This window comes from Mytilus edulis, chromosome 14 (genome assembly GCF_963676685.1).
Source record: "Mytilus edulis chromosome 14, xbMytEdul2.2, whole genome shotgun sequence".
Classification (NCBI taxonomy): domain Eukaryota; kingdom Metazoa; phylum Mollusca; class Bivalvia; order Mytilida; family Mytilidae; genus Mytilus; species Mytilus edulis.
Window position 1 is genome coordinate 14,099,121 of NC_092357.1, and position 67,695 is coordinate 14,166,815.

Here is a 67,695-nt window from a genome sequence, read left to right on the forward strand (position 1 = left end):
AAGCAATAAACACACCAAAAGTTTTTGTTAAAACATGTAGGAAATAGGCAATAAAGGAGATATTTAAAAAAAAAGATTGATTGTTGGTTGCTTAACGTCCAGTGGCAAATATATAAAAGACTGTTAGGTATTTAATCTGTATGATATTGAAATATTTACATCAATGTAGATTGACAAATTTTAAAGTCACTTATTTGTATTATAACATTTTAATAGTTATCAAGCAAATCCTACAAGTAATAAATAGTCTTAAAAATGTCAATTGAATGAAAGTGGTGATCAATTTAAAATTTTCATATCTTTAACTAAAAATTAAATTGGATAATATATTAACTGAGATGAGCAAATTCCCTCATTTTGTAAAATCTCAGTAGCCTGTCAACTGAAATATGACTTAACAGTACATTTTATTTGTTTGTACATGCATTTATAAATTCTTTGTCTTTGTGTGACTGGTATTTTCTCATAAACTTAGAAATGACAATGGATATATAAATACTATTTGTGAAACAAATCCAAGTTTTATATTTCTAAAATTCATGCTTATATCACAAATTAAGCCAATTAAAAAAAACCAATGTCATTCTTTGTTTAACATGTAAAAACACCAACACTGCTCATTTGTGTGGGTGGTGTATAATAGTATAAAAAAAATTGACTAAGCCTAAGGAGAGGTAGACTTGGTATACATTTCCATTCTCAATTTTATTTTTATGATAATATAGGGGGTGCACCCCTTACTACCAAAGTTATGGAGCTATGTATACATAAATGAATATGACCCCCCCGTGAACCAAACATAGCATGAATGTTCCTTATGGAGTGTTGACCAAGTGTTGTTACTTTGTAGCTGATCCATTATCCAAGAAGGCCGCCAGCGGGGGACTTAGTTTAACATAGGACCCTATGGGAAATATATACGGAAATTATCGATAATATGGGGATTTCGTGTAGAACGAGTGAAGAGGATGAAAAATAATATTTTCAAATTGTATTTATTAAATAATGATACATAATAAACATTGCAAAATTAAATGCACACTGATGGAAAATTAAACTGTACGGTCCCTGTAAAAGAAAAACATAATAGAAATTAATATTATTATAAAATTTAAATGAAAATTTAAAGAAAAAATTTTAATAATTTAAAAATATACCCATTTGATATTTTAAAATAATATTTTAGTAAAATATAAAACAGAAACTGAAATTTTAAAATATATAAAACAATGTAAAACTACTAAAATTAAAGCTTGAGTTTATAAAAATTAAAGAAGCAAGTAATAATATCAATTTAAACCAATTATAAAAGATTCATGTAACTAATTAAGATTTGGAACATAAATTTCAACCCTGCACATTGCCAGTCTAAACAGCAATCACGAATTTCTTTTATACAATTGTATGAAATTTAACGTCTGATAGTTCTGTACAACTTTTTCTAATTCATAATAAGTCTGAAATGTCTTCCCCACAGTTATAATATCACTCTCTTCCTATTTAAGAATATTTACTAACTGAGAAAAAACTGTTCACTTAGGCAGCAACCATTCGATTTTCTGGGGGGGGCTATGTTGTTTTTTTCTGGACAAACTTTTTTTTTCGGCCGCGGCGAAAAACAATCTATTTTTTTCGCGACAAGTCGAAAACATTTTTTTTCTTTTTTTTAGCATTGCATATAGTGGCAGCTGAGGGTGAAACAAACAATTTTTTTTTCTCAAAATCAAAAACAAATTATTTTTTCTCCAAAAACTGGAAACAAACTTTTTTTTCCAAAAAAAAACCATAGCCCCACCCCCCTTAAATCAAATGGTTGCTGCCTTACTTATATATATGTGTATATTTATAAAAATTCTGAGTAGTTTTAATCAATTTATTCACTAATTGCAACAAATTCCGTATATATTTCACGTTTCATTCCCGATGCGACGGCATTTTAATAGAAAACCGGATGTGGGTACGAGCAGCCAAGACCGGCAATTTGACTATTCGTACCCACATGCGGGTACGCGCAGACACTGCCTTGATATATTTGACGGATCAAAAAAGGGACCCATTCCAGCGGCACATATACAATATACCTTTATATAGGAAGAGACCCCCCCGTGAACCAAACATAGCATGAATGTTCCTTATGGAGTGTTGACCAAGTGTTGTTACTTTGTAGCTGATCCATTATCCAAGAAGGCCGCCAGCGGGGGACTTAGTTTAACATAGGACCCTATGGGAAATGCATATAAATCACTTCTTCTAGTGAACCACTGAATGGAATGAAACCAAACATGGCATGAATGTTCCTTATGTGGTGCTGACCAAGTGTTGTTACTTTGTAGCTGATCCATCATCCAAGATGGCCGCCAGCGTGGGACTTAGTTTAACATAGGACCCTATGGGAAATGCATACAAATGACTTCTTTTAGAGAACCACTGAATGGAATGAAATCAAACATGGCATGAATGTTCCTAATGTGGTGCTGACCAAGTGTTGTTACTTTGTAGCCGATCCATTATCCAAGATTGCCGCCAGCGGGGGACTTAGTTTAACATAGGACCCTATGGGAAATGCATACAAATGACTTCTTTTAGAGAACCACTGAATGGAATAAAACCAAACATTGCATGAATGTTCCTTATGAGGTGCTGACCAAGTGTTGTTACTTTGTAGCCGATCCATCATCCAAGATGGCCGCCAGCGTGGGACTTAGTTTAACATAGGACCCTATGGGAAATGCATACAAATGACTTCTTTTAGAGAACCACTGAATGGAATAAAACCATACATGGCATGAATGTTCCTTATGAGGTGCTGACCAAGTGTTGTTACTTTGTAGCCGATCCGTCATCCAAGATGGCCGCCAGTGGGGGACTTTTGAATGAAATTAAACATGTTCCTTTCCTTATAAATGAGGTTGTGTTGTCACTTTTAGCCAAATTTTATATTTTTTTATATGATTTCAAAAACCCAAGTAGAATCAGGTGAGCGATACAGGCTCTTGAGAGCCTCTAGTTTTTTTACTCAGAACTCCTGTCCTGCCTATTTTTTTCAAATTTCATCCTAGCCAACCCATAAAAATCAAATGGTAGCTCCCTTAATTGTTCAACTAAGTATCTATATTTAGACCAGATATCCTCAATGCAAAGCATTCTGCAATATAACAGCAATTTTTTTTCCACAAGAGATACATTTTCTTGTGTCAAGAGTCATAACAATTCGGAAGTTTTTTTAATTCTAAAAGTAACCGATATTTTTCAACAAATGTTAGAAATGTAAGTGAAAACATTTCTCTAGTGATATCATACGGGACATTCAAATAAAAAATTAAGCTTATCCTCAACTTTTCCAAGTGAGCAATTTAAACAAAGACACTCTGATGCATCTATAGATATCATTGGAGAAATATATTTGATATCATATCTGTCTCTGCATGCACGATCATGCACGTACTGTCTCAATTTGGCAAAGATATATTTATTCAAATTTGACAAACACAATAGATTAAATTGACATGTTAATACAAATGGAGCAACTATATAGACAGTTACATACACCAAAAAGATTTACACTTTAAAATTTAATAAATTATTTATGATCACTAAAAAAAATTGAAAATAAAATTATGAATAAGATCGATAATGAAATTTTCAGATCTAAGAAAGATAACTCAAAGGCAATAATAATTTAGTTTAAAAGATGCGTGTTCGTGTTGTCCATTGTGACTTTTTTAAAAACAGATAAATTAAGTTGTATTACACAAAAAAAAAGCTCACTTTCAGGATATTTCAATTATTTTTAAATGTCCAAAAATTGGAGAACTATTTTGTTTAGTATCATTCCGCATTGATAAGGGGAGACAAGCAGGGTAGGTAAATTTTACCTGTTGGTTCACAAGGTGAGCAAGTTTGACAGAAAGGTACATTACACAGGTGTGTAGAAAAATGACTTTAACATTAGCCTTTCGTTTGCATTTATTGTCGATTCAGCAAAACAAAATATATGTAAAGCCCATGTCTTCGTATTTATCTTCCCAGCATGTTTTTAAATCCTGTATTTTTCAATTCTCCATGCTCATGACCCAGTCCACTGCACATGAATAGTGCAGATAAGATTGTTTTTATATATGATAGCATCTTGTCAATACCATCGTGGTATCTATTTGACAGCAGTCAATGAATTTTTGTGATGACATGAAGTATTACAGGGTCTGATGATCAGATAATTTCAAAGATGCATGCACCAGACTCAAGTTCGAGTTGAGGTCTTAGAATTATGCTATCTGGACATGTTATATCATCAAAAGTGTTATCTACCATTGAATAAGTTGGGGTACATAGAAAGTTTTGTATATGTAGTACATATGATATGACCATTCAAGGTGAATTAAGCAGCGCACACCTAGTCCAAATAGAGGGTCTCATTGTGTGACACTGGATTGCCGATTTTTTGTAAGCGTGACACGTGAAAGTCAACTTATTGTTCTGTGAAAACAAAACACAGCAAATTATAAAAGAAATAAGAGTTGCTTACATACATAGTGTAAGCGGGATACAGGAATCTGTCAAAACAGTAAGCAGGATCTGGGATCGGAACCCCCCCCCAATGAGACCCCCCAAATAATTATGACGTCCTGCAAGGCTATTTTATTTTTTTTCTGGGACGCCTTCCTACGACCCAGAAAAAATAATAACATAGCCTTGCCATAGGAAGGCGTCCCAGAAAAAAAATAAAATAGCCTTGCCAGATGTCATAATTATTTGGACTAGCGCACACCCTAAAATCGAAACAACATTTTTTTGTATAAAAAACATTGAACATTTTAGCACATCACTCTGATAACGGAAATACTACCTTAAATCCTGTTGTGTATAGCAACTTGTTGCAGGAGTAAGACTTGCAAGTTAAAAAAAAAGAATATTTTATTCATCATGAAATTGGACTTTTTTTTTACTTTCTTACAAATCTACAACGTGGCAAATCAGTGGCGGATCCAGGACTTTTCATAAGGGGGGCCCGATGACTGACCTAAGGGGGAGGGGGGGCCTTGCCAGTCATGCTTCAGTGATTCCCTATATAATCAACCAAATTTTTTCCATGAAAAGGGGGGCCCCCCTTGGATCCGCCTATGCAAATTTTGTCACCTAGTTCACATCTGCAAACATGGCAAGTGTTGTTATCTTGTATACATTTTCAAATATCACAAATGTCGTCAGCTTGTGAAAATCTGTAAACACGGCAAATGTTGTTACCTGGTACAAAGCACTTTTCTCGTAAATAGTTTGTTAAAGTCTTCACATCTCTGGTGATACCATGTTCGCTAGCCATTAGTGTTACGATCCACTCCAATTTTTTCCACCCTTGGCGGATTGGGATAAAATTTCGGAGACACAAGGTATGTCTTTTTATTGGTTGCAGTAGAAATTTGCTGCATCCAATCAAAAAGCGCCTCTAACATGATCACGTGTAAATTTAGAAAGTGATTGTAAACAATTGCCACATGTTTATTGTGCAACAAGTGTTTACATCACTAAACATACGACTATATTTAGTGACAACTTGAATGATTCTAATCAACTAATAGAAGTTCCTGTGTATGTTTCATCATGTTCATGCACAAATGCATGAATGTTGATGTATATTTTCGTTTCCAGCTTTACCAAGTGTGTAGAATCTAGACGCTACCGCGTTTTTAACTCCAAATTGAAGTGTTCAAGTGCTACCATTTGGTCAAGAATAATGTATTCAGAATCGGTCTGACTTTAATCTTCCGATAGATGGTGCAACATTGATATCACAAATGTTGGCTTAATCTGCCACGGGTGGAGAGATCAGGAGTGGATCGTAACCCTTGGCTAGGGAAGATGTGGTGATACATGTTTTATAATCCAGCAAACTGCATTTTTGGAAAGATATCAACATCTACATATATACTCCATTTCTTAAAGTTTTATGGTGTACATGACCGTAATGACAATATTTTTCATTGTTTCATCATTTGTTTCTGACAGCAGCTATATTTGTAATATTTAAAACATTTGGTGTCAAATGAGACAGATGTTGAGATCTTGTATCTTTTAGAACAAAACATTTAAAAAGAAAATGAAGTAAATCTTCAACTGCTTTCCTACATAGCTTACACTTAATGATTATCCTGTCATCATGGTCATTGTAGCATCAGTTTGCAATAATAACATTTAACTACTTGCCTTTTATTTAAATGACAAATCGGTAGACTGTAAATGTCACAATCACAGTCATTGATGGCAGTTATGTGTCTGTATTTTGTATTGAATCAATGTATCTATTTTTAACCGGATTTTTGTGACAAAAATGTCGGTTATTGATTTGGGGATGTACGGCGGCCGGGCGGCAATCAAATGTTGTCCGTGCATTAACTCATGAACCGTTCAACCAAAGCTTTTAAAATTTTAATATGTTATTACTGACAACTATACAAAGGTCAGGTTCAATAATGGCCATTTTGACTTTTACCGTTCAGGAGTTATGGTTCTTGAAAGATTGAAAAATGGTGTTTCCCGTCATGTCCGTGCATTTTCTCATGAACCATTCAACCAAAGCTTTTGAAATTTTAATATGTTGTTACTGATGACAAAATAGAGGTCAAGTTCAATAATGACGATTTTCACTTTCACCGTTCATCAGTAATGGTTCTTGTGATATTTCCAGGACACAAATAAATGTTAATAAATCTGGTTTGCTGTCGTTGTGACAGCCTCTTGTTATCTTTCTCTAGTCCTAATTATACCATATAATCTGAAATATCAAAGACAAGTTTTTTCGCTTTTAAAGGAAAAAATTGCACTTTTTGTCAAAAATTTTACTGTACATTATTTCATTTCTTCATCAGAAAAATTTTCAGATTTAGTTGACTAAATGGTTATGGTCTTATGAAGGACTAAGTTTTTTGGTTTTTTTTACATGAAAACATGCATATAATAATGATAAAAAAAAGTAAAACATAGAAAAGAAAGAAAAAAAAACCAACAAGAAACATAATTTTCAAATATACTTAACGTAACGGTACCCAAATTGCACCGAGTACCCAAATTGCACCTATCTATCAAAAATAGCAGCAAAAATCTAACAAGATATCCTAGAGACTAAAAAAATGGTATTTTTATGATTTGATACTATGCACGTCTTTCAACATAGGTAAAAATATTTAGATATACACAAAACATTCACAATATTTATCAACAGATGAAGTGTTTACTGAAAAGCAAAATGTACTGAAACGTCGCCATGCGACGTCATCAAAACGTCATCTTTTTAAAATTAACAAATACAATACGTTTCAAGTATCCATTTCTTAAAAAATGAAGAGTAAGCATGGACAAATATCCAATTGTTCAAAATATTTGAAAAAAATAAAGAAAAGCTCTGTTATTCGACTTTTGAAGATGCGAATTTAAGCACGGATGCAATTTGGGTACTCCTCATTACAGAATCTGGGATGGTTTGGAGGTAAGTTCAGACCAATTTTTCTATGATTCCTTATGGATTGAAAATCTAATTGGTGTACCTAATTTATAATAGAAGGATACGGCTACAAAATAAACACAAAATTGAAATTTTTGTCTTGATCATAAAAAAACTTAGCATAAGCTGAAAAAACTGTCAAAATAGGTGCAATTTGGGTACCGTCACGTTACATGTATATAAGATTTGAGATACAATTTTATATTGATATGTAATAAGAAACATTTTCTTGTAAGTTTTGATTAAATGATAATGACATTTGTCTGCCTAGGAGAAATCACTGGTCAGAAGAATGACAACAATGTCAATATTTAATCAGGAAATTCTTTAAAATCTTTAATTTATATGTAAATATTTCAAAGATAACACTTTTATTTATTCACATATTTAAATAAAAGGAGATGTATTATACCAAAGATACAGCACCCAAAAAGCTAAAAAAAATAGCCACAAAAGATATCTTAGTAAAGCTATTCCATAGATTATATAAAAAAAGAAAGAAGATATGGTATGATTGCCAATGAAACAACTCTCCGCAAGAGACCAAAATGACACAGAAATTAACAACTGTAGGTCACCATATGTTGGTATCTTCTATCAAATAAACAAAAAATGGTGTTCAAAGGAAGAATAACTTAAATAAGTGTATCAATTTATATACAAGTCATTTAAATGTTTATGATCTAGTAGGAAGTTTATTCAAAAGTAAATCCTTTATTTGCATCAGGGAGACTGAAAATTTGTAAAAATACATTTAAATTTCATTTTAAAAACATTTAGTTTATATACATTTTAACTTTTTTTTTTATCTTATTTTTACCAATGCTGAAGCCAACAGTCCCATCCATCCCCGAAATTGTTTTTCTGTTCTCTAAATTAAGTTGGCCTTTACAAAATGTTGAAAAAAACTTATACTTTTGCATATTAAACACAAAACTCAGATCAAGTTTAAAATTTGGAAGTGTCACTTTCACAGTTCTTGAGTTACATTTGAAGGCCTCTTTTTAAATAAATAGATTGCTAAATCTATCATTTTCCCTTCTCTAAGGAACAATTGTCTTATCTAACTTTTATGAAACTCATCAGGGGTTAAACAATTTGGTTACAGCTAACTAGCCCAGGACTTATTGGCAGCAGGATTTTACTAGCCCTGTTGGAAGAACTGCTAGTCCATCAAAACTGACCTGCTAGCCCTAGTATGCCTTAAAAATCAAGAATTTGCTGCATAATACAAAGTGGGTGTCCTTTGTTTTGAAGGAGACATTATACACTGTATTTAATAATTTTTGTTGATCTGTTATTTATTCTTTTGGTGCTTAACCTAACTTAGTTGTTCCCACATTCAAAGCAGACTTTTTTTTTGCGTGCTTGGGGCAACTAACGGCAATATTCACAGAGCATTTTCGTTTTTTTCATCAGCAACAGCCAACCTTGCCAGGGGAATCATTGTGTTCCAGTTCTGCCAACTTTTCAGGAAGTGAATGTGTGATTTTTTGGCCAAATTGTAGAGAGCAAAGAGAAAAAACAAGAGATCAAAGGAAAATGACGCCAAATAAGAATGAACATGTGTGAGTCTCGCGCTAAAGACTTGGCAGCCCTTCTGTCCTGGACACTATTAATTTATTTCCGCGGCTTTTCCCTGTCGTATTTAGCATTTTTGGGGGATGAATTTTCAGCCTCGTTACTCCTTTCATCTACCGTTTTTCGTTTTGAAACTGACGAAGTTCCTGGAGTTCCCGTACTAAAATATTAAAAAATATTGTGTTGCATGGTTTCGTGCTCAAGAGCTGTGCAACAAGACAGGTCAATACCAATCAATACATCATACCCCCAAATACTGTTAATTGAAAATCTCGGCACGATAAGCAATGTACAATACCCCAAGCCATGGTATGAGAAATCGATATTTAAAGTATGAGAATTGCAATCAACACATGATACCAGGCCACCAGACATGCCAGAGTTATTTGTTCTATTTTTAAAATATGTACAGCAGGACCTGTACAAACCAGTTCAAATTGTTGGAATCCCAGATGATTTAATTGAATCGAATTGACTAACATAGAATAGTGATGAAGGGATTTTTCACTTTCTATTTTGGAAACGTCAAGATTTTTTTGTTACTTAAGTCCGTCGGGCATATCGAATTACACATTTTAATTGCCCGAGGCGTAAATGATCTAGTCCCGGGCGTCGGGCTAGTGGATTTTTTAACCCCTGCTCATACACAATTGTAAGAACCAAAACTTGCAGACAGAGTTCAATTATGGCAGATGTTCATTGACAATTCTAAAGTTGTGCCCCTTTATACAGGTCAGGGGACTTACTGATTCAAGTAACATTATTTCCATAAAGGTTGGAAGTTAGAGTTGTCTTTCTTTAATAATCACCTATTTAAGTAGTACAAATTAATCACTAGAAGAAGTGATTTAATTTATTGTAGCTTTAAATATAGAATACTAATGATCCAGGGACTAATTATGTTTCTAAACTTATCAGAACCAACATCTGTGTTGTCTAGATGACCAGGTCATTTCAGGTGATGACCTTGTACTGAATCTAGGATAATGACATAAAATCACTTGTTTAAGTATCAGACCTCAATTTCCTTCCCAAAAATCACTTCTTTAAGTATAATTCTTTTAATAACCCCCACTAATTTCAACACCCCCCGAACAGTGAAATTTTTATCGTGAACAGTAGAATTTTATTACATAATCTGAAAGATGAAACCTTGAACTTCACAGGAAAAATACTCCCACTGCTGGGAAAAATCTTTGAAGAAAGTATCAGTTCATTATGACACTTTGCTACTCAAATAAGTGATTTAAAAATCACTTATTTCAGTAAGTCCCCTGACTGTTATAAACTTTAAAATTGCAAAGACCTAAGACTAAAACAATCGAACGACTCTTTAAAAACTAGCAGTGACATCAAATGCTCTAGATCTCAAATAGTATTTTCATGTAGCAAGCTTTAGCGAGGGTATTTATACCCTGGTACACAATTTTTTTATTCTCTTTGATTTGTCATTTATTATGGTGGTAATGGAGGTACCTTCATGACGACTGTAGTTAAAAAAAATTGGTACATGACGATAAAATGTGCACTTTCTTCTAAACGATAAAAACATCGACTGATTTTGACAAATCATTTTAATTTTTTTCCAAAAATAACGGTAATTATTTGAGACCTCTGACGAATCATGATTGGATATTCTGACGAATCATGGTAAAATATTAAGCAATTTGACACTTACATCAGCCGAAAATTACTGTTTGACGCCTGCAGTAAAGGGTATTTTAATACCCTCATTTATCATGGTAAAATTTTAAGCAATTTGACCCTTACATCAGCCGAAAATTACTGTTTGACACCTGCAGTAAATGGTATGTTACTACCCTCATTTATTATGGTAAAATTTTAAGCAATTTGACCCTTACATCAGCCGAAAATTACTGTTTGACACCTGCAGTAAAGGGTATGTTACTACCCTCATTTATCATGGTAAAATTTTAAGCAGTTTGACACTTACATCAGCCGAAAATTACTGTTTGACACCTGCAGTAAAGGGTATGTTACTACTCTCATTTCTCAGGTCTTTTAAGTTTTCGCATTCAAGATGATTAGATCATTACATGTATATAGTTAGGGATTTGTCCATTGTTGGTCCATACTTGGATTTGTATTTGCGGATGGAGAGTTGTCTCATTGTCACTCATACCACATTTTCCTTTATCTATTTATGGATAGTAGTTGTCTTATTGACAATCATTAAGCAGCTGCATATATTCATATGTACAATGATATGCATACACTGTACAGTTACATCCTGTTCATACAAATGTATATGCGATTAGGTTCAGGACCCTAATATCACCATACAACTGAAAATGTACATGTTCATTTGTACATACATGTATGTCATGTATGTTTGATACATACAGGGTTCTTGCTAAGGATTTTTAAAGACGAGTCCAGGGACTCGTCGTTTTTAGCCATGACGAGTCAAACAGCAAAAAGAAAATATTTTATTGTAATACAAAAATGTATAATGTAATATTTTAGTCTCCATTTCCTTATAGATCACTTTTAAACTTTTCCTATAAAATGATGATATTTGTGTTTTACTGTGTTCAGTTTATAAAATATTTCAGTCTTGATGCATCTGTGGACTCGCCAGTTTTGGAAATGGTGAGTCCACCCAGATTTTGATGAGTCCAGGATTCATGGACTCCCCTTAGTGAGAACCCTGATACACAGTTGATTTCCTATATAACAAATAGTACTTTTGGTGTGTTCTGATCATGAAATGCAGACTGCTGTCTAAATCTTCCATTCATTCTTTTTTAGTACCCATTGGACAAATTGTATAATAAGATTGTGGGAAAATTGTTTAAAGCTACAATGAAAACGGTTACAATTAGATCACCTCTGCATGCCTTCATTGTCAGGTGGGGTAGTTAAGCCAACCTCAGGTAAATTCTAACTGTCAGATTTATAATTCAGGGTCATCTAGACCATAAGAGTGATTTGGTGGTCAAGAGGTTTTTACTGACAGGTAAGGATTTGTATAAAGATAAGTTGATTTATAGATTTTGAAAAAGGCAAATGTGCTGCATATATTACATTCATGATAATGAATAATACTCTAGCGAAAACATTTTCCTTATAAAAGATAATGCAAATAAATTAAGCTTGTGGCAGGGAATTTATACATGTTATACAATTGCAAGTTTTCATTGATATGCTTAAATTGAAACTTGGTCACTTTTTTTTGCATAAGTTCAGTGCAGTGTCTCTTTTACGCTTGTTATTAATATTTGTTCCTAAATTTTATCAGATCCCTTGAGTGTTGAGTTCACTGAAGAGATACATGTAATCTTGTTACATGGTTTGGCTCATTTTTAAATGTACATGTACTTGATTGTCAGTAATTACATGGTTGTTTTGTCACCTGATCTGAATGGTTTATTTTAAGTTTTTTATTTGTGGAATATTGTAGATAACATTGAAAGTTTGCTGTTTATATTTGAATCATTTAAATTTGTTTAAAGTATGCATGATAAACATGATAATGGGGTTAGTCATATTGGGTTAAAGTAATGGTACATGACGTAGTACAACATCTTATATTTGGTGTACATTTGTTGTTGGATTGATGTCTCATTGAGGAACTATATATATATATATATATATGAATAAATAATACAACAGCACAATATAAGAAAACACTGTAAATATCAGTTCGGGAGCTACCATTCGATTTTTATGGGGGGTGGGGGGCTACGATAGAATTTGAAAATAAATAGGCATGACTGGAGTTTTGAGTAAAAAAGTCAAGATAAACTATTAAAAAAAAGGCATGACTGAATTGAGTGAAAAATATAAAGGCAGGACAGAGATTACTATTAAAAAAAAGGCAGGTCAAATTTTTTCATCCTAGCCCAATGGCGGCTCCCTTAAAAAGACTAAATTCATCATTGAAACATCAGATCAATCTGAAAGCTTAGTTTCAAAGCCAATTGAAAATAATAGATATGCTGCTTCCATGACTATAATGATATCAACATGATCAATCAGACCTCATCCAATGGATTTAGTATAGTATCGTTATAAACTGAGAATAAATGACCTTCAGGCTTGTGCAATGTCACAATATCCTTGCTTTAGTTTATTTTATTACTGCTTTGTACAGATTTGTATATAAATAGATTACTGGTATTGTGTCAGTCCATTTATTTACATGTACATTATTTAAAACTCCTGTTGTAGCAGAGGGGTCATTTAAGTTAAACCCGTTTCAATCTGTACCTCTAAAAAAAAAGTCTGTTCTCTAACTTTAGTTCCGCTCAACCAAATGTTATGATACTTACACACAATGCTTATTACCACGAAACACAGATCCAACTTGAACTTGAGTTGCATCAATTTGACTTTTTTTAAATTGACTTATGTCCCTTTACAAATGGAAAAATTGCTGAATTTATATCGTTTGAGTGTTCTCAGTTACTTACATGACTTATGTTTACTTCAACTAAATAATGTTATTGTTCTTGAGTTATGTCCCTTTATAATGTTACTTGCATGTCCCTTTATAATGTTATTTGCATGTCCCTTTATAATGTTATTTGCATGTCCTTTATAATGTTATTTGCATGTCCCTTTACAATGTTATTTGCATGTTGGGGGCATCATCTGTGTTACATTTCCCATTTATTTTCATCTGCACCATGTGTACCACTGCATTTTTTGGCTAAACCTGAATCAGCATAATTGAGAGAATCATTGGTACCAAATTAAATGGTATCCTACAACATCCATTTACATCCTTTTATATTTGATTATGGTGATTTTTGTTCACTTCTAAATTTGACTCCTATCAAAATATAAACTTCATTTATGATTTAAGATGAATTTTGAAAAATCAGCAATTCAGAACAAATACATATATTTATGTAAGGGGTGGACAGGTTTAAGTCTTTTCCCTCCTCCCACTCCTCTTCTCTAGCAATTGCTGGTGGTTCCCAGCTTGTTTTTATGAACTTTGTTAATCATTCATGAGGGTCTCTTCTTATTTATTCTGAAGCCCATTTAAAAAAAAAACATCTTAAGAAAAAGACATCTACTGATACGACATGTAAATATACACCATTAAAAGCATGTTGAGCATAGTAATACTAGATATGTACATGTATTTACACCTTGTCTATATCTTTATTGTAAACAGACAGTGTAAAAACATTTATTGTTCATATCACCTTTGCTATCAATTTGTCAACAAAACTTTGTTTATTTTATCATAATTCTATATGATAATTTGTATATGATTGACAGTTTGTTGACAAGTTGGTCTGTCCTAAAACCATTAAGATTATTAACCAAAGATTTATAGCCTTAAGCTTTAATGTTTGTGACTGTGACTGTCTTTTGGGATTTGAAAAAGAGAGGGATGGCGAAAAGATGAATAGAATTTGTTGTGGAAACTATTGATATTCAGTGGTGATTTAGATTAAAGATATGCAGGATTAAAAAGTTTATATTGTGTAGAAAGATTGGACATTGTCACCCAACATCAGAATAATGTTTATTGAAGGGTGTGAATGCCAGTTCTGTACTCATTATGGAACCCTGGTACAGCAATTCTTTCACAGATATATCCCTGATGTTTTGTTGTAAGGCAAAATTTCTTCCCCTATCATGGGTGGATCTAGCCATTTTTCCCAACCTAGGATAACAGGGGGTTCCCAATTCAAATGCACTATCGGACCATTGTCAAAAAAATGCATACCCAGAACCCAACCTACCTGCATCCGCAAGTGCCTCTACACCTCATTTTCCAGCTGCGGTCAAAATTTCGACATTCCTTGAAATATTTGCCACTGGATGTTCAGCAATCAAAAATCAATCAAAAATAATTGTAGATAGTTAAAAAAAAATTTATTACAATTGCTGTCAACATAAAGGCAGTCATTAATCAATTAATCTATAATCAGTCACATATGTACTGTGATACATGCTAACCTATACTGTACCTAAATTTTACATGGCCGTTATAGGTTTTGCAATTATGATTGAAAATTTAATTTGAAGTTGATATTATTTAACCTATATTTTTATGCCCCACCTACGATAGTAGAGGGGCATTATGTTTTCTGGTCTGTGCCTCTGTTTGTCTGTCCGTCCGTCCGTCTGTGCCTCCATTCGTCCGTCCGGTTAAAGTTTTTGGTCGAGGTAGTTTTTGATGAAGCTGAAATCCAATCAACTTGAAACTTAATACACATGTTCCCCATGATATGATCTTTCTAATTTTAATGCCAAATTATAGTTTTGACCCCAATTTCATGGTCCACTGAACATAGAAAATGATAGTGCAAAGTTCAGGTTAATGTTTTTGGTCAAGGTAGTTTTTGATGAAGTTAAAGTTACATCAACTTGAAACTTAGTACACATGTTCCCTATGATATGATCTTTCTAATTTTTATTCCAAATTAAAGTTTTGACCCCAATTTCACGGTCCACTGAACATAGAAAATGATAGTGGGAGTGGGGCATCCGTGTACTATGGACACATTCTTGGTTTTTAAAGTTTCATTCAACATGATCAACATATTTGCAATATTTCTTACAAAATTTCAGAGTTTTCATTTTATCAATTCTATCATTTGTCTATTGAACAATTTAGTTTTTGGTGGTTATGACAATTAAAGCATAATCCATAATCCCTAGTCATATACTTAACTTTTTTTAAATTCAAATCCATGCAACGCTATAGGCAAATTATTTTTGTAATGCATTTAAGTCTGTAAACAATACAGTCATCAAACAGTTATGTTTTTCCGTCTGTTGTTTTAACCCTGACGACCCTTTCATTACTTATTCATCATATTAATTCGGCATAATTAAAACCATTAGTTTGACAATAGTATCAATGCAATCAGTTTGATTGACTCAGCCATATTGATCATATTTATATATCATTTATGACAGGCTAATTTCATATTTTAGATGGATGACATTAAATGTTTCAAATGTAAATATGGAAATCTAACGAGATCACAAAAACTTGTTAAAGATGGGAGAAATCATACACGGGATGTCAATACTTGGTGTTTTTGTTTGAAGGACATATTTCATGGCTTGTTTATTAGCTATTGGAACAAAAACCGAGGGTAATTTTCTTGTTGTTGATCAGATGGTTCGATTCATACAAAAATTAATCATAAGATCGTTAAGATGACCATATAAGGAAATTGTGGTTGTGTTCAAATTGATCTCATTGTGATAGAAATATATTAGGACAACACATACAATGTATCTCTGTTTAAAAGTACAACATTCGTTGTCATCTTTGATTCCATAATGGAGACTTAAAATATATTGTTATCCCGTAATCCTTTTGTTTGTAGGTATATAATGCATGTAATGCTTCAAACTGAAAAAATATAACAAATTCAGTTAAATACAAAAAGGTTTACATCATAGACTAAAACTTTGGCACTGGAACATTTTCAAACTTCACATGAACTTGAATGCTTGATAGCTTTGACATTATAATTTTTTCTCTGCTTTGAAGTCTAATTGGCGAAATATTGAACATGGTTAACTTGACCTTAACCTCATTTTCTTGGTTCATGAGAATCAATATTCAAGATCAAATGATACAATATGTAAAAACATAAATGTATACATTTATTGTTGAAAGCAAGCCTAAAGCATATGTAATCAGCACAATCAGTGTCATGTATGTATATAATGAGAAAACATTGTACTTGAAGCCTAATAAAAAAAACTCTGTGAATATGGTACTGTAAATTCAGAAATTATTGCATGCTTTTATTATTGTGATTTTGTAATTTAAACCTAAAATGCAATTTTGATTTTTGCAAGCCTGTAATTCAATGGTTGTCGTTTTTGATGTGTTACTTATTTGTTTTTCCTTCATTTTACATTTTTCATTTCAGTGCCTTTTATCATGTTTATAGCTGACTATAATGGGGTATGGGCTTTTCTCATTGTTTAAGGCTATAAGATGACCTAAAGTTGGTAATTTCTGTGTTATTTGGTCTCTTGTAGAGAGTTGTCTGATTGGCAATCATTATCCACATCTTCTTTTTTATATTGAATCCTAAATTAAACTGACATTGGTACACTACAGCTCATGTGAAATTTGCTTTGTCCACCCGTCCACAGTGGGAGTGGTCACCGGATGGGCAACATTTTTAGCTTGTCCACTCTGCCCACCCATAGGAGTGGGCATGCATTTTTTTGTTTAATCAAAACACAAAGTACAATCAATTGAAAAAAGCAGATAAGCAATTATAATCAATATTTTTACAAAAAAAAAAGAGATTATAGCTACAGTGGGCAGTCGGGTGGGCTGTCCACGGTGGGCCAGTGGAAAAAGCAAAATCCACCCGGTCTGTTGTGTACATTGTATTTTAATGGAAAACAGCTACTTTAAATTGTTTTAACTATACACTGGACTTATTGTTAAATGCATGCATGGGTGTAATGTACATTTGTAGTATGCTTCCCAATATTAATGTATGTTACGTGTAGTACATATAATAATATTAAAAACACAAGCATTTTCTTCAATGTTTGTATTAATGAAAATGAAATACAAATATGAAAAAAATCCTGAGGCCATTTTGTTCCAACTGGTTGCTCATTTGTATTAAAAGTGTACATGAATGGACCATTATTTAAACAAGTTTAAATCCTGTTATAATGGAATGTATTTTATATCAGTGTTTAATTTCATTGGATAACTTTTTTTTACCATTTGTTAAGATCATACCACATTTTAACCCTTGGTAAATCATTAATTGTATATGATGTAAGATTTCATAATTACTGTAATAATTCATAATCTTTAGAATTGTAATAAGAGGATTTTTAGGCTGTTGATACAATACATTTACATGTATACATTACTTCTTTTAAAAAATGTGTGTAACAATATATACTGTATAAGGAAAAGAAAATTGAGCTTTAAGCAACCATGTTTGTGAATTATCATAAATGTCATGCAAATATTGATTTAAGAGAAAACATTTTTACTGAAATCATATAAAATTCATAAATTTGTTGCCTAGGAATCATGATATATTTTTGGAAATGAAATATAAGTTTCTGAGGCCTGATTGGGCATGTTGGGATCGAATTTCAGGTACATAATAATTAACTATGGTGAAATGGGAGCTTCAGTAAACATTGTAATTACCGGAGAAGCTTACACTTTATAGATGGTCTCCTTAGGCAGGCCTGATTGGGATAAGCTTATACTTTATAGATGGTCTCCTTGGGCAGGCCTGATTGGGATAAGCTTATACTTTATAGATGGTCTCCTTAGGCAGGCCTGATTGGGAGAAGCTTATACTTTATAGATGGTCTCCTTGGGCAGGTATGATTGGGATAAGCTTATACTTTATAGATGGTCTCCTTAGGCAGGCATGATTGGGAGAAGCTTACACTTTATTGATGGTCTCCTTGGGCAGGCCTGATTGGGAGAAGCTTATACTTTATAGATGGTATCCTTGGGCAGGCCTGATTGGGAGAAGCTTATACTTTATAGATGGTCTCCTTGGGCATGCCTAATTGGGAGAAGCTTACACTTTATAGATGGTCTCCTTGGGCAGGCCTGATTGGGAGAAGCTTATACTTTATAGATGGTCTCCTTGGGCAGGCCTGATTGGGAGAAGCTTATACTTATAGATGGTCTCCTTGGGCAGGCCTGATTGGCTGAAGCTTATACTTTATAGATGGTCTCCTTGGGCAGGCCTGATTGGGAGAATCTAATACTTTATAGATGGTCTCCTTGGGCAGGCCTGATTGGGAGAAGCTTATACTTATAGATAGTCTCCTTGGGCCCATCTAGTGAAGTGCCACTGGACCTCTGTCCTTGCTAATTTCTTTGATTATAATACATGTAGTTAAATATGCAATCATTGCTACACAATAATTAAATATGAATACAACAATGTCTTAAAAATAGAAGGTACAATTTAGTACTAGTGGAATTTTCAATAACCACATGTTCTGTTATAAATATAAATCAGTAGAAATTTGATGTTCTTAAAATATATACTATAAATCTTATGACATGTTTTACATGGTTTACAAACTGCGTAGTATTTAACCTCTGAGAACATAGAAAAATATGATGAAGTTTGAATTAATATATACAGTAATGTTCTTCTTGAACATGTTGAAGGAAAAAGGTTCATTTTTGGAAAGAAAAATCGACAACCTCTTTTGTGGATTTCTTCACTAGAGACTTTCATGAAGGAAGATTCTAAGGAGGTCTTGTCCCACTTTTAAGAATTATCATACAGTTTCTAAGATGTTCAATTCAAGATGTACTGTATGTAAAACTTTAAATTGGACAGAAAAGATCATATTGCTCCTGTATTCCCTTATTCAGTGATTTTAATATCAAAAACTGGACCAACACCAACCTAGACTAAACTAGGCCAGACACAGTTCATAAAAATCCCATCAAAATGTCATATTAGACCTGGAGACATAACTTATTGTTTATATTATAGATAATCTACCTCTCCTCAGGTGTGAAAGGTCATCACAGTAATGTTTAAATGTTGTTGACCTCTTGAAAAAAACACTGAAACAATCATTTTTAATTACATATAAAAATAACAAGATATGGAATGATTGCAAATGAGACATCTGTCTACCAGAGGCCAAATGGCCTAGAAGTGATTGTTATTATGCACTTAAATTCAAAGGCCTTTTTTGATTACTATGAATTCAGAAAGTAATGTGTGTGGGTTGCTGTTTATCAATATTGTTGTTCAAATCAGCATCATTTTGCATGCCGAATTTTAAAGCAACTAAATTACTTATTTTAGAAAACGCAACACACAATTAATGCGGTCAACTTAAAAAGTATGGTTTTACATTTCAATGCAATACAGATGAACATGTATAAGTTATAAAATGATCGACATCAAAAAAACTTTTCTGAATTATTTGTTAAACTATATATAAATGTGCCAATCTTCAACAATAAACTAGTCTCTTAGCATGTTTAGCAAAATGTTTAGCTATAGTCTAGAAAAGTTTAATTAGCTGTTGATGTAGGTGGTAAGAATTTTAATGCTTTATACATGTAGCTAACTGTGTCAAGTGTTTTCAATAGCCCTGACTGACTGATAAGATATAAAAGGTTGATTTGACTCATTTATCTACCTTCGTTTTTCTTTATAAACTTTTGAAAAAAAAATTAGACAGGCTGAAGATTTAACAAGATTATTTTTAATTACTTGGGGGGGGGGGGGGAAACAAGGTGTTGGCAAATAGCTGTACAATTCTTAACGCTTGCAAGAAAACCCACAGTGCTATTGACATAAGCATGTGATATCCAAGGCCATGTTTTCTACATTGTATGGAAGCTGCATTCATGGCTAATTGTTTTATTGATCTTTCTTTCATTCATGATCATATGAGTTGAAATATCTAATGAATTCAGATATCAAACTGAGCTTTTCTTGTGAGCTATAGTTGGATATCTTCACTTTAGTCAACACTTAGCTCAATAACCCAAGGATATTAGGTTTGTATTTAAATTACGACCTAATGACATAATCAACTGTTTGACCAGTGGTCAGTGAAAAATGTAAATACCACTGTTTATCTGACGATTCATCTTTACACATTCCTTATATAGTCTTAATTGGTTGATTGGTTAAGTCAATGGTTTACCTTAAATACCTGTACGCACAGGTAAATACAAGTGTTACTTGTAATACAAGGTGGTTTTCTGTAACACCATGCTTCATTGAACACAATCTATTTATAATTCATTCACCTAGAAAATATTTACGCCTTTGACCGGTAGTTTATGATAATCACATTTAACTATTTTGTAGAATTGGAATATAGAAGAACTTTAGAAAAATGGCTAACGTCGATGCAGCCTTTCGTGTGATTGACCCTAGGAGTAAAAAGTCAGTGTTTCATATATGGAGAATTGAGGTAAAGTTTGTATGTTAGTTTTTCAATTAAACAAGCTTTAGTGTGAACTAATTTGTAAAAATATTTGTGTCGGTGAGTTCAAATATAGAGGCGTGGCATTGATTATTACATATTAAAGTTGCAGTACAAATCTTTATTTTTCAGTAGTAATTGCCAAAGGTGGGGTCAATGGATTTAAATAAAACAGGTTTTTATAAAAATTTAAATAAATACATTGTACCGGTATAATAAGGCTATTTGATTAAGTGTTTCATATTTGCTCACTACCATTGAATGCCATTAATTTCTGAACTTTTAAAATCGATTAAACAATTTATAATGGAAATGACATGGGTACAGGTTATTGTGACTGATTAGGAGAAGAGTAATGATTAGTAAATCAGAGAAGGTTTATATTATACATGTTATATGAGGCCTCTTTTATCTTGAATCTTAGGACTACCTATTAGTTGAGAAATAGAAAGAAGGTGCATGTATCATGTGTTTTAGCCCTTTTGTTTAGGGAGTCAGTTTATTTAGGTTTCAGTAGGTAAGGGTTAAGTCCTAGATGGGTATATGTCCCCTTGCCAATTTTCTTTAGGGCTGCATGGTCAGTATATGTTTGGGGATCATGGGTTAGGGTGAGGATAAGATAGATTAATGGGGTTGTATGAATGCATGTAGTCCTAGATTGGTTTATTCAGGTTCCCCATACCATTTTTTTTTCAGAGTGGGTGAGTAGATTTTCAGGGGTTCAATTAGGGTTATAAGGGTAAGGACAAGATAAAACATGGGGGTTAAGCGACAGTTGTATGAATGCATGTAGTCTTAGATGGGTTTTTTCAACTGCCTCTTGCAATTTTTCTTTACAGTGAGTCTAAGTGGGTCAGTAGATTTTTGGGGTTAGGTAGCTATAGGTTAGGGTAAGGGTAAAAGAGGGACGAAAGATACCAGAGGGACAGTCAAGATATAACTCAAGGACCCTTGAAGGGGGTAAGGTGACAGTTGCAATCTGTGTGTCTAAGCTTATTCTAGTGGTACTTCTCAGTATAAGTATGATAAAGTTTTGTAATAGGACTTGGCAAGCATCAATTCATGATATTCCAGAATGGTAAAGGTTCAATATATAATGCCTAAAGAATAAAATGTGCTGATTATATCATAACATGCATAAATGTTTGTTGTAAGACATGTCAGATTTAACGACAAATAATTATCAAGACATCTTACATCTGAGAAATAAGAACCATATGTTTAGAATAACCATGCAGTGTCTAAAATCAGGCCAAAACATCAAATTATTAGACAGAAATTTTACATTTCTATGAACTCGGGTATGTGGGCTGATCAAATTTGAAATGCTTTCAGAGTTTAACTGGGTGCAAATGGAAGTCATTTAAATTTCTGTTTAGTTGACATTTCTATGTGTTAAAAATAATAGCAACCTAATATAGCAAAAGGAAATATAAATATGTTTCGGAATATGAAAATAAATAGATGTAAAATGAAAATTTTTAAAACAAACAGCTGATTGCATTTATATGTAACTGATAACTTAATAAAGAGTCTTATATATTTGTATTACATTTTGAGGTCTTATGATTAAACTGATCCAGCTTGTAAAAAAAGTATATATGTATATAGACTGTAGGGTTGCCTTAATTGCTTACATCCACTTTATTTGAACTTAGGTGGATTGTTTTCTCATTGGCAATAATACCTCATCAGTCTTGTACAATTTTTTGTCAAAAAAGATATCAATGAAAAGTGAACTTTTGTGTGTGATTAAATGGTGTTTAAATTATATCAACTCAGTCTACCTAAGTTATTTTACCCTTTACCTTTAATCGTTTCGGAATGCATTGAATATCAGATGTAATTCAAATTATAAAGGATGGTCTGTTAGAATCACACACATTCAAGGAGAAGCTATAAGCCAACAAATTATTTCAGTCTATTCTTATAATCTTTTGTATAATTAAGATATTTAAAAATGAAAATTAGACTTCAACGTTTATCAATTGAATTTATATCTATGGAAAAGATTTTCTGGTTAAATTTGTCAGAAATGTATATGTTTAATGATAAACAAAGGTATGCATGTAAAGTTTGTTACTTATTTTAAGGTTATATATACTCATGTAGGTTTAAGGCGATGAGATGAAAGATAGCAGAATGATAAAATAAGGTCTGGCAATGAATAAAGGCAACAGTAGTATACCGCTGTTCAAAACTCATAAATCCATGGACAAAAAACAAAATCGGGGTAACAAACTAAAACCGAGGGAAACGTATTAAATATAAGAGGAGAACAACAACACAACACCGAAATGCAACACACACAGAAACGGACCAAGCAACAGAGGGGGGGGGGATGAGTACACTCACAGTCTTAAAGCAAAAAATTTGTTACAGATTTTATCAACAGTTTCAGACGTCTAACTTGTTTTCCTAAGTACTGTTTGTTTTTGAAGTGTTACCTTGATAATGTTTACAGTACAGTAGATATTAAAAATAAATTATTTTCATAAATGACCTTGTTTTTTACGCACTAAACAAATTTAGCTCAGAAGTTGTGAGTCTGGTTAACTTTACAAACCATTGAATGCATGGTCCATTACTCCTTCCTTAGAAAAGCCTACAACTGTAATGTTACCTTAAATTGTCTGATATACACTTGAGGTATTGGAAATACATAAAACTTTTTATAAGCCTTATTGTTTCCCCATTATAAATAAAAGCTAAGCGACTATTTATGGTTTTATCAATAGAGGATGCCATAATGATGATGATAATGTCAGGATTAATGTAGTATTGATGAGCTGAGTTATCTCCCCATGGAATTATCAATGCAATAATATTAATACTTACAAACATGTAGTTTACATAAGTATTATATGTCAAATATATAAATCACATGTATAATACAACAATGTACAAAATGTATAGTGTAAAAAGTCTTTTATCTGTTTTATTATGTTGACTGCAACAAAGTGAGACAGGCATACTGTTTCCAGCATTGGTGTTTGTGTGGGCAGTATGATCATTAATTGTTTATTTTAGAGCATTTATATTTCCTGATGATGTCAGCTCAGTGCTTTGTAAGCAACAAATTAATTTTCTATCATTGATTTGATACTGCTGCTTGTGGGTGGACTGTTTATCCCCAAAGGTATCATTAGCCCAGTAGGCTGTGCATTGCCCCTTAGAAATAATTAAGAAAACTTAAAGTTCCAACTCCATAAGGCATAGTTGACCTTAGATTGTGTTGATAATTCTTTCAAGGTCTCCCTAAACAATCTACATGAGCTGCACATGAAGGTAAATCCAGAAAAGGTAACGACCTGAGATTTGTTGGCTATTTTTTCAAGGTCTCTATTGGTTATATAGCTCTTCAAGTATTTGATGCATTCTTGATGTAAATCCAGAAGCTTGTCTTAAAGTTTATACACATGATTTATAAAGTGTTCATTTTATTTTGTAATAAATTTCAATTATTAATATAATCTATTTTTATATGTTGTAGAAAATGAATGTAGTATCTGTACCCAAGGAACAGTACGGTAACTTCTACAAAGGAGATTCATATATAGTATTATCTGTAAGTACAGGTCACACCTGTGTATTATGGACAACCTGAACTGTCATAGAATTGTCCATAATATACAGGCTATAGAGTGATCTTAATCAAACTTTTCATTTGTATGTCTATTTAGTGCAAGTTTTCCTTATAATTTTATCATTGTAACTTTCAACTGTGTTTCTCTTAGCGTAGTTTCATCATGTTAATCTATTATACCATGTAAATTGTATGGAAAGGTTTTACCCCAGTATAAATTTGTTTGCTAATAATTAAACTGTGTGTTCTATAAAGATAAGAATTTTGGGATGATTGCCAATAAGACAACTCTCCACAAAGACCAAATGAAACATAAATTAACAACTATAGGTGACAATTATCAAAGTCCATACTGCATAGTCAGCTATAAAAGGCCCTAAAATGTTTGTGCTTGTTTTACTAACCTTGGGAGAGCTGTATAGCCAGTCAAGGTCATTAAAAACTCCTATCATCATACTTGTTTTCTTCAAAATTCGATTTTTATAGTTTTGAGGTATTAATGGAGTAACTATTCTATAACAACACTAAGCTACTTGAATGATATCTATTTAGTTTCACAAAGACATCTTCTTCAATTCATATTAGTACAAATTATCATGGATTTCATATATAAGAGTTGAAAAAATACACATTTTGCCGTTGTTAAACGTAGTCACAGAAGATGAAAATACAGAAATCAATTTTTAAAAATCAATTTGCAGTACATAACAGATGCTAGCTACTGCATGTGCACTTAACCAAAAAATAAAGTAAACTGTATTATCTCATTATGAAATGCATGCTATTTTCAAATCAGATCGCTGAGGAGGGAGACGAGAGAGGTTGTAATGTGAAGGTATTGCTTTGTTTTTGCCACGATCAGTCGGTCATTTTACTGCAATAATTTTGTTTTGCTTCACAGCTTTTCAGTTTTATGAAGTCGCATTTAGGACAGTGGATAATATTATTAAGAACATAGATGACATTTTCCAGGCTTTCATATATATATATTTGATTAGAAGCTTCCACCAATATATCTATAGCTCCAACCATCTTTTATACTTATTTTAGAATTTATAGAACTGAAATTTGCAAGCAACAGTTATATATTTTACTGTCAGAATTTAGAGAACTGAAATTTTCAAGCAACAGTCATATATTTTACTGTCAGAACTTAGAGAACTGAATTTGCAAGCAACATCATATGTTTTACTGTCAAAAACTGAGTTTAAAAGTTTTTGTAGTAGGCTGTTAAAAAGTATTTGTGGTAGTAAATAAGTTGATTGATGTGGATAATTTCTAATTCTAATATGGCTTTTTTTCCAGAGGAATGTAACATTAAATAACTCTTAAAAAAATAATGATTTTGAAATGGTTTTTGTCGAGCCTTCGACTTTAGTCGAAAAAGCGAGACTAAGCGATCCTACATTCCGTCGTCGTTGGCGGCGTCAACAAATATTCACTCTGTGGTTAAAGTTTTTGAAATTTTAATAACTTTCTTAAACTATACTGGATTTCTACCAAACTTTGACAGAAGCTTGTTTATGATCATAAGGTAGTATCCAAAAGTAAATTTTGTAAAAATAAAATTCCATTTTTTCCGTATTTTACTATAAATGGACTTAGTTTTTTCTGCGAGGAAACAAAACATTCACTCTGTAGTTAAAGTTTTTAGAATTTTAATAACTTTCTCAAACTATCCTGGGTTTGTACTAAACTTGCACAGAAGCTTGTTTATGATCATAAGATAATATCCAGAAGTAAATTTTGAAAAAATAAAATTCCATTTTTAGCTCACCTGGCCTAAAAGGCCATGTGAGCTTTTCTCATCACTTGGCGTCCGTCGTCGTCGACGTCGTCGTCGTCGTCGTCGTCGTCGTCGTCTGTCGTCGTTAACAATTTTTCAAACATCTTCTCCTCTGAAACTACTGAATGGATTTGAATGAAACTTAACATGATTGTTCCTTAGTATATCCTGCACAAAATGTGCGCTTCAATTTTTGATCCGTCAAAAAACATGGCCGCCGTTACTTAAAATAGAACATAGGGGTCAAATGCAGTTTTTGGCTTATATCTCAAAAACGAAAGCATTTAGAGCAAATCTGACATGGGGTAAAAATGTTCATTAGGTCAAGATCTATCAGCCCTGAAATTTTCAGATGAATCAAACAAACCATTGTTGGGTTGCTGCCACTTAATTGGTAATTTTAAGGAAATTTTGCAGTTTTTGGTCATTATCTTGAATATTATTATAGATAGAGATAAACTGTAAACAGCAAAAAAGATCAGCAAAGTAAGATCTACAAATAAGTTAATATGACCAAAATTGTCAATTGACCCCTTAAGGGGTTATTGTCCTTTAATGACAATTTTTCACAATTTGTTCATCATATTTGCTAACTTTAAAAAATCTTCTCCTCTGAAACTACTGAATGGATTTGGTTAAAACTTAGCATGATTGTTCCTTAGATTATCCTGCACAAAGTGTGTGCTTTGATTTTTGATCCGTCAAAAAACATGGCCACCGTTACTTAAAATAGAACATAGGGGTCAAGTGCAGTTTTTGGCTTATATCTCAAAAACGAAAGCATTTAGAGCAAATCTGACATGGAGTAAAAATGTTCATTAGGTCAAGATCTATCAGCCCTGAAATTTTCAGATGAATCAAACAAACCATTGTTGGGTTGCTGCCACTTAATTGGTAATTTTAAGGAAATTTTGCAGTTTTTGGTCATTATCTTGAATATTATTATAGATAAAGATAAACTGTAAACAGCAAAAAAGATCAGCAAAGTAAGATCTACAAATAAGTTAATATGACCAAAATTGTCAATTGACCCCTTAAGGGGTTATTGTCCTTTAATGACAATTTTTCACAATTTGTTCATCATATTTGCTAACTTTAAAAAATCTTCTCCTCTGAAACTACTGAATGGATTTGGTTAAAACTTAGCATGGTTGTTCCTTAGATTATCCTGCACAAAGTGTGTGCTTTGATTTTTGATCCGTCAAAAAACATGGCCGCCGTTACTTAAAATAGAACATAGGGGTCAAATGCAGTTTTTGGCTTATATCTCAAAAACGAAAGCATTAAGAGCAAATCTGACATGGAGTAAAAATGTTCATTAGGTCAATATCTATCAGCCCTGAAATTTTCAGATGAATCAAACATCCAATTGTTGGGTTGCTGCCACTTAATTGGTAATTTTAAGGAAATTTTGCAGTTTTTGGTCATTATCTTGAATATTATTATAGATAAAGATAAACTGTAAACAGCAAATATGATCAGCAAAGTAAGATCTACAAATAAGTCAATTTGACCAAAATTGTCAATTGACCTCTTTAGGAGTTATTGCCCTTTAAAGACTTTTTTCACAATTTGTTCACCATGTTGACTTACTTTAAAAAATCTTCTCTTATGAAACTGCTGTATCAATTTCAGCCAAACTTATGCTAAATGAGTTTCAGAGTTTCAGAGTATCTAGTATAAATTTTATATTTCATTTCCTTGTATGTCAAGAAACATAGCTCCTATGGCTAAAATAGAACATAGGAGAAAATGATTTTTTTTTGCTTTTGAAGAAAATAGGACGATTCAAAGAACATTTAAATAAATTGAAAAGCCAAAATAATCATTGATGAGAGATTAAACCAAAAAAAATTCAGGTGAGCGATTCAGGCTCTTGAGAGCCTCTTGTTTCCATATTTTACTTATAAATGGACTTAGTTTTTTCTGCGGAGAAACATTACATTCACTCTGTGGTTAAAGTTTTTAGAACTTTCTTAAACTATCCTGGGTTTGTACCAAATTTGGACAGAAGCTTGTTTATGATCATAAGATAGTATCCAGAAGTAAATTTTGTAAATAAATAAATCCATTTTTTCCATATTTTACTTTTAAATGGACTTAGTTATTCTCCAGGGAACCATTACATTCACTCTGTGGTTAAAGTTTTAAAAATTTTAATAACTTTCTTAAACTATCCTGGGTTTGTACCAAACTTGGACAGAAGCTTATTTATGATCATAATATTGTATCCAGAAGTAAAATTTGTAAAAAGATTACTCAGTTTTTTCTGTAATTTACTTTTAAATGGACTTAGATTTTCTTGCAATCATAAAATAGTACATGTAACAAGAGGAATATTTTTATTGATTTTTTCCCTCATTGTTGTTGAGTCTGCAATTTACAGCAAAAATAGGCGAGACACTGGGTTCCGCGGAACCCTTACAAATTTTTGGGATTATCATGATTATTCCTTTGAGGTTCCTAAAACATTTCTTTTTAGCTCACCTGGCCCGAAGGGCCAAGTGAGCTTTTCTCATCACTTGGCGTCCGGCGTCCGGCGTCTGGCGTCGTCCGTCGTCCGTCGTCGTTAACTTTTACAAAAATCTTCTCCTCTGAAACTACTGGGCCAAATTTAACCAAACTTGGCCACAATCATCATTGGGGTATCTAGTTTAAAAAATGTGTTCGGTTACCCGGCCAACCAACCAAGATGGCCGCCATGGCTAAAAATAGAACATAGGGGTAAAATGCAGTTTTTGGCTTATAACTCTGAAACCGAACCATTTAGAGCAAATCTGACATGGGGTTAAATTGTTTATTAAGTCAAGATCTATCTGCCCTGAAATTTTTAGACGAATCGGACAACCGGTTGTTGGGTTGCTGCCCCTGAATTGGCAATTTTAAGGAAATTTTGCCGTTATATGGTTATTATCTTGAATATTATTATAGATAGAGATAAACTGTAAACAGCAATAATGTTCAGCAAAGTAAGATCTACAAATAAGTCAACATGACCGAAATGGTCAGTTGACCCATATAGGAGTTATTGCCCTTTATAGTCAATTTTTAACCATTTTTCGTAAATCTTAGTAATCTTTTACAAAAATCTTCTCCTCTGAAACTACTAGGCCAAATTTATCCAAACTTGGCCACAATTATCTTTGGGGTATTTAGTTTAAAAAATGTGTCCGGTGACCCGGCCAACCAACCAAGATGGCCGCCACGGCTAAAAATAGAACATAGGGGTAAAATGCAGTTTTTGGCTTATAACTTAAAAACCAAAGCATTTAGAGCAAATCTGACAATTGGAAAAATTATTTATCAGGTCTAGATCTATTTACCCTGAAATTTTCAGATGAATCTGACAACCTGTTGTTGGGTTGATGCCCCTGAATTGGTAATTTTAAGGAAATTTTACTGTTTTTGGTTATTATCTTGAAAATTATTATAGATAGAAATAAACTGTAAACAGCAATAATGTTCAGCAAAGTAAGATTTACAAATAAGTCAACATGACCGAAATGGTCAGTTGACCAATATAGGAGTTATTGCCCTTTATAGTCAATTTTTAACCATTTTTCGTAAATCTTAGTAATCTTTTACAAAAATCTTCTCCTCTGAAACTACTGGGTCAAATTAATCCAAACTTATCCACAATCATCTTTTGGTTATCTAGTTTAAAAAATGTGTCTGATGACCCGGCCATCCAACCAAGATGGCCGCCATGGCTAAAAATAGAACATAGGGGTAAAATGCAGTTTTTGGCTTATAACTCAAAAACCAAAGCCTTTAGAGCAAATCTGACACGGGGTCAAATTGTTTATCAGGTCAAGATCTATCTGCCCTGAAATTTTCAGATAAATCGGACAACCCGTTGTTGGGTTGCTGCCCCTGAATTGGTAATTTTAAGGAAATTTTACTGTTTTTGGTTATTATCTTGAAAATTATTATAGATAGAAATAAACTGTAAACAGCAATAATGTTCAGCAAAGTAAGATTTACAAATAAGTCAACATGACCGAAATGGTCAGTTGACCCATATAGGAGTTATTGCCCTTTAAAGTCAATTTTTAACCATTTTTCGTAAATCTTAGTAATCTTTTACAAAAATCTTCTCCTCTGAAACTGATGGGCCAAATTAATCCAAACTTATCCACAATCATCTTTGGGGTATCTAGTTTAAAAAATGTGTCCGATGACCTGGCCATCCAACCAAGATGGCCGCCATGGCTAAAAATAGAACATAGGGGTAAAATGCAGTTTTTGGCTTATAACTCAAAAACCAAAGCGTTTAGAGCAAAACTGACAGGGGTTAAATTGTTTATCAGGTCAAGATCTATCTGCCCCGAAATTTTCAAATGAATCGGACAACCCGTTGTTGGGTTGCTGCCCCTGAATTGGTAATTTTAAGGAAATTTTGCTGTTTTTGGTTATTGTCTTGAATATTATTATAGATAGAGATAAACTGTAAACAGCAATAATGTTCAGCAAAGTAAGATTTACAAATAAGTCAACATGACCGAAATGGTCAATTGACCCCCTAAGGAGTTATTGTCCTTTATAGTCAATTTTCAACAATTTTTATAAAATTGTAAATTTTTACTAAAATTTTCCACTGAAACTACTGGGCCAAGTTCATTATAGATAGAGATAATTGTAAGCTGCAAGGATGTTCAGTAAAGTAAGATGTACAAACACATCACCATCACCAAAATACACTTTTGTCATGAATCCATCTGCTTCCTTTGTTTAATAGTCACATAGACCAAGGTGAGCGACACAGGCTCTTTAGAGCCTCTAGTTTTAAAATGTGAACCTTAATTGATGGAGCAAATTTTTCTAAGAAGAACTTGTCACTTTATGATTATTATCTTCAAAGATTCTATTACTGACTATAAGTATGTCCACATTTTACTCACTCCTATTCACTACTATTTTTTCAACACATTCTTTTTGTCTAGAGGAATGATGATGTGCCTCAATTCACTCTATTGTTATAGATAATAAAAAAAACTTCTAGGTCTAAATATTTTTAAACACAAAAAACTTATTTGTCTAATTTTAAACCAAAAAAACTTTACATAGACAAACAAAAAATATTGAGGACATGTATAATAAACCATGACACAAAACCAGTATATGCACAGCCTTAAAACAAAAAACTCGAAGGAACAGTTGATTATTTATATTTCATTTACCAGTTTATCCCATTACCTTTTCTATTATAAGTAGTATTTATAATGCTTTTGGTCGGGTATCTATTTTTAAGCTCATCTTTTCACAAAAAGCTTTTTTATAGAGTGGCAGTCAACCGTAATTCCTCTTACAGGGTAGTCACATATACTTACAGGGTAGTCACATATACTTTTGCATGTGTACATTTTTTTAGTATTATAGATTTGAAGTACTGAAAATATCACTGTAGTGAACACCTGTTTTTAAGTACTTCCAAATAATGGTACTATTTCAGAACCTTTATTTTACAGTACAACCTAATATTCCTACAATTTTTATGTACCCATTGATTTGATAATTTACTCATATTTTATACATTTGGAGTACTTTGATTAGTTTAAACATATTTATTTATAGTGGATTGGGAAACAAGTTTTGCTACTTATATTAATCCCTTTCCACTTTGCGGGTGCGAGTGCTGCCTTGTAGCGGCATTAGCCTTCTCTTTTTCGAAATCTACAAGGGTGTCTTTAACGTGCAAGAGATATGGCTCTCTCTTAACACTTTGATTATTACATTTTCTGTAAAAATTTAGATAACATTACACTACTGATGAGTTCAAAGCAACTACCAAAAGTATGGTTGATATATTTTTGTACTTTTATAGTTCATATGTTTATGACTTATAATGTTCTCTGACCAAAGGTACAAAATTGGTACTCTTGATTTGTACTAAAGAATCTATTTCTGTAGAATTATGGTACTGAAATAAGACCACAAAAATTTGAAAGTCTTCAATACAGTGATACATAGTAAGGGGACATTTTCAGTAGCTCTAAGTCAAAGTACTTAAAATATGTACATGTGCAAAAGTACTGTCATTTTTAAATTGCTTCTTTCTACAAGTTCCCCAGCTTTAAACTGTAGACTAATGGGGCTATGTAATTATACTACTGCAGATTCGTTATTTTTCGTGGGATACCAATTTTTGGGGTTTTTAGGTTAACTACAAACAAGATACCAGGACTAAATTTTATATATACGCCAGACGCATGTTTCGTCTACAAAAGACTCATCAGTGACGCTCGAATCCAAAAAAGTTAAAAAAGGCCAAATATAGTACGAAGTTGAAGAGCATTGAGATTTAAAATTCCTAAAAGTGTTGCCAAATTTTACAACTACAACAAATTAGATTCTTTTCTAAAGGCTTGTTTACAGAATTCATCAAGTCAAGGAAATTACATATTCAGGAAAAGGAAAGTTAACCTCAATCCACAAAAATCGATATCCACGAATATAAATAAAATTGCAGTATAATTGTTTTTGGTTTTTATAGATCTGTCTGCAGGAGATTTACTCTTACAGCTGATTTATAGATAATAGTATATATAATGAAAAAGATATTACATAGTGTTACAATTATAGAATAACTTATATAATTGTGGAATTTTTATAAATTAGAAAATATTCAGAGGAGTGAAATAACCCAGTTTATTTCACATGTAAAGTTTTCGGATTTTAATTCACTGGTAAATCCTGGTAATTCTTTCCAATCAATGAATTAATTGATAGTAACATTAATTCCTACTTAGACTTGAAAAAAACTAAATGCAGTGAAACTTCCATTGCTGTAATTCATATTGAAGTCGACATTGTTTAAAAGGTTCATAACAATTAAGGGGGAAAGATTTCTGAAATATTACTATCTAATAATTTTGAAGAAACTGACAAAAATCCGATGATCTGATTTCCTTTATTTCTTAATTTTGTGTGATTGTGTGTGGCTAATGCAGAATTTTTGTAATTTTTGCTGGTCTAAAATTTTAAAGCTCTGACTATAATAGTTTAAAACAGATTTTTTCAGATTACATAATTTTATGTAGGATCTATAAACTCTGGATTCAGTATTATATCCAGGATTCCCATTTTTCGTGGATTTCATAGATAAAGATGAACCACCAATTTAAATGTTCAACATATAGGCTTGTAAATATCGACAAAAAATACAAAAAGGAAAGTCTGTTATTAAAAGGCAAAATCAAAACCTCAATCACATCAAGCAAATGGATAAAAACTTATATACTCCTATTTCGTACAGCCATTTTCTTATTTAAAAATGGTGGATTAAACTTTTGGTGTTATAGCTAGATGAACCTCTCACTTGTATGATAGTCGCAAAAAATCCCATTGAAAATAAATGAATCTATACTGATAATAATGTTATGTTCCAGCATTTCAAAGCTTTAGAACTATAGCAAAGTTAAAATAACCCAACCAAACTGGAATTTTGATTATCAAGAAATAATTTTTAAATATAAGTACTTTCATGCCCATGTGACTTAAACATTGTGTAAACCTGTTGATATCTAAAACTAAATGATTGATATATGAACAATAAAATTTAGTTTATATGGTTATTTTAGGCTGCCTGTATTGTGTATATCAGGTTACTTCACTCAGTGTATTTATAACAATTAATATATGTTTTCATTCCAGATGAAAGAAATTAAAGGCGTCTTTGATGTTCATATACATTTCTGGTTAGGTTCTGACACAACTCAGGTAATTAACTTATTTATACAGTCATGTGACCCTACTCAATTCAAGGATACTTTATTTTTCATTTAGCTCTTTCTCACTGTGATTAAATTTGTCATTTTGAATTTACTTTATTTACTTCTAAATAAGTATAGATTATAACATGCCTTTTTCCATACTGGCCCTGCATGGTATCACCTTGATACTCCTATATCTGCCCAAGACTTCAGCCAAGGGCCAATATGGGCCGAGATATGATACCAGGGCCAATATGAAAAAGGGCATGTTATAATCTATCTATCACATATTATTGTTCTAGAGATAAAAGAAAAAAAAAATTTATAACAATTTAATGAAACATAACAGGTAAAATCATAAACATTTAATCACAAAAGTGTTATCAATTGTTGTTAATGATGCAATGAAGTCACATCATTTGGAATCAGGGCACAATAACCAATATACTCTTTTTTGCCCCGGGTAATTTTGAGGTTATTACATATGCAAAACCTAACGTATTCGTAAAAAATGTGTGATTAGAAGATTTTCATTTTACATATTCCACATTCATCATGATTTTTATTTGTGTTATTTTTCTAATTGCAAAATTTTTGAAAATGAATCATTCACTTTGCTCTGTCAACAACAGTTATTTTAAAAGAAAAGGTGAGAAAGAAATATCAAACCAACGAACAGAATTTAAAAAAAATGCTATCTGGAGTTTGAAAAATTATCAAGATATACAACAAACAAAGACTGGTACCTTCAGAATCATGTCTTGTTTTTTTGGTAAAGATTGCATGAAAGGCAATCAAACCCTATGGTACTGACTTATTATCTCTACTGCTTAGAAATACAAAATCATAACATTCTATACATCCTTCTCCCTTTTAAAGTTTAAAGATATTATATGTTTCCAAGTTGATTTTATTCCTAAAAAAGAGGGATCTAGCTTCCATTTTTGGACAAAATCTCTAAAGTCTGTTTAGCAGTCTTCATGAAACTTTTGTGACTGGATTATATCTATTAAAACATTATCCATTTAGTTTTTGTTTTATAAATATCTGATAAGACACTGAGGACATATTGAATTTTATTCTTTGAAAAAGCAAACAGGCTTATCATGTGCTAATGGGGCAGCTCTTTAATTCTTCTGGTAGTCACATACTTCCTGTTTCCCAAAACTTTGACTTACAGTTGGAGTATACTTAGAGGAACAATGCTTGTATTCTGCTAATTATAATTCACAAAACAGTTTCACTTTCAGACATACATTTCATGGTAAATATTTTGTAATAATTTACTATTACATACTTTGATTTTAACTGTTAACATTTATATTTTAGGATGAGGCAGGTGTAGCAGCCTACAAGACAGTTGAACTGGATGATTATATGGGAGGGGGACCAGTACAACACAGAGAAGTGGAAGGACATGAATCTAAACTGTTTATGAATTATTTCAAACCAAAAGGAGGCATGAAGTAAGCTTGGACATAACCAATGAATTTTCATGAAAATTAGTTTCTTTTGGCTTATTGAATTATGGAATGGACCCTATCCCCTTTTTAGCTCACCTGGCCTAAAGGGCCAAGTGAGCTTTTCCCATCACTTGGCTCCTGTCGTCATTAACTTTTACAAAAATCTTCTCCTTTGAAATTACTGGGCCAAGTTTAACCAAACTTGGCCACAATCATCATTAGTTTAAGAAATGTGTCCAGTGACCCAGCCAACTAACCAAAATGGCCACCATGACTAAAAATAGAACATAGGGGTAAAATATAGATTTTGGCTTATAACTCTGAAACCGAAGCATTTAGAGCAAATTCCACCGGGGTAAAATTGTTTATCAGGTCAATTTCTATCTTCCCTGAAATTTTCAGATGAATTTGACAACTGGTTGTTGGGTTGCTGCCCCTGAATTGGTAATTTTAAGGAAATTTTCCTGTTTTTGGTTATTATCTTGAATATAACTATAGATAGATATAAACTGTAAGCATTAATGTTCAGCAAAGTAAGATCTACAAATAAGACAACATGACCAAAATGGTCAGTTGACCCCTTAAGGAGATATTGCCCTTTATAGTATTTTTTTACCAATTTTTCATAAATTTTTGTTATCTTTTACAAAAATCTTCTCTTCTGAAACTACTGGGTCAAATTTAACCAAACTTAGCCACAATCATTATAAGGGTATCTTGATTAAAAGATATGTCCGGTGACCTGGCCGCCATGGCTAAAAATAGAACATAGGGGTGAAATGTAGATTTTGGCTTATAACTCTGAAACCAAAGCATTTAGAGAAAACCTGACAAGGGGTTAAATTGTTAATTAAGTCAATATCTCTCTGCCCTGAAAGTTTTAGATGAATTGGACAACTGGTTGTTGGGTTGCTGCCCCTGAATTGGTAATTTTAAGGAAATTTTCCTGTTTTTGGTTATTATCTTGAATATAACTATAGATAGATATAAACTGTAAGCATTAATGTTCAGCAAAGTAAGATCTACAAATAAGACAACATGACCAAAATGGTCAGTTGACCCCTTAAGGAGATATTGCCCTTTATAGTATTTTTTTACCAATTTTTCATAAATTTTTGTTATCTTTTACAAAAATCTTCTCTTCTGAAACTACTGGGTCAAATTTAACCAAACTTAGCCACAATCATTATTAGGGTATCTTGATTAAAAGATATGTCCGGTGACCTGGCCGCCATGGCTAAAAATAGAACATAGGGGTGAAATGTAGATTTTGGCTTATAACTCTGAAACCAAAGGATTTAGAGAAAACCTGACAAGGGGTTAAATTGTTAATTAAGTCAATATCTCTCTGCCCTGAAAGTTTTAGATGAATTGGACAACTGGTTGTTGGGTTGCTGCCCCCTAATTGGTATTTTATAAAGAAATTTTGCTGTTTTTGGTTATTATCTTGAATATTAAGACCTCTAGTTTTTTTTTTTCGTTAAAAAATTTTTTTCTGTTAATATTCCTTTATATTTAAACTAATTATATTTGTTCTTGATTTTGATTTTTCAATAACAGTAATTTATATTTCATATTTCCACAAGGCAGGAAAGATTGTAAATTTTAATATCTATACGTTTGCCTTCAACACTTTTGATGCACCAAATTTCCATTTAATCATACAAATATGGACATGTATCAAAAACTTTGTTTAACAGGTATATGAAACCTACAGAACTTTTCATAGTGAAAATTGTGAAGAAAAAATTTAGAAAAAATCTCCTTTCCTATAATTTTGATAGCATGATTTTCATACAGCATTCATGAAATCTCATTTTAATCTTTTTTTTAATAATTTTTCAACAATTGCAATATTAAGTGCACACCAAGATTTCTGAATTTACAATAACCCAAATTATTTTCAGATATCTTGAAGGTGGCCATGCTTCAGGATTCAATCATGTAGAACATAAATTCCGACAGAGATTATTACATGTTAAAGGAAAACATCATGTTAGAGTGACAGAGGTATGTTATAATGTAATTGTATGATTACTTTGTGTATTTTCAATTAATCAGGGCTGTTCCATTAAGATGGATATGGGAAAATAGGAAGGGACTTCTGAAATCCTCCCACAACTAACATGCTTTCTATATCACTATGCAAATCTGATTGCATCATATAAACATACATCAATAAGGATTCATGACCCACATTTATAAATAAAACTAACTTTCCTACCCTTCTACCATGTCCATTTTAATTTAATACCCATAAAAAAATCTTTATATATTATTTTAATAGCTGCATACAATAAGTAAAAAGAATGACTGGGTTAGAATTGTCATTTAGAAATTCAATAGTAAAAAGCACTGAAAAAGGATCATCAAATACTCTATACATGGATATATACAAAAAGGACAAGTCAATAACTTCTACAAAAAGAAACTGTCAATCAAGTTACAATATTCTTTTTATTTGCTGCAAATAAGCAGACAAAACATATATCTGTGACAATTTATATCACATGAGCTTTCTGACATAATGCTTTATAATTACATTGTATATATTCTGTTAAAACTTTTATCACCTGCAAAAAAGGAGACCAGACATCAATCTATGTCCACAAGTTTACATTACATTTGCTTTTAGACATATAAATGCATTGTATGGTATTTTTTAAGTATCCGGCAAATAAGCAAGCAATGAATATATCACATTTTAATATTTGTGATATTTGGCATAACTCCACATATCTATGTTGTTTATATTTTGTTAATAAGCAGACAAGGCAAAAATCTGTGTCCACAATTTTGTTTCACATATGCTTTGGAACATCATGATATATATTCTTATTTATTTTGTTAAAATCATGTATCTACTGCACATAAGCAGGCAAGACATATGTCTGTGTCCACAATTTTATTTCACATGCTTCTAAGACAAGATAATGTTATATCTTTACATGTATATTTTAAAACTTTGATTACCAGCAAATTAGCAGGCAAGGCATTAATCTGTGTCCACAGTTTTGCTTCACATGTGCTTTGAGACATAATAATGTTATATCTTTACATATATATTTTAAAACTTTGATTACCAGCTGGAAGTAAGTTATGATTTTGTTGTATACACAGATTGGCTAAATCATGCATGCTACCGGTCACTTTGATGTTATGGCTTAGTTTGGGATACAGAAAGAGAACGTTTTCAGAAAGGGAGTTATTTCCCTTTACCCTGTTATGTAGGAAAGACCACCTTTAATCCTTTGATTTTTATACCCCTAGTTAAAAGAGTGAATTTTTATCCCTGTACTGGGTAGAAGAAGGGAGATATATTTTTAAGTTATAAAGATATTTTTCTAATATTTGAGAACCAGATTATTTCCTTAAATTTCAACAGGGGGAATGTAACATGAATGATTTAAATCCCTTAATTTTAGGATGAGATTTTTTTTATCTCTCAACATTTTCTTTGTTAAAATTAAGATTGCATCATTCTTTGTCATTGCTCTGTGTGTTTGCTAGAAAAAAAAATAGTTACTAAAAGCTTTAAGCAAACTTTAGTTTCTTATCATATTCAATCAAGTTTATCCATAAAGAATGGGAAACAAATATTTTCTAATAAAATAGATCAAAATAGCAAATATCATGCTAGGAATAATTAATGACAATATTCTAGTTATATTTTTAGTTTATTAGAATGCTATTTTTATATTTATTTAAACATTGAGCTAGATTGGAAATTTTCCCCGAACTAAAATATAGGTTTGATTTTTTCCAAGTTGAGTGTATCTCACATTGAAATCACTGGCATCATTCAATCATTATGGGCAAAGTTGTTTAGTACCTACAGTTTACTGCAGGCAATATAGACAGGAGAAGTTTTCAGGGTACATGCATCGTATATATATATATATATATCAGACTTGAGTGTACTGGATGTTAATGAAGGGTATAAATCAGACTTGAGTGTACTGGATGTTATTGGAAGGTCAGGTGACGTAACACAGAGCATTCATTATATTCATGTACTGTTTGTACAGATTCTGTATCTGCAATTTAAACTAATATAGTATGGTCGGGCTTAAAAAGACCAACAGGACTACAAAAATATCTCATTTTTGTTTGTTTATGTATAATTTCAGTTTCCTACTTATCTTTTAAAAGTATAATCTTACACTTTGCTGACATAATGAAGGACTCTGAATACTATTTTGAAATACATTTTCAACATTTCTTGTGAGAAATATATTTCTTAAAAAATATGATTGTTGCAAAAATTTGAAATCTGAATAGAAAAGTTCCAAAGTGAGATAATTTTTATGGCTCAAATGAGATTATTTTGCCCAATACAGATACATAATTCAAACTGTGGATATACCAGAACAGTTAAATATGAGGATGTTATATATTGTAATTAATTTAATACAAAGTAACTTTTAGAGTTGTATATGAAATACATTACACCTATGATATATGCATGTGATTGAAGACATTCCTTATTGCATGTTTAATGGTGTTAAAAGTATCCCCAGAATCCTACCTGTTCAGGTGTTGTGAAACATCAATCTCACTGATTGGAAAAACTTTAGGTGAAGATTGTTTGCACCAAGGTTCAAGAAAAAAGATAATCACTAATTAAAAATTGAAGGTGTGCATTTTGCGGTATTTAAAAATTCAGGACATCAATAGGGAACCCATAAAGGCATTAACTGACATATTTATTTAGTTTGGCCTTATTGATGGAATGATCAATCAAGTTTTGTTTCATAAACCAGCTAGGATACTATCTTTAATAAGCCAAGAATTTTGAAATAGCTTTACTGTTTGCGGAGTCCTTGTGGAAAACTTTGCCAGTGGTATTTTCTATTCTTAGCAAAAAAGATTATTGAAAGAATAGATCAATTGTGGAGTTGATATTTATTCAGAAGAATGGCTTCTTTTCTTGCTTAATTTTCTATTTTCTCTGAAGATGCTATAGCTTTGTGTGCAGACATGATAAAAAGGAAATTTTTCTGGACTATCTACTGGGGAATGGATAAATTTTCATGGCCATGCCTTTTATTTATGTTTTTGTGTGCATATGAAATTCAGTATACATGTATGTGTTTCAGTTTTGTTTAAAAAATGTTGAATTATTTTTAAAAGCTTTGCTATAAGGACAACTTACCAAGAACAGAGACTACTATTGTAATGTACCATTTAATAAAATACTTTATGACAACTTTTTAACTGAATGGTTTTCAACTAACGCAAGATTGTTCACTATTTGAGAGGAAACAATATTTTAAAATTGGTTTTTGCTTGGAAATTTATGTTTCCTGTTTATTAAAACTTTAAACAGTGTTTATTTGTGTATGCTGTTTGAAATCATTTGAATAAAAAATTTTAAAACAATAATCCTAATACATTCTTGATTTTTTATTGTTCATTATGTTGCTTTCAAAAAAAATTAAGGACAATAAAAATATTAGGAAATACCAAATTCTGCTTTGCTTTGATTCTTTGAGTTTTGCTAGAATACAATTGGTAGTGTAACATAGTTTACATTGAAATACTTTTTTTTTCTTTAAGTAGAAATTAACATTTGTGAAAAGCTGAATTATTTGTTAATACATTTTTGAGAAATGATATAAAGAATTAAGTTTTTAGATGTGAAAATATTAAACAAATTATCAGATCTTAATTTGAATAGGAAATTTGAAATCAGACATAAAGCATTTTGTAAAATTTATAAAATAAAGGCTTGAAAGGGTTTAAGTCCTTGTAAAAAAGTATACTGTACTGTTACACTGGATTGCGCCAACTTTATTGTTCAATTTGTCAAGATTTTGTATATATGCTGTTCTATGATAGTATTACGTATATATTATTCAAATGTAGTGTCAAAATATATATGTCTTACGATGTGAAGCAATTAATTTTGAAAAATTATTTTACAGTTTTTTTACCAGCTTTTATTTGTATTTGTAGGCAGCAGGTATGCAGTGGTCAGCCATGAATCATGGTGATGTGTTCATTCTTGATTTGGGTCGTGTGTTGTTTGTATGGAATGGAAAAGAAGCTAGTGTCACAGAAAAACGAATGGTATGTGAATAACTAAAAAAAAAACTGCAATAGATTTATTTTTTTTTCACAACAAATTTTATTGCATCATTAATTTGGTGTTTATATGATGCATATAGATGCATATTGATTATACCATTTTCCTTGCAATCTTGAGTTCACTTCAACCATTAATTATGGTACCAAAAAAAATACATGTTTTCCATTGAGTCTGAATGTGTTACCACCGATTTCAATGCGTGTGTAGGAAAGGTAATATCTTTGGTTAGCTTGCTTGCTAGCTGAACGGTGAAGTCATTGTTATGTTAGGTAAACTATACTCTTTAAGAGGAGACTAGTCTGACAGATAACCAATCTATCTGTCTGTTGGACTAGGGTACGTCGAAAGGAAAGAAGCATACATTACTAAACAATGACTTCACTGTTGAGCTAGCAAGCAAGCTAACTAAAGTATTACCTTTAGCTACAAACTCATTCAAATCGGCTGTAATCTTAAAACCATGTTGTTAAATCTGCAAAACAAACCACAAAAATTGATGCTCAAAAATAAAAATATCTTTACGATAAATCATGTAGAGAGAAGCAAAAGATACAAGAGGAACATTCAAAATTATAAGTCGAAAATAAACTGACAAGATCATGGCTAAAAAAAAATCTAATTTAATATATTTATATGTAGGGATGTAAGCATGCCAGCAGTTTACGAGACGAGAGAGCAGGTAAAATGAAAACCAACATTATCATCGTAGAAGACGGAACAGAAGATAAAATGGACCCAGATGAATTAAAAGTAATTTTATTTATTTGAGAATTTCATTGGCTGTTTATATTTGTGTGGGAAATGCTGTCATGAAATCTATCATTGTCATATGATTGACATGTGACAATCTTTACCTCAAAGAAAATCAAAGATTGTAGTATTTGTCAAATCAACCATCATTTTCTTTAAGGGTTCTTATACTTTAGGTTATGAATCATTTGTGGTAAGGGAAAGGTTATGTAATGTTCTAAGTATAAGGGTAAGATTTTATTGTTTGCTGCAAGTCAGGCCTAGGTTAAGGGTTAGTTTAGTATAGGTCTATGTAATTGGGACCCATAAAACTTAGAAAAGGCCTTTAAAAACAGAACTATTCTTATTTCAAAAGAATGTGTTTATTGATCATGCACTACAAACTTAAAAATTGTAAGTGTTCACAATGAAGTTTTGTATGATATATGAGTCTTAATCCAAGACAATAAAGATATTTCATATGTTCAAATTCTGAACTGTTACATTAACAGTTACAAAAAGTGATGATGTCATGTCCCGGCATGCGTTTCTTACCACAACATGTTACAAAAACAAAACCTTCAACATTTCATTGGCTGAAACGGATTAACATTAAGTTTTTGAATGTGAAGCAAAAGTATTTGTCTGCAGATAATAGACGTATTTACACTTGTATGCAAATTTGTCCGCCTTTACATAAAATCACACAGGTTCCCGTAAACTTTGACATCATAATTTCAAATCTTTGACGTCACAATTTAAAAGCGATTGTTGCTGGACATCAAAAGTTGATTCGGATTCGATCTAAGGTCATTCGGAGGCAAGATACAGCTAAATACCAAAAGTGTAAATACGTTTATAGCAGTATTCAGAATGTTCACAATGCTAATCTTATTACAGAAAATCATGGGGACATTAACTGGTAACTGACGATAGCTAGACCTCAGCCAGCATATAACAATTTATTTTCACATTTGGGTTTCTGACAGTTCTGGCCCTTAAGTGTTTAAAATATCTTTGTTGATTTCATTGTGCAGGAATTTCAAAACCTTGTTCAATGCATTGAAATGGACAGGGAAAAATTAAGGTAAATTTTATGGAAAAAGTGTTTTGAAAAATGTCTTAAAATACACTATATAAACATGCATGTAGTTTGTATTAAGTATTTTGCTATTTATAATTTCAGATGTTCTCACAACATCTTCCATTAAATGAGAGAAATGAAATTCAATCAAAAGAAGCTGGAGGATCAGATGACAAAATGGACAGGAAACATGTCATCAAATTATATGTGTAAGTCAAATTGTTATTATTTAAATTTACACTCTTCATAAAATTATATGTGTAAGTAAATATGTCTCCTAATTACATGTGTAAGTAAATATGTCTCCTAATTACATGTGTAAGTAAATATGTCTCCTAATTACATGTGTAAGTAAATATGTCGCCTAATCACATGTGTAAGTAAATGTGTCTCCTAATTACATGTGTAAGTAAATACAGTACTGAGGCGTCACTTATTTTTATGGGTTGAGGAAAATTGTTTTTTTTAAGGAAATGATTATGAAACATCTCTTAATAATTTAATTATTACATTTTACAGGTGTTCTGAAGATGAAGGTACACTTAAAGTATCTGAGGTTAAATCTGGTCCCCTGTCCAGGAAAGATATGAATTCTGGCGTAAGTATCTGAGGTTAAATCTGGTCCACTGTCCAGGAAAGATATGAATTCTGGCTTAAGTATCTGATTCTAAATCTGGTCCACTGCCTAGAAAAGATATGAATTCTGGCGTAAGTATCTGAGGTTAAATCTGATCTACTGCCTAGGAAAAATATGAATTCTGGGGTAAGACGGACAATTGATCTAATAATTTATAGTATTATTCACATGCATGATCACTGTAAAAACTAGGAGACATTTAGAAAATGCAAAATTTTAAGTAGATTTGTTCATCTAAAATTTTTTGAGAAAACAGGATAGGTTTTGCCTTGTTGAAGGACTTTTTAGTAGTGCTTTGTTATTTATCATGATAAATGTCTATTAATGGGATTATATTATATGTTCATTGATATAGATCTATAGGATGATTGATACAAGTTTTTAATTCAATTATTTTTTATTATTTTTGTATTTCAGGACTCCTACATTATAGACAATGGTAGCCAAGGTTTATGGACCTGGATTGGTAAAGGCTCATCAAAGAAAGAAAGATCAGAAGCTATGAGAAATGCAATAGTATGTTGTTTTAGGTTTTCAATAATGGCCTTTTGTACTTATATAAGTTGCAATTTGAATGAATTCCTCTAAAAACTGTGGTTAATTGTTATTTTACTTTAAAGGTAAAGCAAAATTGTAAATTCAGAAATTGCTTCATGCATGTCTGATTCCAATGATTGAAAAATAGAGTGAGATTAATTATTACAAGATCACGATATGCTTCCTACAAAGTGCATGCTATCCAAATTTAAACAAAATCGAAATTGTATTATTGTTACAGTAAAAGCATCTTAACATTTATTAAAGGGTGGAGGACCTACAGATTATAAGTGTTTAGTTAGAGACATATATGCATGTCCACACTGATACTGCAATATGATGTTTATTTTTAGGGTTTTATAAATAAGAAAGGGTTAGATCCCAATACTAGTGTAACCAGAGTTGTAGAAGGTGGAGAACCAACAGATTTCAAATGTTTATTTAGAGACTGGCCACAACCTAAAGTTGAAGGAAAAGTTTACAGTAGAAATAGAGTTGGTGAGTTTTACAAAATGACAAATACTGGAAACTTGCATGTATTTTCAAAATCTGGGGTTTTTTTTCCAATTGATATTTTATCCATCTGTTGATTAAACATTTTCTGAGTGGACAGTATTATACCCTGACAACCTTACTGCACAATTTCTGAAGTTTTTCTAATTTTAACCAGAAAGATTGCTTTTAAAGAATTTAAATTTTCTAACTAGAAAGGAATAATTTTAGATCCAGGATAATTGAAATATGAGTGAAATGAGATGTAAAACTACGACCTACAACAAAATTTAAACAAATCATATATCTCAAGGCCAACATACAATCTTCATCAAGGGCAAACAGCCATGCATTATTATGCCTTAGTCTAGAAAGCAGACCAGACACAAAGACCAAATTTTAAGAAAAGACCCCTTGTACATGAATCCTGATGACATTTTACAATTACATGTGGAAGTGTCTGTGATATCATACTCTTGTATTTTTTTTCAGCAAAAACAATTCAGACTAAGTTTGATGCTACAACACTTCATGAAAACAGACAACTTGCGGCAGAGACACAAATGTTTGATGATGGATCAGGAAGAGCTGAGGTAATGTTAGTCTGGGATTATAGCTTACTTAGAAAAACATTATAGGGAGGGAAGTTTTTAAAACCTGTTTTTAAATGACATCTTACCAGATGGTCTTAAACAATGAGCAAACCCACACCATTGTGCTATAAAAGGCTCCTGCAAAATGAGAAACAATTCCTTGTAGAAAACAAACAGCCTGATTTATACTACAACAAAACACAATTACAGCAGACAGAAGTTAATGACGTCTACAATACTTAAAAAGAGGTTCCTGATCTGGAACAATCACATAATGTGGTGGAATGTAGCATGTTTGTTAGAATTTTGTCGTGCCTATCTTGTGACACTCAGTGTAGCAACAACACAACTTTATAATAAACTTATATTTTGATGCATTGTAGGTTTGGAGAGTAGAAAACTTTGATTTGGTTCCACAAGAAAAGCATCACATGGGCAAATTCTTTGGAGGAGATTGTTATGTTATCCAATACTCATATCCTCATCCAGATAACAAAAATCATGTCATCTATTATTGGCAGGTAAGGCCCTCCATTAAGATTTTTATGTTTTGCTTAAAATACAACTTATTTACCCGAAAATTGGATATAGAAGCACCTAAATTATGTTATTCTTAAGGAGATTCGCAGGTACAAAAAATTAAACGTTTATTTTTTTCATTACAAATTTTTATTATTAATTGTTACTTGATGATATGGTACAAAAATCAACCAAAAAATAATCTATATTCGTTTTGGCCCAAGATAACTTTTTAAAATATGTTTATATCATTGAAAAAAATCCAAATTATCTCCCTTTGGTGAAAAATGAAATTTTTTGCATTAAAATTGAAATATCTTTTTAAACTCATCGGCATGATCAGTGACCTATATTTTTTATTATTTTTTTTCAAATAAACTGTACTTAAACTAAACTGTTGTAAAATTTAAGTGATTTCTGTAATTTAGTTCTTTTTTTATTTCGATATTACCTTTTTTTCTCCTATTATATAATTAGTTCCACAGAATATAGGATAAAGTTTATTTAAAGAAAAAAATAGCAAAATCCTATATGAGAAAAAAAATATTTATACCCGCAAGCCCCCTTAAAAGAAATCTTTGGTTGCAGTTAAAGCTTATTAGAACAAATGACTTTAAAAATGAAAGCACAAAGTTTAAAGATATAATATTTTTATTGATTAAGTATCATGAAGAAAAATGTATTAAGCCAGAAATTGTAACAATTTTATAGATGGGTTGTCACATTCAATTTAAAGATATATAAGCTATACAAATTTAAAAGAAAACAAACAAAGGAGTAGGTTCAGTAAGACCCCTTTTTGGCCCCACAATTAAGCAGTTTTGCAAAATTGTGAAAATGTAATCTTTTAGCTATTTTTTGGAAAGTAGAATGCTTCTGCTACATAAATATGTGCTGTTTTTGACAATACAATGCACATATATCGTGTACTAGCATCATAAAGTCATGCTAAATTACTGAAATCTTCACAATTATAGCATTTTAGTTAAATTTTAGACGGTTTCCGTCTTAAATGAAAGTGGCCGCATTCGTGTTCATTCATAATATTGAAATGTAAGTTGTATTTGATGATAATACATAACATATATAAAGGTTGAGGATGAACACGGATGCGGCCACTTTCATTTTTGACGAAAACCATCTGAAAAGTGACGTTTTTTGGCATATTTGATAGATTTTTCATGTTTAAGCTTCAATCGGAGCGTTTTTAATGACTGAATCAGTTAAAATCTTCAGCATAAACTAATCGAATCAATTAAAATAGACACTTAAGCATTTAAAAAGTGACCTAAATATCTCGTTAGATGAAACTGAAATTTGGGGCCAAAATCGGCCCTTACCGGACCTACTCCTTTGAATAATTGTCCAGATTCTTTTGGGTCTAAAATTTTAAACGAAAACATCAATAAAAGAGCAAACAAAATTTGTTTAATTTCATCCTGTTAAATTAACTTTTTATTCAATGTCTGTTATTGAATCTTTCAGGGAGCAAAATCGACAACAGATGAGAGAGGTACATCAGCATTGAAAGCTGTAGAATTAGATGATGCTTTAGGTGGAGCAGCTGTGCAAGTATGTATATATGTATTAGATATAAAGTATTTATTAAAGTTCAATATTACAGTGAAAAATTCTTTCTGTATTTTTTTCCCTATTAAGGCCATATTTATTATACTTCTAATTCCTCAGATTTTTGTATTCAGATATTTTCATGTGCAGAGCAATAATTTTCTATTGATAAGATTTGTTAAAATCTGAAAATAATTGTGATAGTATTATTTATAATAATTTTTGCCATTTTTCATAGCACAGAAATGGGCATGCAATTCTTTAATTAGATAACATACCTTACAGTAACAAATTAAGTAGATGATTACTGTTTTGCTTGCATTTGAAAATGAAGAAAAAAATATATGTGTGTTACAATCAGAATGTTAAGTTATTATGATTTTAATATTGTATCATTGACTTTTAATTCCAGGTACGAGTAGTACAAGGGAAGGAACCAGTACATTTTATGGCTATATTTGACGGCAAAATGATAATCTTTGAGGTAAGGCATTTATTAAAGGTAATTTAAGTAACACACATAGGATGACATTATACCTACTATATGTATATTACAAAAGTAAATAATCAAATGATTGTTCTTCGCATCTTTTGCAAGTTATTTTGATCATGCAAATATTAAACTGTCCATTAATATGCAAAGGTTAACCTGCCCCTCTAAAGGCTCAAAGTTTGTCTAGAATTTTTCCTACACCACCAAAAATCTGCAATAACAAATCTTAAAAGGACGATTGTTAGGAAGATGAAAAAAGCAAAATAAAACCTGGCATATATAATAAGAAATAAGAAAATACCTTTTTTACTATTTCAGGGAGGAAAAGCTGGTTGGGAGAATGGAGAAAAGAGCACGAACGGTCCTGGTGACACGTACATGTTACAAGTCCGAGGTACAAATCCCCTGAACACTAAAGCAGTACAAGTGGACTTAGATGCAGAATCACTCAACTCTAATGATGTTTTTGTAATATTCTCTAAGAAAGCTATTTATATCTGGTCAGGAAAGGTAAGTTTACTATCTGGATATGTTTATGCCCTGTCTACTTTAATAGGACAAAATTATGTTTTCTGGTCTATGCATCCTTCAGTTTGTTTATCTACCCTGTAGTATAAGTTAAACATTCAAGAGGTATGTCCATTTACAAAAGAAAAAAATGCTGATATATTTGTTTTCAGTTCTATAACTTAAGTTTGCCTCAACCAAATGTAATGAAACTTGTACACATTACTTTGTACCAAAAAACTCAAATTAAATGCAAATTTTGGGTAGTGTCACTTTTACTGTTTACAGTTCAAAACCTTCCATGCAGATAATAAATATATAGTGCAAGTATTTGGGATTGGAAACATATTAATGTTAATTTTAGTTCTGAATCTTATTCGTCATTGTTTTGTAGGGTAGTACAGGTGATGAGAGAGAGATGGCCAAGAGAATAGCAAGTGCTTCTCCTAGGTATGACAAATCTTTTTAGTCTAGTACTGCAATGATAATATAACAACCCAGGTCAATGGTGGGGGGTAAAGAGGTGTTTGTGAGTAAATGAAATGGCCATTTCATGATGAAATTTTCTTTTTTACGTCTTGCCCTTTCTAGCCCATTTTGCAGTGATTTTGTTTTGTCATTTTGAATTTTTGCAAGTGCATTTATATAAGGGAAGATTACTATTCGAGTTATTTAATTAGGCCCTCATATGAATAGCTTGCAAAAATTAGTTGGCTTACAGTAGTTTTCACATAGCATGAAAATAGAATTTGAGCACCTGCTTATAAGACTATAAAAAAAGTTCATATTTTAGATTTATACTGTCACAGATTAGTCACTGGTAGTCAAAATGTATCTCCATACACTTGTAACAATTCACTATTTAATAAAAGCAGATGCTATTAAACAAAATAAGCTACAATTCATTTCGGATTAGACAACAACTATGAATGGAGGGTCAAACTTGCTTTAGTTCATAGAAATGTGAAATATTTTCCAGAAATCCTACAATGGTATTTGAAGGTCAAGAGAAGGAGGACTTCTGGACATGTTTAGGAGGAAAGAAACCATACTCTAGTGATAAAAGATTACAGGTATTTCTTCTGATTCTAAATGTTTTATAAATTTACTGTTAAAATATTGACTGCTGGACTAGAAAACTAATATTGACAAACTGAAGAATCTCTAACTGTGTAGTGTATCTACTTAGAGGGGGGGATAGGAGGGGTCCTGATCCCGAAATCCTGGACTTAAAAAAACGAAATCCCGAGGTCCTGAATTTAAATAAAGTAAATCCTGATGTCCCGAAATCCGAAAAAAATGATTCCCGGATCCCGAAAGGGTCAATCCTGAAATCCCGAGCTTAAAAACACCCGATCCCGAAGTCCCGATAAAGGTTCTATCCCCCCTCTACTTACTAAACTTTAATCTATACTCAAACATTATATAGCTTCAAGTTTGTTCAGACTTGTGTATAAGTAACTTAATTTGTGTCTATCATTGAATGATGAATTAAGTATTAACCCTACTCATTATAGTGTATTTACACCACAATAAGAATGATTGGACTTGTGTATAAGTGACTTAATTTGTGCCTATCATTGAATGAGGAATTATAGACCCTACTCATTATAGTGTATTTACACCACAATAGGAATATGATCAACTTGACGAAAAGAAGGATCCCCCTTTAAACGATACTAAAGATAGAAGTTACTGTATAGAGGGACCACTCCTTTTACGATACTAAAGATAGAAGTTCTGTATAGAGGGACCACTCCTTTTACGATACTGAAGATAGAAGTACTGTATAGAGGGACCACTCCTTTTACGATACTAAAGATAGAAGTACTGTATAGAGGGACCACTCCTTTTACGATACTAAAGATAAAAGTACTGTATAGAGGGACCACTCCTTTTACATTCTCACTCTGTTGTATAAAATCAATAACTTCTTTGTTACTCAACCCCTTGCCAAAGGTCATGGTCATTTTGAATGAGTTACTTTAGTAGGCTACTATACCAAATTTGTTATTTTTGAGGTTTTTGGAAAATAAGTGTGAGATCAATTATTGCTGTTTCTGAAAATGCTAGACACAATTTAGAATAGCAAATTTAAATAAGTTTTAGTTTTTTGCAAACCTATCCAGTAGCAATCTTCAAAAAAGATATAAACATCACAAAATTTTTGCAATCAAAATATCATCTACATTTAAAATTTGTTGTTAAGGTATTTCAATTTTAAGCCATTTTTACTAATAGTTATTTGATTAAAGTATTTCAATGTCTAAATGACTGTTGTCTGTTTCAGGAACCTGACAGTGGACATCCTGCTAGATTGTTTCAATTGTCAAATGCAGCAGGTAAATTTACCTGTGATGAAATACCAGATTTTGCACAGGTAAGAAATAACACTTTATGGATTACTATCTTTGTCTTTGTCTGCAGCTCAAAAATGATGTCCTCCTTATTTATTCTATTGATGATTTCTAATTAAATTCCCCATTTTACCAAAAGGAAGATATTATTATCCCTCCAAGGATATTGAGTCCCACTTTTCTTAGGAACTACAAATAAGAACTTCCTGAAACTTATACCAAGCTTCATGATGAAAACATGCTTTACTGTAAGATGTGTTTTCACATTAATTACTTGTCAACCTCCATGTTTTATTGTTGATATTCATGTTATTATCAATTATCTTTGAACTCTCAATAGTAAAAAGATTTTATAATTATCTATAATAGAAAAACAAAGGACATGGGTTATCCATTCAGGACACAATATCTGTACATGCACAACAAAAATAAACTATTAAATGAAACAACACCAAATCAGGCAGGGTCAAATTAAAACATACAGAAAGAAGTACATATTGAAATTAAAATATTTGATTTTCAGTTGGTTTCGAAGAAATTAGAATAATTTGTATATGAATTATTTATGTATATTGTTGTATTTATAGCCGGATTTAGTTGAAGATGATGTGATGATATTAGACGTGTGGGATAGTGTTTATATCTGGATCAGCAGTGTGTAATATGATTTAATGTATTTTATTGTATTTACAGCCTGATTTAGTAGAAGATGATGTGATGATATTAGACGTGTGGGATAGTGTTTATATCTGGATCAGCAGTGTGTAATATGATTTTATGTATTTTGTTGTATTTGCAGCCTGATTTAGTGGAAGATGATGTGATGATATTAGACGTGTGGGATAGTGTTTATATCTGGATCAGCAGTGTGTAATATGATTTAATGTATTTTGTTGTATTTGCAGCCTGATTTAGTGGAAGATGATGTGATGATATTAGACGTGTGGGATAGTGTTTATATCTGGATCAGCAGTGTGTAATATGATTTAATGTATTTTGTTGTATTTGCAGCCCGATTTAGTTGAAGATGATGTGATGATATTAGACGTGTGGGATAGTGTTTATATCTGGATCAGCAGTGTGTAATATGATTTTATGTATTTTGTTGTATTTGCAGCCCGATTTAGTTGAAGATGATGTGATGATATTAGACGTGTGGGATAGTGTTTATATCTGGATCGGCAGTGTGTAATATGATTTAATGTATTTTGTTGTATTTGCAGCCCGATTTAGTTGAAGATGATGTGATGATATTAGACGTGTGGGATAGTGTTTATATCTGGATCGGCAGTGTGTAATATGATTTTATGTATTTTGTTGTATTTGCAGCCCGATTTAGTTGAAGATGATGTGATGATATTAGACGTGTGGGATAGTGTTTATATCTGGATCGGTAGTGTGTAATATGATTTTATGTATTTTGTTGTATTTACAGCCTGATTTAGTAGAAGATGATGTAATGATATTAGACGTGTGGGATAGTGTTTATATCTGGATCGGCAGTGTGTAATATGATTTTATGTATATTGTTGTATTTATAGCCCGATTTAGTTGAAGATGATGTAATGATATTAGACGTGTGGGATAGTGTTTATATCTTGATCAGCAGTGTGTAATATGATTTTATGTATATTGTTGTATTTGCAGCCCGATTTAGTTGAAGATGATGTGATGATATTAGATGTGTGGGATAGTGTTTATATCTGGATCAGCAGTGTGTAATATGATTTAATGTATTTTGTTGTATTTGCAGCCCGATTTAGTAGAAGATGATGTGATGATATTAGACGTGTGGGATAGTGTTTATATCTGGATCAGCAGTGTGTAATATGATTTAATGTATTTTGTTGTATTTGCAGCCCGATTTAGTAGAAGATGATGTGATGATATTAGATGTGTGGGATAGTGTTTATATCTGGATCGGCAGTGGTGCTAATCAACAAGAGAAGAAAGAAGCAGCAAGACTAGCACAGGTATTAACGTCAACATTTATTATCCCACTTTGAAAAGTGGCATACACTGTTTTTCCTCTGTCCGTTCTTCAATCCGTCAGTCAGTCCACCCAATGAATATTTTTGTCGCATCTTTCTCGGGAACAACAACATAAGGATTTCTGAAATTTGGTTTGGTAGTTTATATTAGTCAGCTATACATTGTGATGCATTTTCAGATTCATCACTCAACAACTTCCTGTTTACAGAAATATTTTGGCTTGAGTATCACCACTGCTCACAGTTTCATTTTTTGTCCCACTATGCAGACAGTTCTAGTTTAAACAGAAAAAAAACTTGCAGGACAAAATATTTAGGTGTATCAAAATAGAAAAATGAGATGTGGTATGATAGCCAATGTGAAAAATATCCACCATAGTTCAAATGAAGTGGATGTAAGCAATTAAAGGCAACCATATTGCCTTCAACAATGAGAAAAATCCATACCTTATAGTCAGCTATAAAGGCCATGACATGAAAAAATATAAAACAATCAAATTGAGAAAACTAATGACCTAATTTGTATGAAAACAATTTTCCAAAAAACAACTATGACTAACATGAACCAACAACAACCACAGAACTACAGTCTCCAGACTAAGGATAGGTACATAAAGAATATGGCACATTTAAACAAAATTGCCTTAAATTGACAGTTTTATGTCCCATAACTTGGGGAAAAACGAAACAGAAAATTTCCCATGTCAAAAGATAGGTTACTCTAACAATTCCAGCAACTGTGTAAAGTTTGAAGTAAATTGATCACAACATGACTGACGTATTAAAATTATAATATTTCATATATATATATACCGGTATACACCAATATCAAGAAATGGCATCCATTTACATCTGGTATTTTTTCAGGAATACATTGACACCGATCCAGCAGGCAGGGATCCAGACACACCTATGTATATGGTAAAACAAGGATTGGAACCCCCCACTTTTACAGGGTTCTTTGGAACATGGGATAGAGATATGTGGAGCGTAAGTAATCATCATATTATACATACCTGCCAAATTTTCAAAATCTCTATCAGGGATTTTAAGCTCAAGAGGATCAAATACTCTAATATATATTGTCATTTATGTTTTTAATGTACTACTTTATTGTTTGAATGAGTATTATATTTAAACTTAAATTACCTTTTAAAGTGGTACATAACACTACAGGGAGATAACTCTATAAAAATAACACTACAGGGAGATAACTCTATAAAAATCAGCTGAATGATTTAATTACATTTTATTGCTAAGGAAATATCAAGCTTCTCAATGATCAAAATAAGTGTTTGTCTAACTACTATATATCCAATGAAATTTTTCCTATGAAGTGTGTGGTTCAACTTTTTTTTAATTTTATAATTTGTCAAAGGATAAAAGTAAGTAATTGTGTCAATTTTACGAGCCAAATTAGTTTTAGTTACGGTGTTTGGTACCACCTTAACTCATTTGTATGATCAGAGTAATTATGCATTAATACTTCACATGAATTTTTGTTTATTATTGTGACTCTCACCTAGTCGCATTATTAGCTTAAAAGAAATCTAAAATTATTTACATTAATTTTTATTTCAGAAAGGACAATCATACCAAGAATTAATGCAACATTTAGGGGATGGAAATGAAGCCTTGACTTTAGTTAAAGCAGTAAGTAATACATTTAATAACCTATAATTCTTATATAAATAATACCCAACAGCCTCTTTTTTGTGATGTCTCTGGAAAAATTAAATTGATGCAGGCAGTAAAATTGTAATCCATTAAATACCCTATAAATAAATAATACTTGACAAAGCCTCTTTTTATAAGGATTTAGAAAAAAATTGCAAAAAATAAAAAATAGAGAATGAGCTAAACAAAATAAAGAAAAATTTCCTTAAATTTTAAGCCTACAGAAATGAAAACCTACATGCAGACCCCATGATATACTGCGTTGATATACATGTTGAAAAGTTTACCATGTCTTATCTTCTTGTTTCAGTCTGATGTCAATGGAGATTTTAGTTATGATTCTGTACCTAAATACCCCCTAGAACAATTAGCTGTGTCAGCAGAAGAACTTCCAAGTGGTGTGGACCCCTCATGTAAAGAGGTAGGTGTTTATAAATAGGTTGAATTCTAATGTTATAGTTTTCATATGGCCTTATTCATAATTTCAAATTCCATTCTACTGTGAATTCATTAATATTCGTTGGATACCATTTGCATGACTATTTTTGGGATACAAGGAAACGATGGATTTCAATGTTACAATTTGGTGTATGATTATATGCAGACTTTTTGAAAACAGCAAAATCAAATATCTACGCAATGCAAATTTTCCTTACTCCACGAAAATTGGTACCCACAAAAATAAATGAATCCACAGTAATTGATAACATTCTGTAAACTCAATACTGTGGATTCATTTATTTTAGTGGATATCAATTTTCGTGGATTTCTAAAAACTTGCAGATTCGTGGATATATGATTTACTGGTTTTGCCTATCGATGTATACACAGGCTCTTAAAAATATGTTATTCGTTGAACATTTGAATTCCTGGTTCACCTGTACCCACGAAACCCACGAATATTAGTATCCAACGAATAATAATGAATCCACAGTATCCCTTTCATGATTTGCTAGTGTCACCCTACACTAAACATTAAAAACCTGATTGATTTTATTTATTGTTGGTGTCTTATGCCACTTTCAGCACATTGTGATGTGGTAGTCAGTTTTTATTGGGGAAGGAATACTGACAATCCTAGTCAATTGAGATTAGAGTGGATCACACCTGCCACATGCAAGATTCAAACTCATAACTGTAGTGTTGATAAGCTAGTGTTGTGTTAGATGACTCTGTCACCAAAGCCCTATTAAAGCCTGAATTGTATGAATTAGAGAAGTCAACGAGTACTCAAGTACTCGAGTATCGCTCGGTAGTACTGAGTATCGATTACCAAAGAGATACTCCACTAATCTGTTTCCTATTAGAATGGTTTTGTTTTCTTACATTTAAATTAATTTAATTGAGAGCAACTCCTGGGATTTTAAATAGTAGTCAAAAGTAATAAAATTTAAAAACACAATTCGAATGTTTGCATTTATTAGTTATTTAAAAAAAATCCAAACAGAGGTATAATTATGTAGGATATATGGCACGAGCATTTTCCCTAAGGCTGGCCATGCTGACACTTTTAGCTAATCTTAGTCTATTCCCCACCTCTGTACCATAAAAGCATATATTTTTTACAGTATAACTATTAGGTACCTATTCAACTGAGAAATCACTACGTCCCAGAAAAAGTTGACAAGATAATTCAAATTAAATAAAAACAATTTTGTTGCACCATGTGCTCTGCAAATGATTAATGACATCTAATTATAACCCATTTGTTATTCATTAAATGTGTTTTTTACGGTTCCCAAATACTGTTATTTGAGTAACATTTTTTCTATAGATATTAATTACTAGTAATTACATGATTAGATTATAACCAGTTTACACAATTGGTCCAAATAGTCAATGAGGAGGCCCCTCATGGGGGGGGGGGGGGTCCTAGTAATCACATAATCACCATTTTTTTGCCAATATAATCACATAATCATTAAATATTTGCTTATCTTTAGTAATCAAATAATCATAAACTAAAAATACAGTCCTAGGTAATCAAATAATCATGAAATATTTGGCTTAATAATCAAATAATCATTATAAAAACGGCCAAGTAATCACATAATCAAAAACCCCATGAGGGCCCTCAATGAGCTATCACTTATGGTATGATATGCCTGGGACTATTATCTAGTCCTAGGTAATAATGTTGATCATAAGACAACGACACACAACACATAAATAGTATAATTTTGTGTTTTTATTTTGTAAAAGTTAGTACTCGCGTATCGCTCGGTAAATCTTACGAGTAATCGATTAGAAATTCTTCACCGAGTTGGCATCCCTAGTATGAATACATAGAAACAAAAAGATAGATGCAATATAACAAAAGACAACCAAAATAGCAGAACAAAATTCAGAAGTCAATTGTGCTGAAGGTGTAAAATGTATTCAAGTTATTTCTGTATAAACATATATACTAAATTACTAGGTAAATGTAGACTTCAGAAATATTAAAGCCAATTTATTTATTTATTATTTGTTTATTTCAGATCCACTTAAGTCCAGAAGACTTTGATAGACTTTTTAAAATGAAATACCAAGATTTTGTTACAAAACCACAGTGGAAGCAACAAGAATTAAAGAAGAAATTTGGAATCTTTTAAATTATCATGCTCACTCTAATTTTCCAGGAACTGCTTGGGATTATGGGATATCATTTAACTGACTGTAATCCAGATTGTAATCATGTTTTTCATTGGTCATGTGACAAATTCAACCAATCATGTTTTCAAATTTGTTCATTACCCATAATTCAGTATCTGGATAGCAATAATGTGAAATCACTTAGTACTTATGAAGTAGTTTTTCTGTATTTGATTGCAGATCTTATTTTTATGCAACTTTTTATTTTTTTCTAATGGTTCATATAAATACGTAACTTTAGTAAAAATAACAGCCACATTAAATTATTTCGTTTGAAACTATATAAATGCATGGCGTACACAATTGCTCTTTACTTGTATGCAAGGTAGAATTTAAAGTGCTTAAGTGGTGATTTGTTGATAAATGTGTCCATATTTTTTGACATTCCAAATTTTAATCTGTATTGTCCTATTATATTCAAGTTTGATTATATACCTTAATTTATGAAGAAGTACTAATAATTAGATATATGTGGTTTTTAAGGGAAAAAGGACTTTTTGTCTGCTTAATACATATCTAAATTTATGTTTCAAATTTGTGATGTTTTTTGTTACTTTTCTATAAGTAAGTCTTTTTATGAATTGTTATTTCTGTTGAGTGTTATATATATACAACATATATGCAAATATTTAAAACAAAATATCATTTTATTCTATATATTTAAGTTTTTCTAAGAATGTTGTTTTTATATATTTTTTGCTAAAATAATAAAATGGAGAAAAATATAATTCAATTGCTGTGCAGACTTTTGAAGATTTTAGCAATATCATATTGAAGATAAATTGAGTTTTGTTTGCAATTAAATATTTAAAGATGTGTTGAGCAATATATCAAAAGAAATAAAGCCTCCAATTTTAATAAAATTACATTTCAAGATAAAATCTCGAAATTTGATTTAATTACTGGTATATCTACAGCTCTGACTTTTTCTGTCTAAACTAAGTAAGGAATTTATTTATGATTGACATATTTCATACGCCCCATGCTTGCTAGTAATTGATAAAAATTAGCAATTATAACTTTGAAAATCATGCATTTATAAAACATCAAGTTTTAACAGGGTATTTTGCTATTATTGGTATTGAATTGAATCATTTAGCCCTTTACAAGAAAATTGATCTATATCCCAACTTTCTCTTCCGCCACCCATTGTACTTGTAATTAGTACTGATAAAAAACAAACCAGGTATTTTGCTATAATTGGTATAAATCTTTTAAGTGCTTTGCAAGAAAGTAGATCTTTATCCCAACTTTCTCCTTCAGAGCAATGGTACTTTGAATCAATATTTGGCCGATGTGTGGTCAATGCCCTCTATCCTTGACCGATGTATTAACTGACAGCTATAGTTATTTGGAATCTCAGACATTTCTACAGATAAAAGACATTTCGTTTTTTTCATTACAATCATATCATTATGTGCAATAACAGTTATTACATTCCAATAGTCAAAATCAAACATGTTGTGTTTTGCATGCGTTTAATGTGTATGTACACATGTTTAAGTGTATGAAGTGTATGTACACAATTTTAATTACATAAATTATGTATATCAATGCTGGAGTTGGGTTCTTGATTTGTAGATATTTTTTTAAGAAAAGAAGAAATTGAAAAGTGATGATTTTTTTAGTCTAGATATTTTGTATGAGAAGAAGAAATTGACAATAAATTGATATACTGTTAACCAACAAATTTTCACATCGTTTGCAAAAAATAAATGATTACAAATATGTAAAACTAGGACTTTCTCTCTTATAAATATATATCGACAAAGTTAGATAATCTTGAATGTATTAAAAGGGAAAAGAATCCCCTGCAGTAAGTTGGTTTACAGATAATGGTTATTGAAGCATTAAATGATAAATGTTATTATGATATGTAATATGGTATTTTGTAGAAGGAGTGTTTGATGCTAGCTAGCAAGGTGTCCTTCCAAATTGCTAAGGCTTTCAACTGCATTCACAAAAATAGTGTGCTAGTATGTCCTATTTCAGTTATTATGTTGTGAAGGTTACATATGAATCCTATTTTTCTTGTGCTTTGCTTAATCTGCTACGTAAATAGAATTTTCTACAAGAAAAGAACAAAGTTTAAGTGGAGTACTTTTGCACATGTATTTTATGGGCTCTTTGTTTTAAAAAATGTTATTTTAACAAGTGCATGCTGTTAAACAGTGCTTGGTTTTATTAACAGAACATTCCAGATATACACACTTATGATATATACATATGCAATTAAAACTTTCAACATTCCAGTAAGGTTATCTTTAAAAAAAAAAAAAAGCAGATCTGAAACACATATGTTCTAAAAAGAAATATTACTGAATCACGAGGGGAGCACCAATAAGCAGTATATTCATCCAATTAAAAACCTAAACAAATTACAGGATAAATTCATTTAGGTGAAATGAAAATGTTGTTATGTACACAATTTATGAAGAAACTACTTAAAATAAGATTAGAAAATGTTTATCCAAACAGCATCTTGTGGTGAAAATTCAGTTTCTTTTTTTACTTGCATAATGAGTTATCTCCCTTTGAACAAGAGGCTTCCAATACCTTGATCTATTGACATATCTTTGTTTTACACAAGCCGCATTTTGAACACTTATTCTGCATATTTTCTCAATAGCAGCAGCCAATGTATTCTATAAGCATAATTAATACAGTTAATGAGGTTTTTTTTCTCAACAAGACTCCCAACCTGGTTCTTGATGAGACGTTTTCTTGGAAACAAGAGGCCTACATGGGCTGTAAACATATTAACACTTTTTGTTACCTATTTTTTGCAGGGTTGTATGTTACTGTTATATGTTTGAACTTATTTACATCTACTTTGTTTTTTTAGTAGTATTACAAATCTATATAAATAAAATGTTATATATACAGAGATAAAAATGTTGTTTTGATATTTGCACCTCAAAGTCTTTTGGCCCTAGTAAACATTTGTGGAACCTTCCTATTCACTCATATTGTGAACTTCTTGGACACAAACAAACCTCTTACCAAGTGGATTTTTTTCAAAATCTAAGTAAAAAATCTAACCCTAGAAAGTTGAATATTGAGCCAGTGATCATAGACATGTTTGTGTTTATTCCTGTATATATTGGTGGAATTGTTACAAGGAACTTTTTTTTTTTTTTTTTTAATTTTTTTTTTTTTTTATCCAACATATATAATATACAACAGTACAGTTATCAAACAGTAAGTTCATATATATGAATGTTATATAATACAACCTATCAGAAAATGTATAGAACTTAAAAATAACATTTTGTTGGAATTTTATAATTGTATCTTATTAAAAAGGACATACAAAAAAAAAGTATAGAGAATTAATAAATAAAAGAATTAAAAGATGATTAAGAAAAATAAAAAAAATTTAAAAAAACAAAACAAAAAACAAAAAAAAAATATAAAAAAAACCAAAAATTTAGTTTGATGTCTGCTAATTTTGTATAGTTGCTAATCCACCAAATTATCCTGTAAAGCCTCTTGGTAAATGCACCAAGCTTGATTAAACTTGTCAAAACATTTATTTTTAATTGATATCTTCTCCAAAATATAATGATGCTTTATTTTTTCAATCAATGCTGTTAAACTTAATTCTCCTTTAAAATATCGTGTATTATATATATATTGTTTAATCCAGAGAAAAATATTGTTTTGAGGGTCACCTTTGTACATTCGTGATAAATTTCCAAACAAAAAAATATCTTGTGTAAATGGTATACTAATACCATTCTGGAGAAACCACATTTCAGTTTGCTCAATAAATTGTTGTACATAATAACAGTCCCACAGTATATGTTCAATTGATTCAAGTTCAGTCTTACAAAAAGTACAATATGGGTTTTGCACTATCCCAATTTTGTTTAAAAACGTATTTGTTGCCAGAATTTTATGATTAATTCTATACTGAAGCCATTGTAGCTTAGTATTTTTGTCGAGCCTTCGACTTTAGTCGAAAAAGCAAGACTAAGCGATCCTACATTCCGTCGGCGGCGGCGGCGTCAGCGGCATCCACAAATATTCACTCTGTGGTTAAAGTTTTTGAAATTTTAATAACTTTCTTAAACTATACTGAATTTCTACCAAACTTGGACAGAAGCTTGTTTATGATCATAAGAAAGTATCCAGAAGTAAATTTTGTAAAAATAAAATTCCATTTTTTCCGTATTTTACTTATAAATGGACTTAGTTTTTCTGCGAGGAAACATTACATTCACTCTGTGGTTAAAGTTTTTAAAATTTAAACTTTCTTTAAACTATCCTTAATTTGTACAAAACTTGGACAGAAGCTTGTTTATGATCATAAGATAGTATCAAGAAGAAAATTTTGTAAAAATAAATTTCCACTTTTCTGTATTTTACTTATAAATGGACTTAGTTTTTCTGCGAGGAAACATTACATTCACTCTGTGGTTAAAGTTTTTAAAATTTTAATAACTGTCATAAACTATCCTTGATTTGTACCAAACTTGGACAGAAGCTTGTTTATGATCATAAGATAGTATCAAGAAGAAAATTTTGTGAAAATAAATTTCCACTTTTCCGTATTTTACTTATAAACATGATAAATTGACTTAGTTTTTTTGCCAGAAACAAAACATTCACTCTGTGGTTTAAGTTTTTAAAATTTTTATAATGTTCTTAAACTATCCTGGATTTTTACCAAACTTGGACAAAAGCTTGTTTCTGATCATAAGATATTATTCAGAAGTAAATTTTGTAAAAAAAAAATTCACTTTTTCTGTATTTTACTTATAAATGGACTTAGTTTTTCTTCCAGTTAACATTACATACAGTCTGCAGTTAAAGTTTATAAAACATTTATTTCATTCATAAACTATCCTGGATTTTTTACCAAACTTGGAAGCTTCTTTCAATCAAAAGACAGTATCGATAGGGAAATTTTTATTGATGTTTTTCCTCATTTTTGTTGAGTCTGCGATTAACAGCAAAAGTAGGCGAGACACTGGGTTCCGTGGAACCCTTACAAATTTTTTGTAATAGCAAATGGTAGTTGAAAAATCTTTTTCCAGTTTTGATTTTCTAAAACTAAAATTGCTTCCCATCTTTTTACTCCTGTAGGAACAGTGCTGTTTTTGTTTAGCACCAAATACATATCTTTAGATCCCTTTTTGCTTTTGAGAATGGTCTTTATAACTGATTGGACACAAACAAACCTCTTACCAAGTGGATTATTTTCAAAATATAAGTAAAAAATCTAACCCTAGAAAGTTGAATATTGAGCCAGTGATCATAGACATGTTTGTGTTTATTCCTGTATATATTGGTGGAATTGTTACAAGGAACTTAGTCTATTTGCCAAAGACAGCGGGTCTTTTTTTTCTATCTAGGGATATAATCCACGTCATAATCCATAATGAAAAATTTGATACAGAAATTCATGATGGTCGCAGAAACAGAAAGCTTGACATAGGGATAGTGATCTGGCTACGGCGACGCTAGCTTACTTCTTAAAAGCTTATTATTTTGGAGGTGGAAGACTTGGATGCTTCATACTTTGTATATGGATGCCTCATCTTACAAAGTTTCCGTCAGTCACATGTCCAATGTCCTTGATCTCATTTTCATGGTTCAGTGACTACTTGTAAAAAAAGTTTGTAATGTTAAATTCTCTCTTATTATAAGTAATAGGATAACTATATTAGGTATGTGCTAACTTGAAAGGTCTTCATTTTTCACTTGACCTCGACCTTGTTTCATGGATCAGTGAACAAGGTTAATTTTGGTGGTCAAGTCCATATCTCAGATACTATAAGCAATAGGTCTAGTATATTCAGTGTATGGAAGGACTGTAAGGTGTACATGTTTAACTGACAGGTGTCATCTAACCTTGACCTCATTTTCATGGTTCAGTGGTTATAGATAAGTTTTTGTGTTTTGGACTGTTTTTCTTATACTGTATGCAATTATTATTGTCTACTTTATTTGGTGTATTGAATGACTGTAAAGTTTTTGGTCAAGGTAGTTTTTGGTGAAGTTGAAGTCCTATCAACTTAAAACTTAGTACACATGTTCTTTATGATATGATCACTCTAATTTTAATGTCAGTTGAGTATTCAGAAGGTCAGACCGATAAATAATTATTCCTAGAAGTTTTTACATACTGGCAACGTATGCATGTAACTGATGTCTGGATGATTCTCGTAAAACAATATTTGATCTTGCAATGAAGTTAAAATTTATTTATACTGGTTTTTTGACAAAACCTTATAGAAAAATTATGACAAAGGGACATTGTCGTTTGTCATTTGGTTTATTTGAAATTGTCTTAAGGAGAAATGATAAACATTTCGCCAGATCTCATTGAAGCTTACAGCTAATTTCCTATTGTATGTAGATCAACACATTGGTTAGCTTGCTTGCTTTGTTTGTGTATTTTGTATAATTATATTTCGAATTTAAATATCATATATACAGGTTTGCATACCTATATATGAAGATGTCAATATTAATTACAAAGCTTGAATAAAAATTTATACAAACAAAGCAAGGAAGCCAACCAAAGTGTTACTCTACATGCATTAGGAAATTAGCTGTAAGACAAAACATATTAATAAAATTAATACCCAGCGAATGTGAATTAAAATCAAAACTTTCGGTGTTTAAAACTGAAATGTTGTAAATCTAACTTATGACAAAAACAATTGCTCGAAGAATAATATCCAACATAAAATATCTCCCTTTCATTTAACCGGAAAGATTGAAAACATCTAGATTTATAATATTTTATCCTGTTGGAGAAATCTTACTTTGTTACTAAGTTTTCAACGGAAAATTATTTCTAAATTAATTTTTGAATTAAAAACTTGTTGTATTTTTATATTTACTGTCTGATTTATTCAAAACATGTGAGGTAATAACAGAGATTGTATTTTATGATAGATGTATAACGTTTTAGAATCAAAAACTTTAAATCATATATTATACATATAATTTTAATTTCCTTAAATTTTAAATATTCAGAAATAATGGATTCATAAACTAGATGGAACAATTTCCATACGTCCGTCTTAGTCGGGAAAAATAATGGTATAAGGAAGTCCAAGCATGCTTTTATATGTCAGTCTGTCAACAGTCGCAAATGAGTTCGTTACGGCAAACTTCTTAATTTGACGGGGGGAAAAAACCCACACATCTTAGTCTGATATAGTCAAATACTCTGCAAGTTACCCAGTGCCATCTTTCATTTCTTTTTTTATTTTCAATAATTTGCTACTGAGGGACAGAGGACACGAAGAGACTTTCGTAACAAAAGTGGCGTGAAAGGTTATTTAAAACAATTTTCCATTCTGACGGATGGTGTTTCTGACGGCAAAAACATCATATTAAGATCTAATACTGATCGACACATGCATTTATTCTCTTGTATTACCGGATAATAAAGTAGGTGAATATAGTTGTTATTCTTAAAAAATAAAATGTGGGTTTCAAACGTCCAATTTGCGATTTTTTTTTCAAATAGTGCGCCAGCAAGGAAAGTTAGTACTATGACGTCAGATGCAATGTTCTGAAGAAAGACAACTCTTTTCTTTAAAACGAACGGGAAAAAAACATGAAAATTACTCATTACTTTTTTGAAAGGTCGGTGACATACATTTTTTTTAACTTTATTTTGAAGAGTACACATGGCACTTTCCTTGTTGAAATTTTTATGAAGAAATCACTGGTAGATTTTTTTTAAGGGAGCTACCATTTGATTTTTATAGGGGGGCTAGGATGAAAAATTTTGTCCTGCATTTTTTTTTAGTTGTAATATCTGTCCTGCCTTTTTATTTTTCACTCTATTCGGTCCTGCCTTTTTTTTATTAGTTTATCCTGACTTTTTTTACCTAAATTGTCATCCTGCCTTTTTTTTTTTGCAAAGTGTCTCATCCTGCCTTTTTTTAAAACTCAAAACTCCTGTCCTGCCTATTTTTTTCAAATTTCATCCTAGCCCCCCCCCCCCCCCCCCCCCCATAAAAATCAAATGGTAGCTCCCTAATACTGGAAACGTTTTTCATTTTTACGTTTTATTTTTGGCGGGAATGAAATAAATCATATTTTTTTAAGATAACAAAAATATGAGTCTTAAACTCTTGAACCTATAATTGGATTGATACAAATCTACGTTTTAACGTGAAACAAGAATTATGCGTGTAGGTTTAATGTAAAGGATTTTTTGGAGAGTTTAGATAACAAGTAAATATTATGTTAATATTCGGGAAAACACGAAATTGAGGCTGCTATAGTGACAAAACTAAGTCGGTGACCCCAAATTTTTTTCATCATATTTTGTTTCTCAAATCATGAAATACCTTCACACAAAATTTTAAGGAAAAATCACTGGTAGAAATGAATAGGCTGTTTGGTCTTTAAGTTAGGAGTTAGAGAACAGAAACAATGATTTTCAAGAATTTTTCCATTTACATGCACGTAGCTACGTTTACGTCAAAACTTGAATTCTGACAAAAAGATATTTTAATTTGAATAAAAATAGTAAAACGCATCAGCCATGCAATTCTTTCTCCAAATTAAGGCTTGTGATATACTACTAAAAGTAACGAAATTTCCCTTTTTCAACCAAATGATATCAAATTATATTACGGATTACAAATGTGTCGAGGTTTCTGATTGGATAACAACACAGAGATGTCAGTATATATTCAGGAAACTGCCGGGGTATATACGACGTTTTTATCCCCAATTGGAACCTCAAAAACGTCATCATAACACCGGTTACTATGTGACGTAGTCATAAGCTATCAGACTGTCAGAGGTTCACAAAGGGAAAATACTGACGTGCTTCAGTCAATAATACATTTTTGATACAAAATCACACAATTTACACTTTTAATACTTTAATTTGATGTTAAAAGTGTTATTATAAATTATTATACTGCAATCAGCTATTTTACTATACAGATAAAGCTATACGTATAAACGTAAGCTTTATACGTCAATGACCCCAACTAACCTATAAGCCCCGCCTCCTTATTGTATTTCATCAACAACGATACGTCACGACCATGACAACGTAAAGTAACAATGGTCAAACTTTTATGAATTTAAACTTTTATGTCTTCAAATTGGTTATTTATATACCATGGTTATCAAATGTTATCAATTAAGTTCATTTCCCCTTTCTAATTCCTTAATATGTCAATGTTTTACCGCCTGGACTACGCTCTTAGGGAAATACCCCAAAATGGTACCCCAAGAGGGAAATTCCAAACACTTTTTTTAACAATTTTTGTTACATAGTTTTTTCATTTTTAAATATTTTTTTTCGATTTCAGTATAAAAACAGTATACGTATAGTGTCTTGAAATATGAAATTTATTTGTATTCGGCACGAAACGGGAAAATGCTCGGTAGAACCTCGCATTTTCCCGTTTCTAAGCCTCATACAAATAAATTTCATATTTCAAGACACTATACATATATTGTCTAATTACATACACGATAAAATTATGTTCACAGTAAATTAGAAAATCCTTCACGTATGCCGAACATATCAGGTTGGGTTTTTCAATATATATGTGTTGTCAACAAATACCTGCACTGAAAAATAACATTAAGTCAGGGGTAATCCGTAATATATGTGTAATTCAGGTCTCAGAAAGGGTATATACTGTGACATTCCCGGCTTAGGGCTTATATCCCCTTCGCCTTCGGCTCAGGGGATATAAACTCTAAGCCGGGAATGTCACAGTATATACCCTGTCTGAGACCTGAATAACATATAATATACTTGTTTATTTTCTGTCAAAGTCTGAAACATGCGAATTCTTATCACTTAAATTTGCTGTTCTTTAATTGTCTGCTGAAATTCGATGTGTGGTTGGGTTTTTTGTTTGCAAGGCTGTGACATTCTAAATAATAAAGGTTCAGTATGGGGTAAAAAAATATCAACCCTTCATGAAATTTTATGAAAGTTGGACGGAAACTGTTAATGATCAAAAGAGAATCCATAGCATAATGATGAAATAAAATGTATTTATCCCGTATGTATTTCAAATACATACGGGATAAATATTTTCACGGATAACAGGAATTTCTTTTTGCAGTTAATAAGTACAGTGTGGGGTTAGTTTGTATAATACATCAGTTACTTATGTCAAACCGTCATCAAATTTTATGAAAGTTTGGACAGAAGCTTTTTAACAATTATGGTCTTAATCAAAATTTTGAAAATATTTTTTTCTTTCGTTTTTCAGTAGTA

At 31.6% G+C, this 67,695-nt stretch overlaps 1 protein-coding gene across 11 annotated transcripts; it reads left to right on the forward strand.

The window, feature by feature from the left end:
* Positions 1 to 3,839: 3,839 nt before the first annotated feature.
* LOC139503614 (advillin-like) lies at positions 3,840 to 60,359 on the forward strand. 11 transcript variants are annotated; one of them, XM_071293424.1, is made up of 27 exons: positions 3,846 to 3,924; positions 12,005 to 12,056; positions 20,890 to 20,995; positions 24,501 to 24,575; positions 25,390 to 25,428; positions 34,033 to 34,098; positions 35,421 to 35,557; positions 37,462 to 37,564; positions 41,513 to 41,626; positions 42,285 to 42,395; positions 43,561 to 43,667; positions 43,978 to 44,056; positions 44,513 to 44,611; positions 44,986 to 45,130; positions 45,617 to 45,717; positions 46,101 to 46,238; positions 47,722 to 47,808; positions 48,218 to 48,289; positions 48,617 to 48,808; positions 49,200 to 49,255; positions 49,785 to 49,878; positions 51,096 to 51,185; positions 53,022 to 53,135; positions 54,021 to 54,143; positions 54,735 to 54,806; positions 55,141 to 55,251; positions 57,311 to 60,359. In XM_071293424.1, the coding sequence occupies exons 3-27, from the start codon at positions 20,918 to 20,920 to the stop codon at positions 57,422 to 57,424; spliced, it is 2,517 nt and encodes an 838-aa protein (XP_071149525.1). In that variant the 5' UTR covers positions 3,846 to 3,924; positions 12,005 to 12,056; positions 20,890 to 20,917; the 3' UTR covers positions 57,425 to 60,359. The 11 variants fall into 11 exon arrangements, with proteins under 11 accessions (XP_071149524.1, XP_071149531.1, XP_071149534.1 ...); XM_071293425.1 differs by having other exon boundaries at positions 3,894 to 3,911; XM_071293423.1 differs by lacking the exon at positions 12,005 to 12,056 and having other exon boundaries at positions 3,840 to 3,924.
* Positions 60,360 to 67,695: the final 7,336 nt, after the last annotated feature.

Bases quoted from the DNA above. Each gene is read 5' to 3' on its own strand.
- LOC139503614 (XM_071293423.1), top strand. From the start codon at position 20,918: ATGGCTAACGTCGATGCAGCCTTTCGTGTGATTGACCCTAGGAGTAAA. The intron at 45,131-45,616 runs GTGAGTTTTACA...ATTTTTTTTCAG, and splicing joins TTACAGTAGAAATAGAGTTG to CAAAAACAATTCAGACTAAG. The intron at 54,144-54,734 runs GTAAGTAATCAT...TTTTTATTTCAG, and splicing joins GGGATAGAGATATGTGGAGC to AAAGGACAATCATACCAAGA.